The sequence below is a fragment of the Amblyomma mixtum genome, chromosome 7, assembly GCF_055824585.1.
Source record: "Amblyomma mixtum isolate Tamu chromosome 7, ASM5582458v1, whole genome shotgun sequence".
NCBI lineage: Eukaryota > Metazoa > Arthropoda > Arachnida > Ixodida > Ixodidae > Amblyomma > Amblyomma mixtum.
In genome coordinates this window covers 97,173,930-97,229,538 of record NC_143018.1, presented here as the reverse complement: position 1 = coordinate 97,229,538, position 55,609 = coordinate 97,173,930, and the positions used below count along the sequence as shown (strand labels likewise).

The 55,609-nt window shown below is 47.3% G+C and overlaps 1 protein-coding gene and 1 pseudogene across 1 annotated transcript; both read left to right on the top strand.

The window, feature by feature from the left end:
- Positions 1-34,576: 34,576 nt before the first annotated feature.
- LOC149336923 (uncharacterized) lies at positions 34,577-53,661 on the top strand. The gene is made up of 8 exons (XM_089554277.1): positions 34,577-34,606; positions 39,594-39,708; positions 46,934-47,029; positions 47,372-47,451; positions 49,963-50,102; positions 51,534-51,684; positions 53,088-53,199; positions 53,494-53,661. Exons 1-7 carry the CDS (start codon positions 34,577-34,579, stop codon positions 53,151-53,153), a joined length of 678 nt encoding a protein of 225 aa, XP_089410403.1. The 3' UTR covers positions 53,154-53,199; positions 53,494-53,661.
- On the top strand, positions 48,111-49,879 carry LOC149336924 (uncharacterized; annotated as a pseudogene).
- Positions 53,662-55,609: the final 1,948 nt, after the last annotated feature.

Sequence of the window (55,609 nt, the reverse complement as noted above, 5' to 3'; positions counted from 1 at the left end):
GCTACACTGTTAAACCACCCCTCCGTGTCATAAGGCGAGTGCAGACTACAGTTTTTTCGTTCCTTTGGTGAGGTGGAACCGAGCTTGTGGCCCGTGCTGTTCTTGGACAACCACGGGAGAGAGGAGGGTTTGCCTTTCCAAATTTGTCCGTCACGTCCTCGCTGTTAGTGTTGAAGAGTATTAAGCATGAAATGCTTTTAGCTCCCGTTGTCGGCAGTGTGGTGACGTCACGCCGAGACCGAGAGCCATCATCCGGGCACTGAAATCCACTCATCCGGGCACTGAATTCCAGTCATCCGGGCTCTAAAACGAGAACATCCGGGCACCGTACGGGACTTAACGAGATTTAACGAGACTCTCTAAGCCCTCCTACGCGACCGGCATGCAAGCGCCGGTTGGTCTCCAAACGAGACAAAAAATAACTGCTGCCAGTGCCTTCTCAATGTTTATCAAGATATCAGTGGAGCTGTGGGTTTGATAATGCACGGAATTATAATTTCCGATTTCTAATAACGCGTGCAAAAAGCACATAAATGCCATGTTACACTTCGTTGTCATACGTGATCCGGGGGAGAAGCGCTGCGTCCAAAGGGCAAGGCATCGCGCCGAACGGGTGGTGGCGTTCCTCCCTTCCTTTACGGTGCGGTTCGGGTGTCCACCGAGATGGCAGAGAATTACTGCGCCATTTCCTTTCCTAAAAAACCTTGCGATCAAATGGCAAGGCATCGCGCTGAACGGGTGGTGGCGTTCCTCCCTTCCTGTACGGTGCGGTTCGGGTGTCCACCGAGATGACATTAGGCCCGTAAACATTTGAGAGTCTCGTTAAATCTCGTTAAGTCTCGTACGGTGCCCGGATGTTCTCGTTTTAGAGCCCGGATGACTGGAATTCAGTGCCCGGATGAGTGGATTTCAGTGCCCGGATGAGTGGATTTCAGTGCCCGGAGAAGCGCTGCGTTCAAAGGGCAAGGCATCGCGCCGAACGGGTGGTGGCGTTCCTCCCTTCCTTTACGGTGCGGTTCGGGTGTCCACCGAGATGGCAGAGAACTACTGCGCCTTTTCCTTTCCTCAAAAAACCTTGCGTTCAAATGGCAAGGCATCGCGCTGAACGGGTGGTGGCGTTCCTCCCTTCCTGTACGGTGCGGTTCGGGTGTCCACCGAGATGACATTAGGCCCGTAAACATTTCATGCTTACTCTACTCTCGGTTACGGGAGAGGCAGAGGTTTTTTTGCGTATCCTGCTAGTAAACGCGTCTCCGTCGCGAATCCTGGCTCGGTACTTTTAAGGCGGAAGCCTTTAATGTCTCATCGTTGTAAGCAGCAGTTGTCGACAGAAAATGTCACGCTTTTCAATTGGTGGAAATGGTCGTGACGTCGCAGTGGGCGAATTTCAAACGGGGCCAATTATACTTTGGCTAGTAACCATGCAACCAAGTGTAGGGATCCTATAGTGATGCTCCAATTAAGTGGGACTGAGCTTAGTTAATTGCTTAATTACCCAATTAGCTTAATTAGCTTTACTAGTCAGGCCATATAAATAAATAAAACCGATTATAAATTGGTCGAGCTCAGGAATCGAACCCCGGTCTTCGGCGTGAGAGACGAGCATGCTATCCACTCCGCCATGCCTGCTCGATGGTTTGGAATGAACAAAGGCGCGTCTAGTGAATACGGTGTCTTCACTCACTCTCATCCTCCTCCATTCCCTTCCCGCGAGGTTTAGGTGTCCACCGACAAATGAGAGACAGATACATTTCCTTTCCTCAAAAACTAATTTACTGACGAGCGAGGCATAGAACCGAATGGGCGATGGCGTTCTATGGACTCCTTGGCAGCGTTGCAAGACGCTGTCGCGTTCCACTCTTAGGGGCATCAGTGACCACACTTTAGGTCAAAAAAGTGCCCCCCTGAATTTTGTGAGACAGTTACTGTGTAATTTCCTTTCCTCAAATACAGTTTTCATTTTCTTCATTACGGCTCCTCTTTATCTTTCTTCTTTCACTCCCACTTCCTCCCTTCCTCTACGGTGCGGTTCAGGTGTCCACCGAGATGACAGAGAATTACTGCGCCATTTCCTTTCCTCAAAAAGTGTTGCGTTCAAAGGGCAAGGCATCGCGCTGAACGGGTGGTGTTCCGTGGACTCCCTGGCAGCGCTACAACGCGCTGTCGTGTTTCACTCCTAAAGGCGAAGCTTAAGCGTCATTAATTAGCAGTTAATTATATTCAGGCATTAATCAGTAATTAACCATTAATTAGTGATTTGTCATCACTTAGTAATTAGTACTAAATTATATGTGACACCACCGGTGCCACAGAAACAGCGAAGGTGGTGCGGAAAACGCTTCCGCCTCTACCCACTTTAGACAGTCAAAGTGCCCCCTGAATTTTTTGGGCCCTTCTTTATGCTTTTTGGATCCGGCGGCCCCTGTTAATCATGGACCCCAGTCAGAGCAACCTACAGCTTTCTACGCTTGATCAGTGGCCTTTTACAGGCATGTTAGAGCAGTAGCACCTGCTGTCAACATCGTTGCAGACCGTGTGGTGGACATTATGGGCACGCTATTGTTACCTGTTGTGCCGGCGTCTCGCCGCTCACCTATGCGCCGGGTTCAGTGGGCGCGTTTAGCGTCGACACCTCTCCCAGATCATCTACTTTGTCTGGAAACTTGGCTGGGCAGTGCTCCCTACTTGTGATCGGTTAGAACGGTGGGGTGTGTTACGCTCCAGTACCTGTCCGAATTGCCCGCTCCCGGAACCTAATCGCCACGCTACAGTCACCTGTGTTGTAGCGCGTGTCTTTTGGCGCGCGGTTCATGCGGGATTTCGTGGGCAGGGCATTTCGTGCTTCGTCTCCCGCGGCCGCTTCCCCAGCGGCCGTTTTGCTCGCCTGTTAATAGTTGCAGGTCTTTTTAGTTTATGGCGCAGTTGATGCGCCGCGGTCGCTAGTGGCTTTCGACGCCGCGCTGTGTGGCCAATTCTCGGCCGTCTCCGACGGGAGCTGATCAGTTTTTTGTCCGAGGAACTCTTTTTCTTGGGTGAGGAAGAGTTTCTCCGACAGTGGTCATGCCCATTTATTTCTGTAAATAACGGTCGTATTGTCTTGGTTTTTAGGCCAAACTGGCGCTAAAGTATCCTTTTCAATGTTTCAATCTCCAGTTATTGCCTTTTCGCTCATCTGACAATCGGTATATATGCATTCCTATTTTACATCGCCCATTCCTCTTAGTTACTTAGAAATGTTTATGGTACCTCTTTAATTGGCTCGCCTTACATGTGTCATGTGTTCTTGTATATGTGAATGTATCTAGGAACCTTGGCATGTGTACATATGAAAATAAATTTTTTTCTAAACAGCATGGTGAGCTGCCCCGGTGAAGGCTTGAGGGATTGATGGGGGGGCTTGTGTTATTGGCTGGTATTCTGAAGGATTCTGTTATATGGTGGTTTGTGTGAGCCTTGTGTATTCGGCATGTTGGTGTACCTAGACGAGTTCGCCGATCGTCCGGTATAGGCACAGGCCTAGTAACCTGCCTGTGGGCGCGTTGGAGCAAGGTGAACATCGTTGATGAACTTCGTGCGTTGATGAGTTTGGGTTGGGTTGAGTTTACTGGCGCATAAGTACCTAAGGCTATCTTGCGCCAAGCTCAGCGCGTGGGCAAACTGTTTGCTGCAGAATTTTATAAAATAGAACAATACAACTTTGGTGTAGAGCGCCTAAACGTTTGTTGTACTACCTAGCGATGACAAAGGAAAGAAACTTCTGAAATGGAGAGAGAGAGAGAAAAACTTTATTTCAAGAGGAATTTGGGGCACGCCCCAGAGTCCCCACACGACCACATTCCACTCAAGTGTCTATGTTCCTAAGGTCCATAACACTGGCAGCCCGGCCGCTGGCCATGGTCTGCAAAGCCGGGTCCTCCAAGCGCAGCAGGGTCTCCCAGTACTCGCAGGTCTTGAGGTTCTCTAGGCCCCTCGGGGGACGGTCCGCCGGGCAGAGGGAAAGGATATGGAGGGAAGAAGCGAAGGGTTCTGGGCATCGGGCGCATGCCGGAGTGGGGAAGGAGGGATGATAGTGGGCTAGGGTAAGGGGTGAGGGGAGAGAGTGTGTCTGTAGTCTGCGCCAGACTGTTGCTTGTTTATTATCTAGGGAGGAGTGGGGCGGGGGGTAGAGCTGGCATGAGGCTCTGTAGGCTTGCGTCAGCTCGCTGAATGAGTGCATGCGCTCCTTCGTGAATCCCTGATCCGAGGCCACCTGAGCCCGGTTTAAAGAACCTCGGGCCAAAAGGTTGGCGGCCTCGTTTCCGGGATTCCCGGAGCGCGTGGGCACCCATATCAGCTCCACTTGACGGGGCGGTGGTGCATCGGGCGAGTCCAGTATGCCAATAGCAGGGACATGGACTCGGCCTCGAGCAAAAGTTAGAATCGCAGTTTTAGAATCACACTTAAAATGTACCGGGCTTCCGTGCGGGTGATAGCAAGTGGAATGGCGGTTTCCTCTGCAGCCTCTGGGGAGGTGTCTGGAGGGAGAGGTAGTGTGAGGAGGGCGGATAAAGAGGAGTCCCCCATAGCTGCTGTCGCTTCATCACCCGTGCAGGCAGCGTCCACCCATACGGCGTCCTGCTCAGAGCCATACGCTCGATGGAGTGCCTTCGCACGGGCTCTGCGGTGCTGCTCATGGTAGAACTGGTGCACATTCCTTGGGAACGGCCTGATGAGGAGCTCCCGGTGAAGGGGTCGTGGGATGGCGAGGAGGGTTGGGTCGTTGGCCGGTATTTTGATTCCGAGGGAGTTCAGGATATACCGACCTGTGGAGGTTTGTGTGAGCCTGATATATTGGGCCTGTCGGTGGGCCTCCACCAGTTCCCCGATCGTGTTGTATAATAGTACTAGCCTTAAAGAATGTAGGGTAACTTCTGCGACCATTAACCTCGGCTGAGCAAGTACCTCGAGGCTCCCAACAAATCCGCTAAAACCTCAAACCTCTAATCAGGAATGAGAAAGTTTCTTTAGAATAACAGCATAAAAAACCGGAGTAGTGGATTAAAATTGCTGGTTTCTGAAGAACATCTGCTTCTTTTAAGCAGCTGAGAAAATAAAACATGTTAACAATGGCATTTTGTCCTAGGAGATGTGGTGGGCGAAACGAATGCATTCATTATGAAATTGAGTGAAGTGGTTCTTTATTAGCTTTTGGACTTTTGAACACAATACAATATGGCTTAGTTAGAGCTCGTCTCCATATTTTCTGCAAAGTGGTTTTTCTTCTTTCTTCAGTAAAACTTCTTCTGTAAAGACTGCGTGGAAATTACACAAATTTACTTCTATAAAACGTTGCTGGTGCTTACAGGTCTTCCATTAACCCAAGACGGGCTCTATAAATAACAGCTTGTTAGTGACGTCGTTTTCCCTTGAAGTCTGCCATTTGACTTTCAGTTTATTTTGGAAGAAGTTCATGCAGTCTTTACGCAATATGTTTACTTGCTTTACCATAGCCAGCAAGTACGGCAACTGCTCAAGTGTTCGCGTCCCCGCTGTTCGCACGTGACTAGGGACCCAGCAGAAGTTTATTGTACGAGAGAATCAGAAAGTCTTTGCCCCTATTTTTTTTTAGCCAAGTTAGGGCGGAGCAGTCAACCGAACCATTCCAAGCCGTAGGTCTTTGGACTGGTCCGGCCTTACCTGCCGTTAGCTCCGCTGCAGAGCGCTGCTGTCAGTTGTTGAAGAAGGCGGGTATGCTTCACACGTGCATGGCGTACGAGAAACGAAGTAGAATTCGTTTTCTAAAGAGCAAAGGACGAACGCCCATCGAAATGCACAGGGAAATTCAGCCGACGTATGGGCAAAGGTGTCTTGCTTTGAGAAGTATGAGATGGTGGTGTTCTGGTTCGCAAAAGGCCGTGAAGACTTGCATGACAATAATTAATCGTTTGAGAAGGCAGTGTGCGTCACTGACTGAAAACATTTCCCACGTGGATGCATTGGCGGAAAGGGATCGACGTATTCACCTCAAGGATATTAAGGCGGAAGCCTTTCATGGCTCATAATCGCGGTGTCCGTCCGTGCGCTGGAATCATGTCAACTGTGGCCTCCCCTCCGCGCAGTGGCGCAGCCTCCTCTCTGCTTTAGTAACCGGTGCGCCAGTGGGGGGCGCAGCTGTGCATAGTAACCGTGACGTCACAGAGTAGTGGTAGAACGAGGGCGCGCGCGTCGGCGGTGGCAGCTGCATCGCCTCTCCTCCGTGACTCCGTCAGACGTCTCGTTGCAGTCGAGTGAGTGAGACGCATGGCGCCAAAGTGGCCCAGTTGTTCCGCGCCAAGCGGTATAGGGAAGCGGCAGCGGACGCCGGATTCCCCCAACACCAAACGCCAGAAGAACAAGTAGCGAATGCGCATGCGCCGACTGAACATGTCACCAGATGTGAAAGCAAGGGAGGCAGAACGGACGAGGCTTTCGCCAAGCGCACTTTAGAATTTCCTAAGTGTCTTCGGTAATTTTTTTCACGGAAGCTGTGCATTTTGCGTGGGAGTGTTTGCGACGTCATTCACGGGTTCTTAGGGTACAGGAAGGTTTCATGTCGGTGGGTGCCTAAGCAGTTGGGCGAAATGATGAAAAACAAGTGAATGATTGCTTCAATGAATCATCTGAATCGGTATGCCAAGCAGAGAGAAAATTTCCTGGACCGCATTTTTAGTGACGACGAAAGGTGGATGCTGCATTTCAGGCCGTAATCGAAGCAGCAGAGCATGGTGTGGAAACACCCGTGTTCACCTGTGAGAAGAAAAAAATCCATTTAGTGCCCTCTGTTGGGAGAGTGATGGTAACGGTCTCCTGGGATCGTCGAGGACTTCTGCTGGATTTCATGCCGCAAGGTACAACCAACAATGCCGACAGTTATTGTTCTACACTGTCACGTCCGCTGTCTACCATCAGGCGAAAACGCCGAGGGGTTCTGAATGTGGACAACGTAGTTATCCTCCAAGGCAACGCGAGGTCACATGTCGCAATCACAACCACTTACAGGCTCCATTCATTTCACTGGGAGAGTCGGGACCCCCACCATACAGCCCTGACCTCGCCCCTAGTAATTTCCTTGTTTTCGCTCTACTGAAGGAGCTTCTGGCAGGGCAGAGATTCACGTGCAGTGATGAAGCCAAGACGGTAGTCCGACGCTGATTCCACAGTCAGCCGAACGAATTCTACCGCAGGGGAATCTCAACTTTAGTGCTGCGGTGGGAGAAATGTCTGGAACGTTGTGAGGACTATGTGGAAAAATTGTAAGTTACGCAGAATACTACATATATTTGTAACTGCCTGTGTGTACCCAATTTTTACTGATAAAAATAGGGCCAGAGGTTTTGTGGTTCACCCTCGTACGTCCTTTGGTACCAGCTTTCCCTACATTACGTATATTGTGTCGTACTATGAGTTCAAGTGCGTTTATGTGTTTTATTACTGTATTTACGCTGAGGGAATCAATATAGGTAACACTATCCTCAAAGTTCTTTTTCCTTCGTTGTCCTGCAGCTACCGCAATTTCAAAGCACTCTATTGTGAAAAACAAAGCGCACGGAGGCAGCTTGACTTCACTCTCCGATTTTCGTTGTATTATCGCACCTCATGCATAGAGTGCTGATTTAGAACCATCTGTGTAGAAATCGATGTAATACTCGTATTTTTCACTTACCGCAAAAAACATTTTGCTGCATATATTTCTCTGGTGTTTGGTTTTTGTGAATATGACACTGTAGAGATACACACCGCAGAAAACTTGCAACAATGCTGGCAGTGGGTCTTGCCTCAGGTGGAAAGCCGCTGCACGAAGCAACAAGGACGAAAGAGAGACACGAGAACAAAAGAAAATTATGTGTAACGTTAAGAGACAGGAAGAGGGCAGAGTGGGTCAAGTATCACACAGAGGTTAATCATATCATTCGCAAAATCGAAGATTAATTGGGACTGAGCGGGCATGCAAGGCAAAGGCAAGATTACAGAGGTCTTTAAGGGTAAAACACTACATTTCGCGAGAAGGCAAGCGTAGCAGATGGCGACAGAAGGGTAGGAGGGTGGAGTAGACTGAGAAATTTGCAGCCATATGGTGCACGCCGCGGGCACACTATAGGGTTAAGGAAGAGACATGGGAGAGTACTTTGTCCTGCAGTGGGCATAGTTAGGCTGATCATGATGGTGATAGTCCAAAGCGCATAGGCGGGGCTAACAGACAGGGCCAAAGTGCGTCTCAGACGTACGATAAGTGAGGAATGCCTGAACGTAGCTATGCTCACATTCATTGGGTATAGGGCAGCGTAAATGATTTGTATATCAGGCGATCATTGAATGAAACATATAATAAAACTTTTGTTGTAAAATGTTTAAAAAGAAAAAGACAGGAGGTCCTTTTTGCAATTTCGACCCATTTCATTTAGAAGATACCTTGACCTCGTGACGAAAGGCGTGAAATAATTTTCAGAGAGAGAATTTGGGATATAAAATGAAAAACAAGTGTTAAAAACAAGATGTCATCGCAAGACTATCTCATGCAATGAGATGCGAAATAAAAATTTTTGTATTCTATCCTTCTGTTCAGGATAGGCAGTGGCAGGCGCCTAGAGCCAATCATTTAAAACACGTCAAACTGCAAACTTCTGAAATATTTACATTTTTACCTGCGACCTATCGTTCTTTGAGAGGCTGAGCATCCACACTAAACAAGATGCTTTGCCCATTGACCTTCCTTGGAACAAAAGTGATATCGACTAGGTTAAACAGTACAAATATCCGGAAATATTCTTTGCATTATACATTTGCTGCGCCTGGTGCGAACCCGCTTTTTCGAAAATATCATGGTTGTGATATATACCAAGCTGTTATGTAAAAACTTTGCTGTTGGTACTTAATGACCAATAGAACGGCCTGTAGCAGCACTCGTAGCAGTGTTGCGCAAATAAAACTATCATAAGCAATTTCACAACCCTGCAACCATTGACTCCAGCAGGGAAAAAAAATACATTGCTGCGGTTCATCTCATTTTCATTTTAGTTGCGGCTCTTGCCTAATAGCAACTTTCTGGTGAGGTAGCGAGTTCTGATAAAGAGACCCTGATACAGCAGAAGCACGCTTATGTTGCCTTTTAATTCATATAAATGCTCACGTCGCAATTTTATTCCCGTTGGCGACAATACACGCAGTTTCCAAAGCTTACGATACGTACCTTCAAAAGTAGCCCAAAGTGGGAGGCCCTAGTGGGTTCCACATGGGCAAGTGGGGCAGGGGCAACCGCTAGAGCGTCTACGTCTGCCCCCTGTGGGGGTTAAGTGGGCCAGCGCCAATTGCACTTGCCCCTGGTCATTCTACATGGGTGCCATATCCATGGTGCTAGGAATACCTCATGCTATATTCCTACATCTAGCCAACATCGGTCTCTTGCGGGGCTCTCTGCTTGAAGTACCTGTGCTACCGAAATGGCACTGCCCACACGAAAGCGCTGTAGATCCCACATAGGCCGTGGAGTGGATGCGAAACAACCGCACTCAACTTGTGACCGGATAGGTCCCTTGTAGGGTACATGAGGGCAGATACAACTTTAATGTGGGCTCAAGGCTGAAAAACCTCTGCTAGTCCAAATGAAGCTGCCCACACGAAACGGCCGCATGTCCCACATAGGCCGGGATGGGGCTGGAAAAAGAGCGCACCCACATGCTCCCACATTGGTCCCTTCTAAGGTACTTCAGGGCAAGTGGAGCATAAATGTGGGCTCTGCGCGGGAAAATCCTTTTTAAACCTAATTGATGCTGCACACACAACATCGCTCGGATCTGACATAAGCCGCGCAGGGGCTGGAAAGTAGGCGAGCCCCAAGCTACCCACAACGGTTCCTTGTTGGGTTCTTTTGTGCAGATGCGGTACAAATGTTGTCGCTATGCGAGAAAAAAAACGCGACAAGCACATGTGGGGCAGCCGATTCATTGCCGCAGGCGGTCCTACGTCTGCTACAGCGGGACTTAACTCACTGACGCGGCTCCATTAACCTTAAAACCAGGAGGAGCGGAACTTTGGCTCTGACATCCTGCCACCTGACTCGCGACGCCTCGCCACAGCTGCGCGCGTTGAGCCGACGGCGCTCGCTCGCCTAGAAACTATCGAATCACGTGCCTCGCTGCGCCTCGTCACCGCTGCGTATGCGGTGGCGAATAAACTCTCGCAACTGACGGAAGTCGCGTGGTGCGCATTTCGCTATATAACAGCGTGTGATGTGTGCTTACTTTAACACAGCTTTCTCTCGTCGCACTAGGTTTAGCTGAGTTGAACCACAGCTAATATTTTTTTCATATAACCAGGGAAGGAAGGAAGGAAGGAAAAACTATTTCTACTAATGCTTTTCCTGCAGTTTGGGGGCATCTTCAGAGACGTCTTGGTTCTACCCCCAGGAGCCTTCTCTGTCGAAGTGGTCCGCCTCTAATCAATGGTCGGTTGCCCTCAGTCCAGGGATCCGCTGGCCACTGCCGCCCGTTGAGCTCGCTGTACGAGACCTCGTTGGTCTTCACAGCGGTCGCTGGACAGCAGAGTCTCCCACTGCTCCGCACTGGGGGTTTGTATTTTTGGGACCACGTCTATGTCTTGGCAGGCCCATGTGATCTGATATAGAGTAGGTTTTTCGTCGCACCAGGGACATTTGTCCGCGTATATCATAGGGTGCATTTTGTTTAGTATATGTAGGTTTGGGAAACAGCCTGTTTGTAATTGTCTCCAAGTGACAGCTTAACCAGGGCTTACATTTTCATTGTCTCTCATAGCCTACGGCGTCTCTCATAGCGCCTGTCATAGAACACAGCGTTTCTCATAAAGTCTGAATCTCTTTGGGAGGTTGACCCCCCATGAACTACACCATAAACTCATTAACTTTTACCTGCCAAGGTGGACAGTGTACTGACTATCCAGTGGGCAGGTAGTGATGACGACGCAAGGTAACGGTACCTGGGTGGCACTTCTGCCTCCTAGGTTGCTCTCTGGGCGGCACCTTCCAGACACATGCACGAGATTTTTTGCCCACAACGGCGACACCACATTTTCGGCGTAACGGGGCCTCTGAGGCTATCGCGTCAAAATTCATTAGAACTGATAAAGGGTGGTGATTTGGGCTTCTTGGTTCATCACTGAAGAGGAAAATATGCAGCGCAAAAAAAAATGCACGGACGACAGAAGAATGACAAACGCAAGCGCTGACGCTACCATCTGAAAACGGATTGATGGGCATGTGCAATAAATACTGTGAAGGAAGGTATTTACAACTTTTAAAATGAAGGTATTAGAACTCTGCAACCAACATACCACATACTAGAAAGGTTTTCTTGCTGTAGAATTTAACAATAACTACTTTGCCAGCTGTCTTAAGTCTGCAAAGTAAAAGAAAACGAGCACGCTTGAATTTATAGCCAAAGAGGACATTAAGAAGTAGAGCAGCTTTCACGTACGAAAGTTTATTTTAAAGTTTTTGGATTTTCTATAAGTCCTAACAATTTGTGTGATTTTGTTAGTTGGAAGGAAGATGACTACTCGATTTCTTGTTAATTACCCAGTAATATTTGCAACTCGTAACTTTGCTGCGCACACTGAACATAGGTGCGTTTACTGTTTTCGCATTGCTGAGGAATATTTTTTCTGCTTAATATTTTATGTATTGTGCAAAGTATAGAAGCTTCTTTCCATTCCATCCATTTTTTCTTGGAAACGGGAGCGCCAAATGCTTTCGAGTCCGGTATTACGGCTTTACGAGTCTTGCCTTAAATCTTATAAAAAAATAATTTGCGTAAAAAAAGAGATATATATATATATATATATATATATATATATATATATATATATATATATATATATATATATATATATATATATATATATATATATATATATATATATATGTGTGTGTGTGATATTGCAATCACATTGTGGTATCTTGCGCCGGCGCCGCCACGAGAGGGGCAATATGCTTTACGATACCATCGTCAGCAACTGCGACGTTATAGTGACTTCTCTCATCTCTGAGGACGCCACGAATCTATATTCATCGCCACCGTAAACCTTCTATCGACCCCGGAAACGTTGCCGCATTGGCCTTTGTTCGCGGGCTTGGACTTTCATGATAGATTGGCAGCCTGTCTTTCTTCTTGTGTGGCGAGATGCCGCGTGCGGCGTATTGTAACACCGCCGTTTCATCCCCCCCCCCTTCCCCCCGCCCGCGAGTTGTACAAATTTGATTCTCCTCAGGTTGGCAGGTATGGGCTCATGTATAGTTGATTTGCAACATGTGCTATTCCCAGGGCATAAATATTGGTGAGCACACGCACGTTCCTTTCCGATCACTAATAAGAGGCTTTAGATACTGGTATCTCTACCAACACATTTAGGTAGTGCTATTTATCATTCACTAAATGGGGTTACTTGTTGAGGGCAAAGAATATTGTGCAAAGTAAAAAGATAAGGTCTGTTTCAGGAAAGCGCGAAGCCCACAAAACACAGGGACGTAAGAAAGACAACGGACAAACGCCTATCCGTCGTATTTCTTACTTCCGGCGTTTTCCACACTTAACGCTTACCACGGATTTCCAACCAGCCCCCACACGCACCTTAATTACTTTATTTCAGGTAAGCTTTATTTCCATCCTTCGGTATGAAGAAAATGTAAATTTGCTGCCTATTGCAATTCAGTTAATAGATTTTCGGAAGGAAACAGCAGTGTCAAGTTTTCCTGGTGATATAGCCGGTATTTAGGGGAAGACAAAGTATTTTTGGAAAATATAATTTTTCAAGCAAAAATATGGATTTTGCGGCATGGTACTACGAGCAGTGGCGTACTCAAGAGAACCGGTGAACGTTTTAAAAGATAAGCTGGTTAATAAGTTTTTAATATTTAACATTGTAAGCAAATGTTAGATGCCTTGTCACAATACGTGATCAAGTAAGAGGTAGTTATTAATAGCCATATCAGTTTTTTGGTATTTCGAAAGCTCAGATACTTTCGGCATTGTTTAAAAAATTCTGGCTACATCGTGACAAAATACATGTACTTTTGAAAAGCATACTGCCGCGTCTACAACAATAGCCGCTCGGCGGCTGTTCGGCACGCAGCTCGTGCGCCACGCTGTTCACTGCTGAAGAAGACGAAACTGGACGTCCCACCCTGGCCGTCTCGGTGTGCTGTCGCATCTTCTCGATGTTGGCGTTCCTCTTCCGTCTAGACGCGGCGCTACCTGTACCAACTGCTACGTGACAATACAGACAAAGGAGCCCTTTGAGCTTTCAGTGTCCGTATATAGTCGAAACAGCCAAATTTTCTCCACCCATAGGGCCAAAGGCAATTGCGCCAATTGCCACTGCCAAGGTAATTCCAAATTCTGAAAAAGCCTACATGACTATTACTGACGACTGGTCAGAAATATCGTATATCAACCAGGCGTCTAACTTTAGTAATCAAAAATGTTATTATTAGAAATTGTAGGATTATGTCAATATTACAAATTTTCGAATGCCAACTTGAATATCATCCCATTCTATTCATTAAACGAAACAAATATTTCAGAACGAAAATTATTCGAAACTTCGAATATTACTGCAGGTTTCGTAGAATTTGTCCAATAGTTTTCGAATAACTGTCACCTCCGACAACTCTCTCGACGGCAGCGCTAACTTCTACCGCTCACGCCATGCTGCTACGATCTGCCTGTTCTAGCCCACACGCTCTAGCGCCCAGACTGGCCGCGACCCAGTCCATTCGTATGGAAACATTCGTAATGCTGGCCTGGCCGGCCTCAGCTGCCAATCTCGGAGGGCACTTCTCAGAGCCATGCCATATTTCTCTAGCCGATCATCTATTGATTTCGTGGCACTAAAATTCTATTTACTGTAAAGTGAATTCAAATGCATCATGAATAGCTGAAAGTAATTTTCCTATGCATCTGGCATATCATCTAAGTGTTGCGTGGATGGGCGCAGAAATAAGTGGTTCCATCCCCCCTCCCACCCCAGCGGAGATCAGCTTTGCTTTTTTAACAATGAAGGCCGTGCTGGAAAAGGGTGTCGAGCTCGCGGTTGCGGATGCGCACGTCTTTTACTGCGCCGCTGTGGGCCTTCGGCCGCTTAACGCCAACGTGACATCTCGTGGAGGTACTGGGCACGACGTTAATGTAACGTACGCAAACATCGAGGAGCAACCCAAGCCCCGGGCCAATACTGAAGGCAGACACGCCAGTCCACCAGGCAATCGCCGATTGCAAGACCTACTTCCCGACTTGGGACCACTCCTCGCTTCTAATCCATCACGAAGGGCCAGTGCTACCAGAATGAATCCTCCAGCTGAAGGCCCGTCGGTGCTGCTCCACCACCAGCGGGAGCCAGCCCATTTTCACGGTCAACCACACGAGGACGCCAAAGACTGGCTGAATCAGTACGACCGGGTGGCCATCTACAATGGCTGGGGCGCTGACTGCAAGATGCGTCGCGCTTATTCCACCCTTGAAGATTACGCGAGGACCTGGTTTATAAACAATGAATCTGGCCTTCGAATGTGGGACACCGTCAAAACCGAGTTCTCTCAAGTTTTCAAGGACAGCACGTTACGCAAGCATAAGGCGGACCTGCTTCTGAAGGCCCGAAACCAGCTCCCCGACGAGGGTGTGTGTCGAGGAAATGAAGAGACTCTGCCGACGTGCGGACCCAAGCACGTCGGAGGAGAGGAAGTTGAGCTTCCTGATTAAAGGGGTTCAGGAGCAGCTGCTCGCCGGCCTAGTTCTAAGTCCTCCCGTGACTGCAGCTGACTTCGTAAAGGAGGCGAGCTCCATCGAAAAGTCTCTTGATATGAGGGTCCGGCAGTACGACCGCACAACAGCATCGGTGCTCACGGCCACTCTGGAGGGAGCCACAATGAATTCGGCAGGACCTCTACGAGAAATTATTCGATCCATCGTGCGAGAAGAACTCGCGAAGCTCTGCCCATTTACAGCCTCACGTTGAGCTACAGCCTCAGGTTGCGACACTTGCTGACGCTGTTTGTGAGGAGATGCAAGAAGCTTTAGGTACGACTACACCACTACCTTTACCCGGCCCTGTGCAGCCACAGCCCCCCAATCTGAGCTACGCCGCCGTCACACGACATTTCATTCGGTCCCAGCCGAACCCACATTACGATGCACCTGCCTCCGCCGCTACACGAACTCAACCTCCCCAGCCGAATTCTCCAGCGTCTAAGACGCCGCAGGACGAATGTCTAGAGCGCACCAGATAATCAGCCGCTGTGCTATACCACTGCGATGAGGCTGGACATGTTTGGCGCCGCTGCCCATACAAGGAGACGGGCCTTCGAGGATTCCCCGTAGGCTGTCCTCGTCCGATGTGTGGGGAACGACCACAGGAGATCGCGGATTACACCTCGCAAGCAGACTCTGTATAGCACCATTTCTCTAAATCACCATCTCCGCGTCGATAAGGACAAGACCAGTCTTGGAGACCCCGAAGGAAAACCTAGAGGCAGCAGCCTCTGGAGGTGTGGCTGCTCAACGACAAAATGTGAAAGATCCTCCATTGCTAAAATAGAGTTCCCAACTAACGCCGAATTGCGTAGCCATACCGGTGATTCATCAGCCAACGTACCTCAAAACTAGCCGATTTCCAGACGCTGTCCTCCGTGACCACGACGCCTTTCCTGGACTCCTTCGACGCACCGCAGCCAAGAGCGAATGCCTCGGCATCCCCAAAGTAAGACGCCATTAACGGCCGACTTAGAGATTTCGGTTGACGGCACCGATGTAAACACGCCAGTGGATACCGGTGCCTATTATTCTTTGGTCAGTGGATAATTCGCCGCGGCACTAAAAAAAGGTGGCAACCGCGTCGGGCAGCCCGTAGATGCGTACCGCAGGGGGACATTAGATCACACCTACAGGAACGTGCACGTCCCGGGTAACCATGCAAGGCCAATTATTCCAGGAAACGTTCGTAGTGTTAGCCGAGTGCTCCCGGGAAGTCATACTCGGAATAGAGTTTCTGACCGAAAACGGTGCCGTTGATCTGCAATCTCAGTCCGTCAAGTCCTCGACCGAGAAGGCCTTCTCCGTAGATAGTGTCCTACTAGCGGCGTTGCACATTCTAGTGAACACGTGACCGGGCGCTTAACTACAACGTGACAGTGTAATTGTTGTAATATAATAAATACACCATCCAGTAACTTCTTAAATATTCTATCGCCGCAATATTCTCTCTGCTAGTACAAAATTTATGCTCCGAACAGCGCAGTAACTCCGTCAGAGCTCCTCATAAGGACTAATGTGTGGTTTGATGGATTGAGTTGTAAAAATCCGAGGTGATCCCAACGAATATGCAGCCGTCCTGGTGGATCTGGTTGACTCACTATTTTTACAGCAATTTCATGGTCTAAAATGCCTGCTCGTGCAGGACAAGTCGCGCCGACTCAAGGCATGTAGGCTAGAATAAGCAAGAAAATTAATGCCCTTGATGCTGTTTTTCGCTAGGTGCTAGGCCCTCTTGAAGTTTCAGTTCCTATCGCTATAAGTGCTGCACGAGTCAATACGATAATTTCATTCTAGGGAGCCAGTAAATGTGATAGGACCCGCACTCTACCAGACGTTCCTCACAAGCACTACGGTGTAGGTCATCTGCAATGCAATGGTTTCGCTAAGTAGCAGAAAACGCTTCAGGAACACAGAGCACTCCCGAACATATCTTTTTCGCTGATGCGTATAATTGGACGAGAGGGGTCATTTGAGTCTTAGCAGCCTTTTGGTCTACACTCTTGCCAATTGCACCTAGCAATTACTAACCCAGCTATTTAAACAAGTACTGCATACTCATTGCCATGGGCCATTAGTTTGCTGGACTCATATCGCTATAAGCCGCGAAACGTGGTGGTTCAGCGACAGGAGATTCCACGAATATAAAAATGTTGTAATATTACACATCTGTGCCAATAACTCATATCCACATACTTCCAGCTTATTTTACAGCATTATTTCCGCTATTTCGTAGACTACCATTCATAGCCGTGCGACCACAAAAAATTTGCATTTCATTTCGGCGAACTCTGCGCTCTGTAGCTGCTGACGTGACACCACCACACACCATTAGAGTTCAAACACGTGTTGTATGAAAGAAGTGAAAATAGACAAAAATATCGAGAGATTTCATGGTACCAATAAATGCAGAACTACGTTTGAAGGTCTTCCAGCAGCTTTCGAGACATTTTTTTTTTGCAGCGAATAAGCTGCTCTGAAATAAATTCTCACTTTTCACATCAAAAAGAAATTTTTTATATGCGCAGCAGGATAAGTCGTGATGTATTACATGCAATGCTGAGGTCGTTGATGCTAATTACACTTGTAGAAATACACACCCGTAGTCCTTGCTAAATAACGAACGGCCATCTGTCATAGGCTGTGTGGCACCAACTCGGGCTGCATTATTTTAAGTGTGATTTTTTTCAACATATAAAAGCCAAAGGACGGCAAGCTTTTCGCCTTTATGCTACTCTACGACGGTTTTTTGAGCGTGCGAGATGAACGGGGGCAAATTCATTACATATTGCTTGCTACTCTCTTTTGTTCTTGTGGAGTGAGTACCATCTTGCAATCTAAAATCAGTCTGAGTGTCCAATGTATAACGCTTTACTAAATATACATTGCGAAAGCGGAAACTCTAACGACCACGGAATGAGGGGGATGGTTAGTCAGTTTTACATTAATTAGCAAAAAGCCGTATCTCTTACCCTATGCTTATTTTTCTTGTTTTAATCTCTTGCTTAGAGCAAAACTAAGAGTTTAAAATTTTAAATTGGCGGAATTTCGGTTATTCTTGTAACAAAATGTATAAGACAGCATTCAAAATATAGCCTTGCTTCCAGTGATAATTGAATACCATGGAGAAATTATAGGTTTACATGATTCCGACTCTCGTGCATTTTCTTCGGCACTCGTGTTCTAGCTATCGAAGTCGTGCCCGTGATACGAGGCGAAATTGCTGGGAACAGTGACAAAACAGTCGCCTAAGTCACAAAGAAGGCGATTTTATTCATTATTGGGTCTCTCTCATTGATCATATAAAAATTAGTAAAAGCGGAAATGGACTTTAAAGAAAACAGCTAGCGCAAGAAACGGGGCGGCAGAAAAAGGACTCACCACGAGTGTTAAAATCAACAAGGCTTTTTTGTTTATTTCTCTAATAAAGTTGGAAAACAGTCTCGAAAATATAAGCAAGAGTTTTTGAGACAACAAAATAGTATGCGGGTCAAATATAACTATAAAGTAAATATAAAGTAACGATTATCAAATGCTAAAACTTTCGAGGAAAGAGGGAAGCTATCAATAGTGCAAATTCTGCTGGGGCACCATACGCACTTACCCACCACTCGATGATGACAGTGCAACTGCAGGTGAGGGTGAATGTCGCTGTTAGAGCTTTACTGTTCCCATCAATTTTTTTACAGTTGGAAATCATCGCACAACTCTATCTACTCTCACGAAGAAGCATAAGGGGTGGTTACATGAGAAAAGAGAGGGAAGGGGTTCTTATGCAGATTTTTTATGCTCCTGCCATTAAAATATGCTTTCGTTTGGGAACATTTAACAGTCACGCACTTACAACTATTAACTTCTCTTCATTTATCCATCTCTCCCTTATTAAGTCCTCATAGCTCCTCATAGTATTTCCACGCCGTGACCATCTTTTCAAAATCAAACGCATCACATGTCGCCCTTCAAGTTATGCTAAATCATTCATACCCAAAACCATTATTGATTGGAACCGGCTGCCTTATACAATCGCAACTGAAATGAATGCGACATCATTTCATGAACTTTTAAAACATCAAAGCCATGTGTAGTTTTCTTCTAGTTCTGTTCTGCTCACCGCAATGTGTACGAGTTTTGCTTTTCGCTCTGTTTATTCCGTTGTTTTTATCTTTGTGTTTTCTTTTCTTGTTTTTTTTTTATTTTGTTTATTTTGTGTCTTGCTGTTCCGCCACATTTCGATTCTTGCTGACTACCAGTTATTGCTCTTGTCTTGCTTCTTTTTTTTTGCCCTGTTACTCATGTTAATGTTCCTTCTATGTATTCAAGTTGAAATTTTTACCACCCCCTATGTAATACCCTCGTGAAGAGGGCCTTTAGGGGTATCTTGAAATAAATAAATAAATCAGTACACCTCACTAACGTTCACCATGTACAGCCCTGTATTGAAAGGGGGCCTTCCGCCGTTTATGCAAAGCGGAGATACCGCACGTGTCAGCGCAGCTTAGCAGCACTCGCTCAAAGCTTCTCCATTTTTCGCGGAAATTCAGGAGATCTCCGGCTTTGAGAGCCAAGGGCAAGCGCTGCTTTCTTTTTAAACCATCCTGAGCTAGGGACTGCCTCTTAGCGTGTCGTGAGCAGCGCATTTAAACGTCGCTGAAATTATTAGCATGTACGCAACATCATCAGATTTTCATCCGATCATCCGATTTTGCTCTCTATTCAAGCGTGGCGCGTATCTGGATGTTGCAAAGGAAAAGACTATCACTACTAGAGATCTTGGATTCACAGGACCTGAACAAAATATATGCGTGAACAAGAATCTCGCACCAGAAACGAAATGCTTGCCCGTGGCTGCAGTTGTGAAAAAAAAAAAAGAAGTTCAGTGGAAATATGTGTGGAACAAAAATGGTACCATCCATCTTAATAAATACATCCTTCCCGAAATAGTGCAGTGTTTAACGGACATTTATAACTTAGCCCTTCAGACAAGCGTCTTTTTTTGCCGATATGGAACTGGCAAAAGTGATAGTAATTTATAAAGGAGGCGATGAAAATGTCCCCGGCAATTACAGGCCTGTATCGGTACTCCCGTACTTTGCTAAAGGTTTGGAAAAATAATTTTACTGAGGCTGCAAAAATGTTTTAACAAGCATTCATTAATTACCGATTATCTATATGTATTCGCACCCCACAGATGGACAGAACACGGTCTACTTGCACAGAAGGAATACGTGCTTAACTGTATTGAAAAAAAAGTTGCTCGCGCTTAGTATTTTTGTCGACTTCACCAAAACTTTCGATAACATTAACCACCGTATCCTTTTCCGCAAAACTGGAGCATTCTGACATTCTCGGTCGACCGCCGGTCCTTATCGTATCATATCTAGGCTGGAGATCTCAGTACTTACAAATTGGCTGCTACTGCTCCGACATACTCGCCATAACAAAAGGCGTACCTCAGGGTAGTATTCTCGGTTTTTTGCTCTTCAACATTTATGCAAATGATATTCCTTACTTGTACGAAAAAGCGACTTACAGCATATACGCGGACGACACAACCCTTTCTTTAGCTCCAATAACATTCAGCTCCATATTGACACTGCACACCAACCTCTATACGAATTATAAACATGGTCACTCAACACTGGCCTAAAAATAATTAAGAAAAAAACTGCTGCGTTACTTCTCTACCCCAAGGGAAAGCACATGCTAAATCCTCCCCCAATTTATGTAACTCTTGATACTATCAGGCACGTAGATCGATTCAAATCTCTTGGCATTCCGTTTACATCGACAATGACATGGGATGCCCGTGTAGAAGCTATCTCTCTTACCATTTCTCGATCTACAACCTTAAAAATGTTTTGCCCTTGCAGGTCACTATGAGTCTGTATTACGCGCTTTTTTATTTTTCTTTAAGTTACCGTTTTCTTGTGTTGGAAGTACGACACTAACGAATATTAACAAACTTTCTATTCTCCTAAAAAGACAGCTGCGTTATATCGCCAATTTACCTGATGATTCACCGATCGCGCCAATCTTCTGCGAGAACAGGATTGTGTCCGTGAGACAGTTATTTTATTACAGGCTTGCATGCTTTTATAAGCGAACAATATCCAAAGACGACATCTACTTTTCTAATCTTATTACACCTCGCCAATCTTCTTATGAAATTAGAAGCTGTGGCTCATATGCAACCCCACAAATCAGAACCAACTATGGTTTCCTGATGCTCGGGTCTATCTTTATTTTGTTTCTAAACACATCTTTGTCTAATGAACTTAGTACCATGTCGCTGTCTTCAATGTGCAGCCTGTATATCTAACTGCACTGTTAACATTATTTTTTTCTGGAAAGCACTGTGCTCGAAATGCTGTTTGTGATAGTATAAGAATGAACTCTCTAATTTTGCTATTTTAACAGTAGCAACTGGTATCGTCAATATATGATATATTTGTCTTTATGTTGCGGTCATACTGAGTTATTTTGTACCCAGTGTTGTTTTCATTTTCTACTCCTGAATGCGGATACGTCACTTAATGTCTATGTATTTTTCCGTGCAGCGTGTGCTGCTGCCAACATTCACGGGCGGCGAGGCTTGTCAAGCAGTGGTGGAACACTGCTTTTTTCGCCGTCCCCATTTTTTTTTGCGTTGTGCGAAAAAACTGGAATAAAGAAATGAATGAAAATTGAATGAATGACAACCGATTATGCATCTCAATGCAGCTGCTAAAATATTAAGAATATTACGAATTCAAATATGAAGAAAAAAATGAAATCTGTGGCTTAGCTTGGTTAAGCCCGGTAATTGCGAAAGCAATATCCGTACGTACGCCATGGTACAGCTCGTAGTGTAGCGTGTGGTGCTGCTTGTGGTTAGACTTGTGGTGATGCATCGGTTATACAATCCAATCCAATTCAATCCAATGCAATCCAATCGAATTCAATCCCATCCAATCCAATGCAATCCATTCCAATCGAATTCAATCCACTCCAATCCACTCCAATCCAAACCGAACCAAACCAAACCAAAACAAACCAATCCAATCCAATCCACTTCAATCCAATGTAATCTAATCTAATGTAATCTAATCCAATCCAATCCAGTCCAGTCCAGTCCAACACAATCCAATCCAATCTAATCTAATCCAATCTAATCCAATGTAATGCAATCAAGGTCAAATGAAGTTCAATGGTGGTCACCGCCGCGGCGCGATGGTGGCCACCGGCCGCGGCACGATGGTGATCACCGGCCGCGGCACGCAACGGCGTGAAAGTGCAAGTAGTATTGCTTTCGCAATAAAATACCAGTTTAAGAGCCTTTAATGACAGGCCACATAATATTTATCCTCCGGAGGCCGTATTCTACCACTAGCAGGTGACTTTACGCATATTTCCGCATCAGCAATGCGAGCCGAATGTGTGAGGCTCTTAGTGCGTATGAGGCGATCGGAAAGTAACTTTTTTCTCGTGGCGTAGGTCACTGGCGTAATAGGGCACGCTAAGGAATCTCACCGGGAGAGGAAATTCCAAAATTCGCCTCAGTGAAAGAGTTAAAGAAAGAAAGGGAGAGCACGTCGGCCTTTCGGCAGCCCTGATTATTCTTGTTCACAAAGACTCGAATTTATTAGGTCTTAGCTAAAAAAAAGCAAAACCTAACAAAAGTGTTGTATGCATATTTTTAGTAGACATTACGCCCAGTAGACTGACATTGGTGTTGCGTAGGTTTGGCCTTCCTTGTTTTCGGCTGATACCATGCGAAGTGGTCGACTTTTCACGCCCCAATTAAGTTACCTCGGCCTGATTAATTCTGGTCGAAGCCTTCGCTATAAATGCTCTTGAAGAACACGTTCAATTTGCCGCCGATTCGTGAGGGCGTTTTATCATTTCGCCCCTACAGTAACCGGCAAAAGAAGCGGCACTTTTCTTACCAACGTACCTACTTATCCTGACGGTAACTTTTCGCTCATTCTATTTCAGAGCCGGTAAGACACACTCTAAACACAAGCAACCCAATCGTAGAAAACACCGACAAGAACCTAACTGCGGAAATCCGGTACGACGACAACCTGTCGGCTTAAGCTTCACTTCAAACGCAGCGTTCTGTTTGCAAAGGCATGACACAGTCATGAACGCATTCGGACTAGCATTAATGGTGGCAGTGTCAAATAGTCCTATTTCTTTGTTGTGCTTGTCGTTATCTTAATCGGGCAGTTCAGCAGAGTATAGACTGCCAGCTTAAATAAATGGATACTTCATTTCTCTCAGCCAGATGAAGGTGAGTTTCTTGAAAGCATGATGTCCAAGTGCTGGAACATGTGAGGCTGTATAGACTTTAAAACTAAGAGATGCCAGCCGGATGAACTCATATGCTTGTAGTGGCATTATAATTGTCTGCACAACTCCCGCCTTTGTGAATTCCGCATTGAGTAGCGTTGTTCGGATTATTTGTTTCAAAGTCACCATTTATTTTAGGGATAGAGGGTGCAAGCTCTTACATTTTTCCTATGTCAAGCAGTACTGTTTTTCTATATGAAACAAATAGGAAGACCTTATTTTGACGATGGCCCTGGAAACTTAAGCAGCGGAGAGGCCGTGCTTAAAATTATGCACATTAACGAAAAAGAAACTAGTGGCAATAAACTGCCTAGCCAGAAATAGGTGGGAGAGATACAAGTAAATCTTAAGATTTAGTTGATCATGGTCGGGAACGCCAAAAAGATATGCATACACTGAGCGTCTATAAACGGGAAATAGCTTGTTGGCTGCGTTGCCTTTTCATTACTCAATGCACAACTCGGAGACAAAAATAGAACGAAGGGAGGCAAACAATGTAACATGGCGTCTTCTTCCTATCAGTGCCTGTCCCACAGAACTGTTTTCAAGAACGCAATGATTTTCAATTATATCTTTTAAGGAAAGGGAAAGGAGGAACTTTCACTCGATTGATGGCAGGTAGAGTCATAAGAGGCTAATACGCATTTGAACAAGTTCTGCAAAAAATGAATAAGCTTATCAGTTTGGGAATCTCTAGGGCTAAGCACATATATCGAGGACCTCACGTCGGAGCACACAAAGAAAATCATTGGAGTGCTGCCTGGTAAAGATGATATTCTACATCTACTGCTCACCCGTAACAAGGGAGAACTGCTTGTTCCGGGCCACATATTGAGTTTTAAAAGGATTGCCACCTGCTGAGGAACTTTTCTTGTATGCCAAGTATCGCGTCCGGCTAAAGTTTACTTTTCATCTCTTTTATTCAGTGCGATCCCTTTTGGCCAAACAAACAACAGTGTAACCCTGGGTGCTACTGCTTTCTAAGGCATGACAGTAAAGAAGGACAATGCTTGGATCCACGATAGTCAACCCCGGGATCCTATTACGCTCTCCAGAAATCTGTGCCTCTTCCCAAAAAGTTATCCTAAAAAGGTTAGGAAGCAAATACATATGTTCTGCTCTTAATAAAAGTAACTAAAATACTTATTTATTCTTTGATTTTTTTTTGCACAATGGCTCCCGTAAGGTTTTAAGTTTGTAAACAAATCACAGCACGCCTTCATTTACGAAATTTTCCTGTCACAGGCTGTTTGACTGTCATTTCCATTGCTGCGCTTTGCGCCTACCACGGTATGTCGGTAAGACACAATCACATTTAATAAACTAAAGAACCGCGAGAATTCGCGGTTCTTTAGTCTGATTTGATTTGATTCCTAATTGATGGCAGCATTTTGAACAGTAGGGCATAAGTAGGGTGCAACAAGAAATTGACAGCCGCCGCGATGGCTCAATGATTAGGAGCTCTGCTGCTGACCGAAAGACGCGTGTTCGATCCCGGCCGTGGCGGTGGAATTTTGATGCAGGCAAAATTCTAGAGGCCAGTGTGCTGTGCGATGTCAGTGCAGGTTAAAGAACCCCAGGTGGTCGAAATTATTCCGGAGACCTCCACTACGGGGTCGCTGATAGCCTAAGTCGCTTTGGGGCATTGCCTTAAAAGAAATTGACAGATCTCAGTTTTGGAAATAAACTATAAAAATTTCTCTTTACCACCTTGACGTCACGGAGGGCAGCAAACTGGGCGCAACAAGAATTCGTGTTCTCGCCGCCGCGGTGGCTCAGTGGTTATGGTGCTCGGCTGCAGACCCAAAAGACGCGGGTTCGATCCCGGCCGTGGCGGTTGAATTTCTTTGGAGGAGAAATTCTATAGGCCCGTGTACTGTGCGATGACAGTGCAGGTTAAACAAACGCAGGTGGTCGAAATTTCCGGATCCCCCCACTACGGCGTCTCTCATAGCCTTAGTCTTTTTGGGACGTTAAACCCCATAAACCAACCAACCAACCAACCGACCGACCGACCGACCGACCGACCGACCGACCGACCGACCGACCGACCGACCGACCGACCGACCGACCGACCGACCGACCGACCGACCGACCGACCGACCGACCGACCGACCGACCGACCGACCGACCGACCGACCGACCGACCGACCGACCGACCGACCGACCGACCGACCGACCGACCGACCGACCGACCGACCGACCGACCGACCGACCGACCGACCGACCGACCGACCGACCGACCGACCGACCGACCGACCGACCGACCGACCGACCGACCGACCGACCGACCGACCGACCGACCGACCGACCGACCGACCGACCGACCGACCGACCGACCGACCGACCGACCGACCGACCGACCGACCGACCGACCGACCGACCGACCGACCGACCGACCGACCGACCGACCGACCGACCGACCGACCGACCGACCGACCGACCGACCGACCGACCGACCGACCGACCGACCGACCGACCGACCGACCGACCGACCGACCGACCGACCGACCGACCGACCGACCGACCGACCGACCGACCGACCGACCGACCGACCGACCGACCGACCGACCGACCGACCGACCGACCGACCGACCGACCGACCGACCGACCGACCGACCGACCGACCGACCGACCGACCGACCGACCGACCGACCGACCGACCGACCGACCGACCGACCGACCGACCGACCGACCGACCGACCGACCGACCGACCGACCGACCGACCGACCGACCGACCGACCGACCGACCGACCGACCGACCGACCGACCGACCGACCGACCGACCGACCGACCGACCGACCGACCGACCGACCGACCGACCGACCGACCGACCGACCGACCGACCGACCGACCGACCGACCGACCGACCGACCGACCGACCGACCGACCGACCGACCGACCGACCGACCGACCGACCGACCGACCGACCGACCGACCGACCGACCGACCGACCGACCGACCGACCGACCGACCGACCGACCGACCGACCGACCGACCGACCGACCGACCGACCGACCGACCGACCGACCGACCGACCGACCGACCGACCGACCGACCGACCGACCGACCGACCGACCGACCGACCGACCGACCGACCGACCGACCGACCGACCGACCGAGCAATCTTCTATAAGTTACTTTGAGATTACCCAAATGCACAAAATATAGATTCACAATCCGCCATGTTATTTTCATTCTGTTGAAGACCGTGCTATCCAGGACGTTCTCTGTAGTGTCATATATTGAGAATGCAGGCAGAGGGCAAAAATAGTCGGCAGACTGCTTATGTATGCGAGCACGTAAGCCCAACCACTCACTTTGTAAACACAGTCTCCAGCTCTGCGGTGTGATATAACCCGATGCCACGCAGCAGGAAATACTACCTCTGCATGGCTCTACGCAGCCGTCGCCGGATTGCCGCCGCACTCCTGATCTGCGCGCTGGTCCGGCTTGACAGTGTCAAACGACAGCTAATGGGTATATGCAGAATTGGTCTTTCTTTACTTAACATTCATAGATCCCTGGGAGTACTCATACCACGTCTGGTGCAGTGGAGCAGCGGTTAAGTGATGCGCCACTGCCCTGGAATGGCAGGTGCTGCCACTGGTAGGACTTGTGCGATCCTCGTTGCTCTTCTCGAGCAGCCTCGCGCGACCAATCATTAATTTATCCTCCATGTTCGGTTCCACATGGACGCGATCTTTTATGGGTGCCATCGAGAGTTTTCATGCCCGCGCTCGCACGCACACACGCACGCACGCACGCACGCACCCACGCACAGACACAGACACACACACACACACACACACACACACACACACACACACACACACACACACACACACACACACACACACACACACACACACACACACACACACACACACACACACAATGAACTTTCGCTTAGTGGGCTGCGAGTCCGACATTACGTACGCTGCGTCGGGGCCATCGCCACTTCCTCCAACATTAGCGCGTCGCTACTTTTTGCCGAGAGCCCGTTCACCTGCTTTCCCTCGTGCACCATCGCAATGGTGCAGATGCCCTCCTCGGTTGGACCCGCTGCATCCACGTAGTGCATGCTTATCTTATTTCCGTTATAATTTTGAATAAATTTTCCCCTGGCTTCGCGCCTCCCCTGATTATACTCGCAATTCATGTTTTTGGGGAGCGGCTTAAACGACAAAGTATTTTTCCATGCCTCAGGGATGTCGACTCTGCGTTCAGTGGTGGGGAGCAGCGCGAGATTGAGGTCCCGAAGGACTTGTCTGCCGGCGCTGGACACCGACAGCCTGGCAATTTGGTTTGTTTTATGGGCCTCAATCAGCTCCTCCACCGAGTTGTGGACACCAAGTTGGAGCAGGCGCACATTGGACACTTTGGCAGCGAGTCCTAGCGCTTTTTGAACCGCCGCCCGAATCATCGCGTTGAGGTTCCCACGGTCGCTCTTCCTCAGCTTGAGGTAGAGCGCCGCATAAACCACGCGACTGACGATGAACGCCTGAACCACAACAATGGTTTCTTTTTCGAGAAGTCCACTATGCTTGCCGGATATGCTGCCAATCATCCTACTAATTTTTTCGCAGTGGACGTTATTTTTTGCAAGGCCGTCGCATTGTTATCCTGGTTATTAATTTGTAATCCCAATACCCGAAGCGTCTCCACCACTGGTATCTGGGTGTCGTTAACGTAAATTTGCATGTTCTCACCTGAGTTTTTATCCGTTTTAATGTGTAGAAGTTGTGATTTGTTCGGAGCGCATTCCAGACCACACTCCCGAACGTAATCTTGCACTACCGAGGCGGCCACTTGGAGGCCTCCCTCCATCTGCCCCACGCTGCCCCGGGACGACCAGATAGTAATGTCGTCTGCGTTGCCCTCATGGGCCTCCCCGAGGGGCTCAATGCCTGCTCCTGAGAAATCCGAGCTTCTCCTTCTCAACCATTTATCCTACCAGAGCTCACACAGCCACTTCGTCTCTCTCCACCTTTCTGGCTCTCCTATTCCTGTCGTCACACAGTGCAAAGTCCTTGGCTTCCCTTTGCATGCGTCCAAGACTGCGCAAGCCCTCCACCGCGCTGTCACCACCTGCCACTCGGTAACTCACCTCCTGCGGCGAGTGGTCACTCGATGCTCAGGTCTCCATGAGGCTCACGCGTGCCGAGTTGCTCACGCGCTGGCACTCAACAAGGTCTAGTACTTTGCACCCTACGCTTCCTTCATTCAGACTCAACTTAACGCTCTCGAGACTGCCCTTGTGGGCCTCTACAAGGAAGCTCTCAACCTCCCTATCACTACCTCTACCGCTAAGCTCTTTGCCACAGGCCTCTTCCATCCCCTTCATTCTCTTCTCAGTCTCCATCGAGACTCGCAGCTTGCCCGGCTTTCCCTTACCCGTCAGGGCCAGTGGTTACTGACTCAAGCGGTTATCTCACCCATTCCAATCTCCCCCTTTACCTCTCCTATTCCCACCGCCGCTCCCAATCTTTCCCCACTCCGCACCCTCTCTATCCATCACCACCTGGCTCGACTGGCTTGGCGCTGAAGGGAAAGAAGAACAGCGACTTCTGGTCACCCAGGCGGTCGACATGCTCGGCCTATAAATTATGGTCGATTAAAGGTCTCTGACTACTACTATAAACCTTTTTTGTGCTTCTAGAGCACATATTCTTAGCAGAAATTTTTGGAGTTCACTATCAAAGGCCGTAGTTCAGAAAAAGAAATAAATTTGACAAAAGGCTCTCTTGGTGGCGTATTCGGCATACATTTTAGGCCATTGTTGTCGCGAATAATTACAAAATAAAACTTATTTGATAGCTCATCATGGTCGACATCGCCTAAATACGTCTACTGGAGGACAGAGGCCTGTAGCAAAGCGATTTTATTTACCATGTCATGCGCCGGCTCCCGGCACCTTATCCACCACACCCCTTTTCATAGCTGATGAAAACCTTCAAGTTTAGCGTCCGCATAACCGGTCATTGTTACCCCGTACTGCAAATCTACTGCGCAATACGACGCCGGTTATGCCAGAAATTTGATTATTGCCGGTTCGAATGCCTCAAAGTCTTCACTTTCCCACGCCTTGAGAGTTCGTGGGACCATAGGTCCCAGCGTGCTGCTTTTACAACTCCTAGTCTGGGCGACGGTGTCATTAACTGACTCGGGCGTTCAGCGTAGTGCAGGTGATTGCCTGAAGAAGGTATCGTCTCGACGCCGCCTGCGCTCTCCCTTGTCTTTTTTGCTCCCACCGCTCGCTCGAAGGCCACATATTTCGCTTCCGTCCCATAATCTTAAAGATCAGTTATTCGCCTAATGAAGCTGCAATGCTTTTCTTATCAGAAATGTAAAATAGCAGTCGATCATCGAGTGCTGTGAGATGAAGAGCAGATTTGGGCTAGTGAAGGTGTAATGATCACAGTCGCTGTACGAAGCGTAACCTTGTAGGCCACATCTGATCCACCGCTCCTGTTTCCTCAATTATTACTTCATCTCATTTCCCTAGAGAAGTGGCAGCGAGGAGAATAAGCTTCTTACAAGGTATAGACGCTCATAAACAAGACCAGGGCTGCTGTACAGGATGCCCCAGGATCTGCCCTCGCCCGAGTTTTTACCGAGTTCCCGTGACGGCAGTCAGTGAACAATTAAGGACAGCGCGGAATTCCGGAAAGCACCAAACAATAAAATGTCGAGATAAAGCCAAACATGTCAACATAACCACGCCACGAAAGGATTTCTAGGTTGATGTTGGCGGGGTCCTGTCACCAAAACCTGTCTTCAGAAGTTGTGACGTTGTCGGAAGAGGTAGCATCAAACTACTGGTCTTTAATCGAAAGCGGAAAATGTGAGGATGCTGCGCCAAAAAAAAAAATATGTCGATAGGATGATCAGTAAATAATTTGAGCCAAAAATGTCGAAAACACGTTGAAATAGCGCGGACGTCGATAGTGAGTAAACGGTAAAACAGCCGCGGATGGCAAAATAGTCAAAGGAGTGAAAATAACGTTTCCAATGAATTTAGATATATTTGATGAGAGGTAATTATCCGAACCAAAAGTTTAAATGACAGAATAATGAGCTGATTAATCATAAGGAAAAACCATTCGACGGTTGAATAGGCTGGACGAGGATATAGTCACCGGGAGGGAATGCACCCACGGCGCCAAGTTAGAAAAACCAAGATGCTTTGAGATAAAAGAAGGTATAATCAGAGTAAATAAATCAATCTTTAATTAAAGCGAAAGGTAATTTCTGTAATCCCGTAGTTAAACTCAGAAACAAAAAGAAAATGATAAAAAGAGGCAAACAGAGGCGACGAGTGCCGAGGAGAAGTCAATGCGTTCGCGTCCTCCCACTGCTAGTCGTCGCAGTGATCTCTAATTGTTTGTTATCAACGCATATTAGGAATTCTAATGTCGCGACTTAAGTGCATTTTACACGCTGGCCCCAAGCAGTTTACTACGCTAATTTTCGGCTTTTCGGAGACGGCATACGTGGTGCATTCTTTCGCAAACTCTTTCGCTTCTTTCGATCAAAGAGCGACCATGCCAACTCACATAGCTTGTGATACGATTCCTCAGAGAACGGCGCATACTACGTAGCACTACATACTCTATAGACAGCTTTTTGCTGTTTGCTATGTGGTTGCTCAGCAGGTTTTAGGGTTTTTATGTCATTGCAATGGGAGAGGAGAAGCCAGCAATAGTCTACGCGTTATGTAACTTTGACAGTGACGTTCCGATTTATTCGAGCTGACATCCATTCTACCAGTTATACTTTGACGGTCAAGATTATTGTTGGCAGCACGGCTTCGCTGTTTCAAAAAAATACGTTGGATGTGGCCCAGCCGTAGCATGTACGGCACAAAAACTGCACGTCACCCCTGATGTGTGAAATATAGTTGCGATAGAGAGACGAACACTCGGGAGAAGCTTATGAACGGTGAATGCTCCAGAATTCAGCTCGGTACCGTGCGCAGTAGTACACTCTAAACACAGCAACCTATAGCGTAACCTTTGGACGTGAGTACCTTTTGTCACAAAGGTTACAATTGATGTTTCTTGATGTTTTCGTTGTTTTCTTTATTTTTTGTGGAGCCGAAAGGTTACAACGGCCAAAAGTCAGCGGTTTCAAAGGTTACGATGAAAACATTGCCGAGTAACCTTTGCGCAGTAACCTTTGGGCAGCACGGTAGCCTATATGCGTCGTCAACCTACCGTATTTTCCGGTGTATAAGACGCACCCTTGTATAAGACGCACCCGCCATATATGAAGGCTCTCATTGAAAAAGTTGGTATATAAGACGCACCCGTGTATAAGACGCACCCCAATTTACCCACTTAGGCTAGTGAGGGTTAATTAAACACGCTTGCTCGACCATCGCGAAATGAACCATGGATGGACTCATCTGATCGCATAAAAGCTCCGTAGAGCTAAATAAAGTTATCCCACCCACCTACCTACCTATCTGTGAGAAGTTCTTGGTTTATGGTTTATGCGGTTTAACGTCCCAAAGCGACTCAGGCTATGAGAGACGCCGTAGTGAAGGGCCCCGGAAATTTCGACCACCTGAGGTTCTTTAACGTGCACTGACATCGCACAGTACACGGGCCTCAAGAATTTCTCCTTCAAAGAAATTCTAGCCGCCGCGGCCGGGATCGAACCCGTGTCGTTTGGGTCAGCAGTCGAGCACCATAACCACTGAGCCACCGCGGCGGCCTGTGAGAAGTTCTTAAGCAACGTTAAGTGATCGCAAAAGGCAACACTCACGCCATACCCGCCCACGTTTTAGCAAAAAAGAAAGAAAAATACGACGAAAGAACTCTCCCATATGTCCATAACAACATTTTATTTTTACTTAAAACCATCGAAGTCTTCACCTTCGGATGCGCTCTCAAAAAGCTCGCCCATTTCTGGAGGCAACGCGGCTGAAGCATTCTCTTCATACTCAGAATCACTGGTCTGATTGTCGTCGTGCTCGGTTGGCGATGAAGCCGATGAAGGTAGCAGGCCAGCCTTCCGGAACCCTGCAGTTATGGTTGCCACTCTAACAGCACTCCAGGCCTCATGGACCCACTTCGCAACTTCGCTGTAAGAAGCGCGCCTCATGCGTCCAGTTGCGGTGTAGCTGTGTTCGCCTTCCGTCATCCACGCCTCCCAAATGCGTCGCAAAACAGCTTTAAAACTGCGGTTGACGGAAATATCCAAAGGCTGTAGAACCTTCGTCAAACCACCGGGTATTATTGTAGGGGTACAGTTCTTCGCCTTGATTTGCCTCAGTGTCAAGTCAGTAATGTGCGCCCGCATGCTATCCATAACCAGAAGGCCTTTCCGGGAGTGAAAAAATCCATCCGGGCGCTTCGAAAAGCACTTTTCGAGCCAAACTCCCATCATTTGCTCATCCATCCATCCCTTCTGGTTTGTTGTGACAATAACACCAGGCGGAAAGCTTTCTTTTGGCATCGTTTTCCTTTTAAAAATTATCATCGGCGGCAGCTTTGTTCCGTCAGCACAGCACGCAAGTACGACAGTGAAGTGAGACTTTTCGTGCCCAGTTGTTCGTACTGTGACAGTCTTATCACCTTTCTGAGCGACACTTTTTGACATAGGGATGTCAAATGTTAGAGGCACTTCGTCCATGTTTACGATGTGGCTGTCGATGATGTTATTCTTTTCGACTTCCTTCTTCACAAATTCATGAAACTTCTCCACTTTCTCTCCGAAATCGTCTGGTAGTTGTTGAGACATTGTCGTTCGCGCTCTTATTGACAAGGCTTTGCGCTGCATAAATCTATAGCACCATGATGGCCCACCAACAAAATCAGCGGCACCGATTTCACTCGCCAAAGTGCGTGCTTTCAAGCGCAACTGCACGGTTGACAGAGCCCTACCTTGAGCCCGTTGTTCAAGAGCCCACTTGAGGAGCCGGTCTTCAAGTTCAGGCCACCGCGCCTACCTCCCCCGGTCAGCCTTTTTTCCGCTCTTCATCGCCTGCAGTTTGGCGGACGACTGTCGCCACGTGCGAATCATCTTCTCGGTGACGTCGAAATGGCGGCCCGCAGCCCGATTTCCGTTTTCGGTAGCATACTCGACCGCAGATAATTTGAACTTTGCGGTGTAGCTCTTGCGCATCTTCGGTGGCATACTGTAGTAAGAACGAGCACGACAGGTGTAGGTAGTGGAAAACACACGCCGAGGTCACCAACACAGACGTAATACGTACACGGTTGCGAAGTTGCAAAGAATGACTAAAAAAGAACGCCGGCTTGGCTTGTCTTGACAATGGCGAGAAGCGCGACTGTCGCCATCTTTGGGAATTTCACATTACTTTTGCTTGCGCCTCCGAAACGACCGCGTGTTTGCGATTCTGGAAGTCGTCATCCCCGCCGTTTCATGATAAAGTTCACCTAAAAGAAGTTGCGCACGGCGGTCCCCGTATTGAAGTATTAACCGTGTTACTACCGCATCATTGGCAGTGATATTTTTTCGGTGAAAAAAGCTTGAGCATGAACCTGAGTAATTTCTGAACCCGCAAAAAAAACGAAAAATTCGCATATAAGACGCACCCTTGTATAGGACGCACCCGCAAGATTTTTGGAAAAAAACCGCGTCTTATACACCGGAAAATACGGTATATGTTTTTGATGTTTTCGTTATGTTTTCTTAATTTGTGTGCAGCCCAAAGGTTATAACGGCCAAATGTCAACGGTTTCAAAGGTTACGATGAAAAAATTGCCAAGTAACCTTTGCGCAGTAACCTTTGGGCAGCAGGCTAATCTATATGCGTCGTCAAGAAAGAAAGGAGATATGCACATATATAGAGGACGTATGCTGCTTTATGTGCGGGAATTTGCATTTCGGTTGCAATGGGGTTGCGGTTTCGACCGCAAGGTAGATGGCTCAATATGCCGTAGACATCAACGTAAGCTATCGCATGAGCCCGATACTTCTGTTATGGGTCGCGGTCACATTGAATCGCGCGTTATAAGATATCTGTCTTCACTTATACCAAAGGAGGCTGCGTATGGAATGCAAATGCAGTATTTTGCGGCTGAATATATGAGAACAAACCTTGAATGTTCGATTCCTCTCCATAAGTTTTGCAAACAAACCCAACGTGCTACTTCTCTAAGCATAATCTGTACTGATTTTATTGCGCGAAAAAACTTTAAGAAACAACAATGTCAAATTACATGTAATTCATCGATGACTCGGAGAGAGCCTATTTCTCATCTCCCTCGAACCCATGCACCATAACAACGGTCGCAAATAATGTTAAAAAAGCAGACGTATGGAAGGGCAGCGCCTGAGAAGGAGACAGCGGACGTAACCGCATTTTCGGGCCGCCGAGTGCGTGATTCGACTTGCCTTCATGTGGCTCTCTACATACGCTTCGAATGTATAATTTCAGGTGGCAAATATATATGACAAATCAAAACGTAATGCTCCCATGCTACGAACGGCGACGCCCAAGAAACGAGTAAGTGACAAAGAACTGCTCAAAATATTGCATGACTGCCGCTCCAGTATACGTGAGACGCCGTGCGCAGACGGCCGGCGCTTCACCCAATGAAAAGCGGCAAGTTAGTGCGGCGCGAAGGCGCGGGGGTTGCAGCGTTGCGGAGGCTGCTTTGCTCTTGAAAGCGCTGGAACCGAGAGTTGGAACCGTTAGTGAACAACGACGTCTTCTGGTGGCGTTTCTGAAGTTGTTTGTTTGGGGCGCACCACGTCAGTAATGCCGCTAAGCAGTAGGGACCTGTGGGGTACGCTGCGCGGCAGCTGCAACGAACCTCAATGTGACTGTAGACGCTACGTCGTTGTGTGCTCGGCAGACGGCTCCGCACCCAGCGCTATTCGTTGCGACTACTGCAATCACGTTCCACGGGTTCATGAAAGAATAACGGACTTGGGTGAGTGTCCTTCTTTTTACCATATGCACAACAACGACTTGCGAAGTCATTTATTTCATGCTTGTCAAAGTGCGTATTTTCTTTGTTTGACAGAGCAGCTTGATTTCTAAGGCGCGTTGAGTGGACTTCGGCACGAAATCTGGTTCAGTAGTTTGAGCGCCACAGTCACTTATTGCGCGAGGTTTTGCGTCAATAAGTTTGGTTATCCAGAATATTGGTTTTAGACTATTGTTGCCGTATGTCATTTGGGGTCATTAGGAGCGATAATACAGGGGTAATCCAGCTCTAATTCTTGATCGTTTGCATGCGTGTGCGCGTTTTTGCATGCGTACAAAAAGCACGCTTAAAACGCACGGCGGTACGTTTTTCATTAAGGCTGCGATTTGGGCTAGTTGGTATTGATTCATAGTGAAAAAAGCGCGGGAAAACGGGACGATGTGTTGTGTATTTCTTTTCTCGTCTCGTTTTCCCGCGCTGTTTTCACAATGAAGCGGTACTTTTGTTTTCAGTCTGATTTCTGGAACTTTGCACGTCGTTTCATTGATTATCGATTGATTGGTGTGCCATACGATTTTGGCAATACAACTGGCACATTAAAAAAATTGGCTGTGGTTTAACCAATGGCCATCCCGAGTGGAATCGCGGAAGCAACGGCGCGGGAATCGCAGCGGCGGCGGCATCTCAGGGGGTACTTTGACTGTCTAATGGCCTGAATACATGGAGCGTTTTTACCGCGGCGAGTCGTCGATTTTCGCGCGACTGCGCAGATTTGACGCCCGGCATCGAGAAAAACGCCCGCCGCCGCCGATCAGGACCGGCTAGATTCTGACGCGCGGCGTTCGGTGCGACCGGAAGCGGCGGCTGCAGCGAGGCAATAGCAGCGCAGTAAGCCCGCTCTTCCGGTCCTCTTCCTGCCGCCGCCAACATGGCCGCCATGGCCGACGAGCTACGCGGTGTTTTTTGCACAGAAATGTTATTTTCGCGAAAATAAACGCTTCATCAGACTTGAAATGTCGCTTTTTTTGGAGAAGACGGCCGAATGTTGGATCGGAATGCCTGCGCTCCCTCCCTGAAGCGAATGTGTCGAAGAAAACCGCAGCCGCTGGTGTGCGCGGCTGAGCGGGCGTACAAAGGTACGCGACGGCATGCATTCGAGCACGCAAATCGTGTGTAGGAAGGAAGGGAAGGGAAAACTTTATTTACACTAATGGTTTTTCCTGCGGTTTGGGGGCATCTTCAGAGACGTCTTGGTTCTACCCCCAGGAGCCTTCTCTGTCGAAGTCGTCCGCCTATAATCAGTGGTCGGTTGCCCTCAGTCCAGGGCTCCGCTGGCCACTGCCGCCCGTTGAGCTCGCTGTACCAGACCTTGTTGGTCTTCACAGCGGTCGCTGGACAGCAGAGTCTCCCACTGCTCCGCACTAGGGTTTTAAGGCGGAAGCCTTTAATGTCTCATCGTTGTAAGCAGCAGTTGTCGACAGAAAATGTCAGGCTTTTCAGTTGGTGGAATCGGTCGTGACGTCACAGTGCGCGAATTTCAAACGGGGCCAATTGTACTTTGGCTTGTAACCATGCAACCAATTGAAGGGATCGTATAGTGATGCTCTAATTAAGTGGGACTGAGCTTAGTTAAGTGCTTAATTACCCAATTAGCCTAATTTGCTTTACTAGTCAGGCCATATAAATAAATAAAACCGATTAAGAAATTGGTCGAGCTCAGGAATCGAGCTCAGGAATCGAACCCCGGTCTTCGGCGTGAGAGACGAGCATGCTATCCACTGCGCCATGCCAGCTCGATGGTTTAGAACGAACAAAGTCGCGTCTAGTGAATACGGTGTCTTCACTCACTCTCATCCTCCTCCATTCCCTTCCCGCGAGGTTTAGGTGTCCACCGACAAATGAGAGACAGATACATTTCTTTTCCTCAAAAACCAATTTACTGACGAGCGAGGCGTAGAACCGAATGGGCGATGGCGTTCTATGGACTCCTTGGCAGCGTTGCAAGATGCTGTCGCGTTCCACTCTTAGGGGCATCAGTGACCACACTTTAGGTCAAAAAAGTGCCCCCCTGAATTTTGTGAGACAGTTACTGCGTAATTTCTTTTCCTCAAATACAATTTTCATTTTCTTCATTACGGCTCCTCTTTATCTATCTGCTTTCACTCCCACTTCCTCCCTTCCTCTACGGTGCGGTTCAGGTGTCCACCGAGATGACAGAGAATTACTGCGCCATTTCCTTTCCTCAAAAAGCGTTGCGTTCAAAGGGCAAGGAATCGCGCTGAACGGGTGGTGTTCCGTGGACTCCCTGGCAGCGCTACAACGCGCTGTCGCGTTCCACTCGTAAAGGCGAAGCTTAAGCGTCATTAATTAGCAGTTAATTACTATCCAGGCATTAATCAGTAATTGACCATTAATTAGTGATTTGTCATCACTTAGTAATTAGTACTCAATTATATGTGACGCCACCGGTGCCACAGAAACAGCAAAGGTGGTGCGGAAAACGCTTCCGCCTCTACCCACTTTAGACAGTCAAAGTGCCCCCTGAATTTTGTATTTTGGGGACCACGTGTATGTTTTGGCAGGCCCATGTGATGTGGTATAGAGTAGGTTTTTCGTCGCACCAGGGCCATTTGTCCGTGTGTATCGTAGGTGCATTTTGTTTAGTATATGTACTGCCTCTGCGGCATTTGTGACGTCACTATTGGATGACATCACGCATAATTAAGTACTAATTCATAAGTAATGAAAAATCACTAATTAATGGCTAATTACTGATCAATTACTAAATTCTAATCAACTGCTAATTAATGACGCTTAAGCTTCACCTTTAGGAGTGGAACGCGACAGCGTGTTGTAGCGCTGCCCGGGAGTCCATGGAATGGAACGCCACCACCCGTTCGGCGCGATGCCTTGCCCTTTGAACGCAAAGCTTTTTGAGGAAAGGAAATGGCGCAGTAATTCTCTGTCATCTTGGTGAACACCTGAACCGCACCTACAGGAAGGGAGGAAGTGGGAATGAAAGACGAAAGAGAAAAAGGGGCCGTAATGAAGAAAATGAAAATCGTATTTGAGGAAAGGAAATTATGCAGTAACTGTCTGAAACACGCTCCTCGCGCAAGCGCAGTTGGGGCTCTCCGGGGCTCCGCGAAATCGCTCACACCTAACTAGGGTAACTAACCTAGCGTAGTGTTGCTTCCGCAAAAAAATAATATTGAACGCGTGGCGCCACCAAACTTATGTAACATGTCAGTAAACCTGCTGAGGATTCAGTGCGGTACAGACGGTATGCAGCGTCTCTATAAAGCGTGAAAAAATTTCGTTTTTGTTTGCGAAATTATTCTGCCACGTGTTTTACTTCGTATTTTACCTATAGGTGGCCTATAGCAAGACAGTAGAGTTGCTGAAGTGCTGCAGCATATTCCGCAGCCTAGTAGCTTCCAAGGATAGCAGGTTCAAGAAACATAATTTTAATATCTGCCTGCAAGTTCTTGTTGTTTTTTGTGAAACCTTCGTCGTTTGTTCGCTGATGGGGGCTTTTATGTGTTCTCGTGCTTGGTACAAGACATGTTTTTTGTATTCATGAAACTGAACGCTTGCGTAGTGGGGCTGCGGTACGATATTAAACAGGACTTCTAGAAATTGTTTATCAATCTCTGTGCTGCACGCTCGTGGAGCTTCATTCCGCCTCGGGCAACAATATTTGTGTGGCTGCTGCCCGTATAGCGACGGCGCTTTTAAGGTTTAATGCCTCATACTGTTGTTAGCAGCCGTGTCGGCGGCCGTGTCGGCAGATTTGTCCGCATTTCGGCGTCATTACCTAAAAAGAAACTGCGTCAAGGCTGGGAGTCGAACCAGGGCCTGTGCCATTTGAAGCGGAGACGCTAGCACTCCGCCACGACGGCCTAAGGCTTGGCAGGAACAAAGGCGCATCTGATGAATACATGGGTTTCATAAATAAATAAAAGGAATAAAGAGATAAAAAGGAGAGAAGAAAAAACAAGAAACAATAACAATAAGAAAATAAACGCAAATAAAAAATAAAATGCGAAAAAAATAAAAATTTAAAAACAGCAAAATAAGAAAAGCAACAAAAATAAAATCGATGGTTTTGGTTTGGTTTATGGGGTTTAACGTCCCAAAGCGACTAAGGCTATGAGAGACGCCGTAGTGGAGGGCTCCGGAAATTTCGACCACCTCGGGTTCTTTAACGTGCACTGACATCGCACAGTATAGAATTTCTCCTCCAAAGAAATTCCAGCCGCCGCGGCCGGGATCGAACCCGCGTCTTTCGGGTCAGCAGCCGAGCACCATAACCGCTGAGCCACCGCGGCGGCTTAAAAAAAAATCGAAAAATATGAACAATAAAAAATTAATAAGAAAACAAACAGTGCGCCGGGAAACGTTTTCGGCTTGCAGCACTTTAGAGAGCCAAAGTGCCGCCTGAATTTTTTTTCCTCTCATACTAAGTGGCCGTTATCTCTGCAAAGCGTGCCACCTTAATTTGTCTTCCACCGCGGCAACTACCCTGAACAGCGTGGCAGGACTCCTCGTATTTTCGAGGTATTGATTTTCATCTTTTTTTTTTTTCACTTTGTATTCTGCCTAGGTAACAAACCACAAGAGACTGTACTTGCCTACGTGCCCCAGCTGAGTCCACAGCCTGGTTGTTCGAAAGGTTGGTTGTCTCAAACAGATGCAAACTTTTTACTTTTGTTAAAGAAGACTTGTTTCTTAAAGCCATTTTGCCTTACCCACAGAAGCCGCCGTGGTCGTTCAGGGGTTATGTCGCTCTACTGCTGACCCGTAATACGCGGGTTTGATTCCGGCCGCGGCGGTGGAATTTCTATGGAGGCGAAATTCTAGAGGCCCGTGTACTGTGCGATGTCAGTGCACGTTGAAGAACCCCGGGGGGTTGAAATTTCCGGAGTCCTTCACTACAGCGTCCCCCATAGCCTGAGTCGCTTTGGGACGTTAAACCCCATTAAACCTAACCAAAAAACCAGCCTTACTCACAAATTCACTTATAACCTCAGTGAATAAGCACTTCGGTGCAAATTTCTCACTGCTTTCTGACCTTTATAGACTATATATACCAATACCTTAGTGTGTTTTATTATTTTGAATTAAGCGCGGGCAATTAGTATACACATGAGCCACCACATGCCCAGCATTCCCCTGGGAAGCTATAAAATTGAGGTTTTCTCCGATGTCACTTTATCATCCACAGTCCAGTTATGGTTGTGATTTAGAGCAGGATAGACGCCAGCAGAAGCAGAGATAGCTTGTTTTCTCTTTCATGCGAAACCAATTAAGCTCTTGATTGAGACTGCCCTACCCTTTTGCTATGCAGCAAATTGCTATGCAGCAAATATATCCCACTTAATGTATAAAGCACTTATATACGCTCACCACCAACGACCAAGAATCTGGTCCGTGTGATCTTTTTGTTTATGTCCATTTGGCAATACTGACGAGCAGGGGGACGCCGCGTTTGAGCGCGGAGCGATCGGACGCGTGGTGCATCGGCTCCGTCGATTTCTCGGCTGGAACCGCGGCAACCTGATGTAACGCCTATCAAACCTGTGCGACTGCAATCGTGAAGTCAGCAGGATCCTGGAGAATCCGATCACACCCAGGTACGCCGAATTTTCCGCCATTTCGAGCAACCCTCCGCATCACCACGTAGCGGTCGAGCCAAGCCTAACGGCTCCGGCTCCTCCGCCGCTGGCTGCGGAGACGCCTGCCGGCCAACCTCTCAACATGGCTCTGCCTGAACAACGCTGGACGACCCCACGACTCTCTCGTGGTCATCTGTCCCTGTAAGCCAGCCAGAGGACGGCCCATCCACCATTTCGGCGCAGCAAGCTGCCCTTTTCCAAGTCGTTGAGAGCCGGCGCCGCCGCCGGCAGAACGCACGAGGAGCGGCAATGCCCAAGACTCCTCTCAACAATTCAACAACGGGAGACGCTCGCGCTCCGTCTTCTGCACCTCCACAGAAGACTTCTTCACCAGTCTCGAAGTGGACTCCGAAGCCAACGGTCAGGATGAACCCTGACCACTACGTGGTCGTGCTGCGGCCACGCAGTACGGTCTCTCTCAAGACGGCCTTCCAGCAAGGTGAGCTCGGCGCTGCCATTTCGCAACTCATCGGTAGGCAGCACATGAACACCATCACCATTTCACCAAATTGGGAACAGAACATCATCGTCTGTGGCACGCAGAACCCAGAGGTGGTTAAAAAGCTGCTCACGGACCTTCAACTCAACACCAGCAGAGGATCGCTCGCATTTCACGGCCACCTCAAGCTCACCGGTGATGTGTGTCGCGGTGTGATATCTGTTCACAACTTAGAAACCAGTGAGTCACTAAAACATAATGTGCAGTGGCGGGGTGGTGAACTAGTTCATGTGCGCAAGCTGGGACAATCAAACGTAGCTGTGCTGACTTTCGAGGGACGCACCGTTCCGCGTTACGTCCACTATAACGCAGAACTGACTCCCGTCAAGGAGTACAAAAAAACAGTGCCAGCGTGCTACCGTTGCGGCACACTGGGGCACCGGGTGGACAACTGTCCCACCCTGGTCAAGGAAAGATGCGGCATTTGTGGCCAAAACGTGGGGCTTGGTACTGAGGGGATGGCCCCCCACGTCTGCAATCCTATGTGCTTAATCTGCGGGGGCACGCACCTCACCAGCTCCCGCGAATGCACCGCCAAATTCATTAAGTTGCCGCAGCCAGGGCCCAGGACGCCATCCAAGGGAGCCAATGCCGGCGCTACACGGGGAGGGCGGCAGCAAAACAACCAGAAGACGCCACGGCGTGACGTGATGCCTCCCCCTGCCAAGACAGCAACGGCAACGCCACCACCCGGAGCAGCGGAGTTCCCAGCTCTCAGCGCTTCATCCGGCGGCGCCGCCTGCAACCAACCCAAGGTAGGCAGCTGGGCGAGGGTCGCCTCCTTTCCTTCCCCTCCTCCCTCCTCCCCCACCAGCACCACCGAGACGCAGGAACTCAAGCGCGAGCTCGCCCTCTTGCGAGCTCAAAACCAAACACTAGCCAGCGAGCTTTTCTCGCTCAAATCCCAATTCCATACTCCGCCCGCGCCGAGCGACGAGGCAGAAAACATAACAGACAGGGAGATCCCTCCTCCTGTGGAGAGTCGCGCCGCGGCCATGGAGACCCGGGTGACCGCAATTGAAACACAATTGGCTGACCTCCCCAAAATTATCCATGATACCATCGCGCTTCAGGTGGAGAGTGTCATCGCACAGGTGACACAAGCCGTAACGCACATTATCCAAAATTGGATAAAAGACAATCCGCGTGTCCTCAAACGCGTAGGACCCATCAGGGACGCTAACCGCCCCTCAAAATTCAATAGAGCTATTCCCGATGACTTTGACTTTTCGGAAGACTCCTGCACGTCTGCGCCGGGCACTAGCGGACTGGGGAGTGTTAACAACGTAACCCCACCCTCTGCCTCCGACCATGGCCCCCAACCCTAAGTCGCGAGCAAGAACAACTCAGCCGCTTACACTAACGCAGTGGAACTGCAGGGGTCTCAAGAACCACAAGAAGCGGACTCATCTCCGCCTCTTTCTTGAGCACCTTGAGTTCCTCGTCGCCGTGGTTGCCCTTCAGGAATCCGGCGCCAGTACCAAACTCACAAACTACACTACATTTCAACACAACCCGCAGACATGTATACTTGTTCACAAGCGATACACTGCGCAGGAGGTCACACTTCCCACAACACCGTCTTTCCCATACACGATGGTTTCAGTGCTGCCCCTAAAGCGGTCTGACCCACCTGTACACATTCTAAATATTTACTGCCCACCGACACCTAAGAACGTCACGTTCAATGAAATTTTCACTCAAGCTATGCAGGTGGCGGGTAGGGATCCCCTCCTAATCGTCGGCGACTTCAACGCCCCGAGCAGGCTATGGGGATACCCCCGGGAGGACAGGCGTGGGAGGAAGCTTGCGGAACTTCTTTCCACACTTCGACTCACCCTGCACACTGACCCCGCATACCCAACACGTGTCGGCAATTCCATTCAACGAGATACTTGCCCGGACCTCACATTTACACGCAACATACGCCATGCCGACTGGCTGAATACAGAGGACACTCTAGGTAGTGATCACTGTATAATCAACACAACCATTTACATGCGTCCCCTGAAACGCCCACTAAAACAAGCTCGTATACCTGACTGGACGACTTTCCGCCCCTCTCTACCTATCGTAGACCCCCTCCAGTCGGGATACGACGCCTGGTCCAGATCGCTCACGTCTACACTCACACAACACGATAAGCAGATACAGCTCACAGAAACACAAACAGACGTGGGCAGCCACCTTCTCCACCTTTGGGAGGCCCGTCGCAGCCTCACGAAGCGATGGAAGAAACAAAAACATAACAGACGCCTAAAGAACCACATCCTCGAACTCACACAACAGGCAGCGGAATATGCTACTCAGCTAGCCAACACTAACTGGGTGGACCGGTGCAACGCGGCTGCTCGCCAGATGTCTGGTCGCAACACGTGGCGCCTGTTCCGCGCTCTCATCGATCCAGCACAAACACGCACGGAAACCCAACGCCAATTACATAGGGCCTTGCAAAACTTTACAGGAATGACAAAACAGCTAGCGCACACGCTCAGGGATCGATACCTGTGCACCACTAAGGACCCCCGGCAGGCGGCGTTCTCGTATGCAGGCGAAGAGAACACGAAGCTGGACAAGCCGTTCCAGCTCCACGACCTCCGGGCAGCCTTAAGCAAAATGAAGCGGAGCACTGCACCCGGGCGCGACAAGGTTACGGTCAAGCTCTTGGCCAACCTTCCCGACGCAGCCTACGCCGCGCTCCTCAAATACATCAATAGCATTTGGGACGGAGAGACTCCTCTCCCTCTCGATTGGAAATCGGCTCTCGTGACCTTTATTCCGAAGGCCGGAAAACCTATTGATGTGGAGAAACTTCGCCCCATCTCCCTCACGTCTTGTGTCGGCAAGCTTATGGAGACGATGGTGCGCGACAGACTCTCCGATTTTCTCGAAACACAGCACACTTTCGCGGACACCATGTTCGGTTTTCGCCCTCACAAGTCCGCACAGGATATACTTCTGCAACTTCACCACGACATCTTAGATCCTGTCGAATGTCCCCACAACGACAAGGTGGTCCTGGCCTTGGATCTTAAAGGCGCATTCGACAACGTCAAACACGAAGTAATCCTGGACCACCTCAGTAACACCAACTGTGGCCACAAAACATTCAACTACATAAAACAATTTCTTACAGACCGTCAAGCCTACATACGCATACAAGATGCGGAACACGGGCCATACACCATCGTCTCGAGGGGAACACCTCAAGGCGCGGTCCTGTCTTCCCTCCTCTTCAATTTGGCAATGCTTCATCTTCCCTCCAAATTGTCTTCTCTGCCCGGGATACATCACGCTCTTTATGCGGATGACATTACAATCTGGGCCACGCAAGGTAACCTGGGCCACATGGAGTCCTGCCTGCAAGCAGCGGCGACGCTAATCGACGACTACGCGGCCTACTGCGGACTCCAGTGCGCCCCAGCTAAATCAGAATTTGTGCACTTACGTCCCTCCCCTCGGGACACAACACCGCTTCGCATCAGTCTCCCCTCGGGACCGATCCGGGAGGCCAAGGAGATCCGCGTCCTTGGCCTCTTCATACACCACCAACGCAGAGTGGACACCACCCTAGCGAAACTTCGCACGGTGGGAGACCAGGTGGGCCGAATGGTCCGCCGGCTCTCCAACAAGCGGGGCGGATTACGAAGCAAGGATGCACTGCGGCTTGCCCATGCTTCCGTAACGAGTAGAATCCTCTACTCAACTCCCTACTTGCACCTGCGCAAACACGATGATGACCAACTGGAGGTCATCCTGCGGAAAGTCATCAAGCGGGCTCTCGATCTCCCGGTCACCACGTCCAACCAAAAACTTCTGGCCTTGGGCGTGGTGAACACATTCCGGGAGCTTCGAGAAGCCCACTTAGTCAACCAATACACGCGTCTTGCACAGACCACGTCCGGTCGCCGCCTCTTGGACCGGCTACACATCAAACACGACTGCCACATTGAGGAAAGGGAGAGAGTGCCAGAACCCTGGAGACGCGCCCTCCGGGTCCGACCCCTTCGCCGCAACATGTCCAGAGAAGACCATAGCGGTCGTCGCCAGGCGCGCGCGGCAGCGTTGGCGCGATACTATGGTCACCAAGAACATGTGTATTACGTAGACGTTGCCGGCCCACACCACGGGCGGTGGTACACGGCCGCAGTCGTACACAACACAAACACAGTTAACGGGCTCACTTTCAAAGCCTACAGCGCAACACACGCGGAGGAGATTGCCATTGCTCTGGCTCTCACGAATCACAAGTCAAAACACATCATCACCGACTCGCGAGGGGCCTGTCGAAACTACGAGTTGGGCTGGGCTCCCCCGCTTGCCTGGCGCATACTGGAATGTAGCTGTCGATCTGAAGATCCAACTCCACGCAGCCTGATTTGGGCCCCCGGTCACCAGGGACTCCAGGGAAACGAACAGGCCGAACAGGCCGCCCGCGCACTCTCTCCCCGGGCTATCTCCCTGTCCTTGGAAGGGTACTCCCAATCAGACAATCTGGCCATTACATTCAAACAAATCACCGATTACTACAAGGAGGAGCACCGGCGCTACCCGGCCCCTTGTAAGGGTCTGGATCGCGCTGACGAGCGCCTCCTCATCAAAATTCACACTAACACTGTACTGTGCCCGGCGGTGCTTAAACATTTCAATACATCCTTTGATGGCACTTGCCAGTTCTGTGGGGAGGTGTCTGACACCTTCCACATGGTTTGGGCGTGTCAATCTAACCCATCTATCCCCCCCAACCCCAACCTCACCAGAGAGGACTGGGAGGCGGCCCTGCTCGGCTGTCAAGATTTAAAGAGCCAAAAGGTCTTCGTTCAACGGATGCGGGCGGCGTTGCTTGCCAATGGGGCCCCGGAATAGGGGCTCCACCTAGTACTGTGAGGTGAAAGGGCCAATAGGGTCCTACCCCAATCACCTTTCTGTAAAAAAATTTAGTTGTCCATAAATGTTTTTCACTACTACTACTGACGAGCATGCGTCCCCATGCGGATATATGAAACTAGGTCCGATGTTGGGGTTCAAATGCAACGCTTCGAAAATTGATGTCGGCCGGTGGCTCAGCGATTATGGTGCTTGGCTGCTGGCCCGAAAGACGCGGGTTCGATCCCGGCCGCGGCGGCTGAATTTCTACGGAGGCGAAATTCTAGAGGCCCGTGTACTGTGCGATATCAGTGCACGTGAAAGAACCCAAGGTTTTCATAATTTCTGGAGTCCTTCACTACGGCGTCCATCATAGCCTGAGTCGCTTTGGGACGTTAAGCCCTAATAAACCAAACCTTTATGGCCTAGATAGTCCCTGAAGTCAAATTACACATGCCATTTATGTGTACTAATGTCTTGCGCATCACTGCGAGAAAGAAAATGCATGCTTCTTTATTCAGGGATTTTTTCTTTGGGTGCTTGTTAAAACGCATCTTCAGGTACCCAAATCGCATTCCAAAAAATTTTCTCAATTTGTTGTACTCAAAGATTATGCAGTAGTTTAAAAGACAAAAATTAAATGAAGGCAGGTAATCATGATTTCTTTTGAATTAATGTGGATGTACCGTTAGGTATATGAGCACCAACACAGTATCCATCAAAATATGAAAGATTATAAAGAAGGCGACCAAGGAATGGTCAACAATGGTAGTTATCATCAGAGCCATCATTACATACAGCATGGAGAGCCTTGACAGGCATTAAACCAGTAATTTGTCGCCAACCTTCCATTGTAGATGGCTTACCATGGGTCGAAGATCATCCACCATCTGAAATATCTGAACTTTCTCCAGACACAGACGGACAACTTAACATTGCATGCAATGCAGCAGGTAAGCAGTGGTGAAATTCGCCACACCTTTTTTTTTTTCAAATTGCAATATGTGTAGCCTACTGAGAATTTGTAGTGCACTGAGAATTGGCCATTTTTTGTTTTTCTCTGTGTAATGATGATGCTTGCACAAAACAGCAACTTTAACCATCATCATAAGAGTTGTGCATTGGTTGTGAAATATTGTTTTCATTTAAATGCTTTCAACTAGCCAAGCGTTTATTTTATTCATACTTGCATGTTACTGTGCATAGCTAAAGCTATTCACGATGAAGCAATAATGAAGAACTAGATCCTGGAGAAATGTACAACATATATACAATTCGAGTCACCATGTTTGCAGGAGTGGCACAGGGAATACCCCCCAGCACAGCTGTGCATGAAAGCGTGAATCAAGTCCGTGAGCCATCGAAAGGCAGCAAGGTCAGGAAACACATCTGTGTGGCATGTAGATCCACTACCACGCATTTTTATTCTTTTCGGCTATATGTTCGGGAGGTGCACATGAACAAGTTTTTTTTGGTTTGCGCAAAGTTCAGGAAGCAGTTTCTATACATGTCACAATACAAATCACATACGGACAGTAGATGCACTTCACCTGGAAGCAAAGATTAATGCTTTAGAAATAGTCGTGGAAAGAATCTAGTGTGCCCATGGCTCAGAAGCAGGCGTCCTTTGTTGCTGTAGCCGAAAACATAAGCAATACTCGATTAAATGCCGCGTCATACTATGAAGACTGTGACGTGGAAAGTTTTGTGGGGGATTCTTCAAGCACTAGTATTCTCACAAAACTCTCATGCATAGCAAGACAACTCGTGTCACAATATCGCTCTGACGTAGGTGGGGTCGATGTGGCTGTTGTGGCAGTAGCAGATATTTTAGCAACTGCTGGAACACCCATCGATGTGTCTGTTGTTCAAAATGACCGAGCAAGAAAGTCCCTGTACACCTTTCAGGGAAGTTACATTTCTGCAGAGGAATTAAAGCTTCAGCATGATGAAAGAGCATACTTTGTGCCACTGAAGGGATTGATTGAGAATTTGCTACATCATTCAACCTTTTCCCGCCTCTTTCAGTCTGCAATGGACACATCAAGCAATGGGTTTCTGAAAGATTTCACTGACGGCACACGATTTCAAATGCACCCAGTTGCAAGGTCTCATCATAAAACACTATCGCAATGCTTCTGTACAGCGATGATATTGAATTGGCCAATTCACTAGGCATTAAAAAAGGCCGCCGAGGCAACCTAGCTGTGTTCTATGTTTCTTTTGTGAACATACCAGCATCAGACAGGTCCAAAGCAGACAACATATTCTTGCCTTGAGTAGGGAAAGCAAATGCTTTTAAATCATTAGAACCAATACGTTTCCTTCTCAAGACTTCCTTTGCACCTTAAATGAACTTCAGAGTGGTCGCACTCTGAAAACTGCCTTTCGTGAACAGGTGTTTTACGGTTTTCTACTTGCCTACATTGAAGATACACTGGCATGCCGTAGCATAGCAGGCTTTAAGGAAAGCTTCATCAAGAATGTCCGCTTACCATGCCGGACTTGCAAAGTTTCCACAGCTAAATTTCATACCTTTCACTATGAAATCCAATGCCCACTACGTACACAACCCCCATATGAGCAGGACCTATTCAGACTTAACGCAGCAACTTCAAAAAAGGACCGTGCTGAACTCTCAGCACAGTGCGGCTTTAAGTACAACGAAGTTCTCACTGAAATCGCTAAGTTAACTGTACTTACAGACTTGCTATATGACCCCATGTACATTTTGCTAGAGGGGTTCATTCCCCTGCCTGGAGTTGTCACTGTTTAGTAAGCTTATTGCAAGGGGGGCAGCATGGATGAGTTTAAGCCAACTTAACACTGGCCTGTCTCAGTTCTGCTTCCGTGGACAAGTGAGTAAGAGTGATTACCCTCGATGCTTTGAGTCCGACTTCAGCTTTCCTTGTGCAGCAAGCTGTAGTTTGATGCTACTTCTGCATTTTCTTTTTAATATTGATGAATGTATGCCTGAAGAGGCTGTGCAAGAGCCCCATTGTGAATGTTTTGCGCTCCTGTGCATCATCACAGAGCTGTTCATTCCCTCTCTTATTTCCCTAGATGCACTTGCAGACACCGAGTGCATGGTAGTACGTCATAATGAGCTTTATGTCCTGTGTATGGTTCCAACTTATTTAAACCTAAGTTGCACATGCTGGTGCACATGGCGTCTCCGATACGCCGCTTCGGTCCTTCCAATCATCACTGGACAATGAGGTCTGAAAGCAAAAATGCTCTTCGGAAGTAGAAAAAGTTCTGGAATTTTAGAAATATCCCATTAACTGTAGCCAATTACTTTCAGATGAAAATGTCCACTGACCTGTGGATAGGTCCAGGGCAGGATAATCTGAGCTATGCACAGAGGAGCGCTAAATCGGATGTAGGAGAAGCAGTGTGCATGACATTGCATTTCTGCCGTGTGGACTGCATCCTGCTGCTGTTGGCCAAACAGCCATGTCCATGCGCTCAGACTTTGTCTCTGGTGCCAGGATCTCAATTTCTGATGTACGTGTGTTTGAACAAAATGACCTTCCAATGTTTGGTGAACTAGAAACAATTGTACCTTGGGAAGGAAATATTTTCATCACTCTTCTGGTCTTCGTCAATGTGAGTATTCACAGTGAGTGAATGCATTTGTAATTATGAAGAAACCACATAATGTTGTCATCAAACATGAACACTATTCGTATCCCTGGTCATTGTATACTTATGCAAGAAATGACTATTTATATGCTATTACAGAATGTCTTCATGAGTCACATTTTTGTAATCAGGGTGGTTTTGAAATGTTTTATTCCTGATGTTGCTTACTGAAAGAAAAGAAAGAACTTGTGTGTGTTATTGCAGGTTTCCATTGAATAAAGCTTAGTTCGTTTCCTTTTAGGAATTCCGAGACTGGCTCCTTGCAAACATGCCAGAATTCTCTGAGTGTGTTCAACCGATGCTGCGAGGGAAAGCTCTTTCAGACAGGTCACAAAAAAAGCTGTCACGACAGCTTCGTGTTGAACTGACATTGTTCCTAGAGTAAGTTTTTCTTGTTTGCTCTTCGTTGAATGTAGTGCAACGAGTGTTTAAGCAATATACTGAGTGTTTAAGCGAACACTTTCAATATGCCCTGAAAAACGTTTGGGACACAATAAAGTATTGAAAGACAAGGGCCACTGACAAATCGATATGTTGAAGCAATTGTAATAATCGATTAATTTTTTACTTCAGCGACTAGGCCTCTGAGAAAGCTATGAAGCTTTGTACTGTAGTAGGATGGCTGTGTTGGGGTAAATGGTAACAAGTAATTTTTCTTTAATAAGAAAGCTAATTTCCAGTACAAACTCTCACTCTTGGCGACTATAATTTATTCTCAAAATGTTGTCCTGGTCACATAGGCAATAACTGAGCCTCACTAATTAGCCTAGATTGGAGGGGTCAGTGGTGGTGTCACATCAGTTTTCGAAGCAACGAAACACTCATTTAATGAGCAATAAGCTCGGTGGGGACGTGACCCCCCCCCCTTATTGCGTTTTACAATAACAATGGCATTCATCCGAACAATATTTGCAGTTCTGTCAGGTGCAATCTTTTCTACTGCTAGTTTGTGCAAGGAATACGACTCTGATAGCTGACTACGTGGCTGTTGTTTTTGTGCGAACCAGAAAAAGAAGATGCGTGATATGATCAAACTGAGCCCATGAAATTTAGTGCTGCAGTCACTGCAACCATGCAACAGCTGACACTGCATTTCCACCTATTTTTCTGTACATTTATCGCGTTCAGTTCAGGGTTTGTGCTTAAAAAAGTTCTGAGTTACATTGCGATAGCAGATTAAAAATTAGTTTTTTTCACCTTGTATATTAGTACTGACCATTGGCACCGACCACCCTATTTGGTTGCTGTCTTAGTTAACTGACTAATTTGAAGTAACTGGAAACAAATATGGTTTGAAGAAAGGTTACAGTATGCTGTACTCACCGCGCCTCAGAATATGTTCCTAAAACAGTTCTTCTATTTTGACTAATATTTCTAGCAATTTACAGAAGTAGTCGACACATTTTCCTGGATTATAAGGGGACCTCACAACTTAATACAGGGTTTAAAAATGCACTGCCGTTCTCTAAGCAGTCACAAATTACAACACATGGTGGAAAATTTGCCGAGCAAGTGAGCGATTTTTAATCCACAACTGGTTTCACAAATGCTTAGTTAAGCAAGTTACAATGCATTGTGAAGGCAATCATGTAATAATTATTTCACTTTTTGCTGTCCCTCTATTCAATGCTGAAAAAGCTAACCCATGTTTTCAGCAGACATAATTAAATCTCAGCCTAAATCTTAATCAAAATTTGTTTATATAAGTGGCCCATGCAGATATTGCATAACTGCAACATTCACTGTTTCCTACGGCAAAGCCCAGAAAGGAGTGTCTCGTTGCTGATAACAGCCGCATTATTTTCGTTCTAGTGAACATAATCTCATTATCAGTGGAAACAAGGGTGAAAGGCGCTCAATGTACAAAGCCCTTGGGGATGCACTTGCCTTGAAATATCCGCTTCTTTTGTGGGATGAGCAAAAGCCTGACAGCCAACTTTCGGATACAAAGACTCGTGCTTATGTAAGTACACTTTGGTGTAGCTGGTTTGTTAAGCAAGGTGATGCCGCTTGTGAATGAGACCCACCGTTTATACTGTCTTGTCATGTACTAATATACCTTCACAATTTAGGTCCGCCTCATAGGCTCTTCATGTCAAAGGAACTGCTGTCTTTAATTCCGGTTGTCAGATGTGAGACTGTCTGCAACGCTTTATTTTTACTTACGTATATTACTACTCCTCTGTTCAACCCAGAGTTAATGATATTTTTCCCAACATTTAATTCGAACCTCGGTAATTCGAATTCTCTGATAATTCGAACAACACTACACGGTCTGGCCAAGTTCCACAGAGATCTGCGTATAAAAAAGCCCGTTAATTCGAAAGCAAGTGGATTCCGCGGATAATTCGCACTACTAGCCGCCGCGTCTGGGCAGCTTGGTACACAGCACGTGGCCAAAAAAAAAAAAACACCTTCGCATAATTCGAGGCTGCCCACATCCTAAACAGAAACAGGAAATGACCCAGATAAAACCGTGGAAGAGTGGGTAAAGCCTAAATGGCGTCATCACTGGCGCCGCGGCGCCCGGCGGCTCCGGAAGGTAGGGGTTGGCGGCCGCGGTTGTGGCTGGCTACCCTCTTTTCCGAGGCTTGGGCAACCGGACAAGCGTTGGCACTGTGTCATCTCCGCTCCCCCTTCCTAGAGCTAAAATCAAAAGGTAAACTCACCGTGTTGTTATCAGCATCTTGGTGCACTGCCAAGAAATACGTTGTGGACCGTGACGGTGCGAAACGGAGAGAAGAGTTAACGACTGACGCTTTTTTTTTGAAATTCTTAGGCAGAAATCGAGGGTAGTTGAGTTTATTATAGGTTGGTTCGTTATGCGACTAAATAGAGTAAATGCGGTGCTATACTACTATACTATTCCATAATGCAAATGGTTGTCAGTTTTTTCGAAGCCATTCGATAATTGGAACGTCGGATAATTCAAACTTTTTTCCCGGTCCCGTGAAGTTTGAATTAACGAGCTTTTGCTTATAATGTAAACCAGTTAGTACCACCTAAAATTTTCCTTTCGTTAGTCAATCAACATCAATGGTCTATATACTGATGTGTTGGTTTCTTGCAAGTTTTTTAGGTGTTTAAAATGCATGGCCGCAAAGGTTGTCCACACCACTGCAGTAAGAAAAAATATGTCTTTATAATTTTCAGAGCCTATTCATCAGGAGGCTGTCAGTAGCCAGAAAAGTGCAGAGGCATAGGAGGATGAAAAACGCAGCACTTGCGACTGATTCTATGTCTGCTCCAGTGCTCACAAAGGATAATGCTGTTGCCGAGCTAAAGGTTAGCTCTAATACACAATTCTGATGCCGTATAATTAGGCACATATACCTCATACTTGCTTGTTACCATGACATGTTTCAGGCCTTGAGATCTGTTGACGTGACTACAGTGGCACTCGACGCAGAAGGAATACGAGGACCGTTGTAAACGCCATGATGATCCCCTGCCCCAGTATTTCTTGCTAGAAAATATTGTAAGTGAACATTACAAGAATATAAGAACTGAGCATTGCCATATACCCTGCTGCAGTAAATAGCAGGCAGCTGATTAAAACAAATACGATTTGTGAAGAATTGAGGTCCTGTGATGTGTTAAAACATTATTGAATTTATTGAAAACCAAATTTAATAGCACTCACGTTTGGTTGCATGAGGAAAAAGGAATTTTATTTCTTAGTAATACTGACGACTGCTTTCAATTAACTTTTCTTCAGAAATGGTTGTTTTGATTCACTCATTTACTCTTCCTTCTAACGACTTTTCTCCAGCTCTTCATTGAAGTGGAACTCCGATTTAAGCGGACCATTGGAGATTTAGAAGAAAAACTTAAAGCAGTAGTCGAAGTATTTTCTTCCAAAGAAGGACGCAGATGCACATTTCTTGGCATTGGAAAGCATTGAAAGCATTTACAAGGCCATTTCAAACACGCATTCATCAATGAGGTTTGTGAAATATTTCTTGTTCATTCATCTAACAGTTTCTTTAAAATCCTGGCTTTTCATGATGAAAAACTCTTTTCTTTAATATGATCAGATCCTCTTGAAAAATTTTGTCTTCTTTGTATACCATGTTTCACTTTGGGTGAGAATATCAGCCACGCTTTAAGTATGAATGGTTGCTCACTGGCTCTAATTTAACATTCCACAGATCCCACTGCCTGAAGAGTTTCAAGTGACTGCACCTCATGTATATACCTGCCTGAACACACTTGTGTTTAAGCTGGAAGTAGTAAAGAAGTGATCTCGATTAGCAATGGCAACTTAGAGCGTGCCCTCATCTTTTGCCTGGTGACATATTACATAAAAAACCTCGACTATCCACCGGCATTTTCCGCCATACTCATCCTGCTGCAGAAGATTGCCCTGCCAGAGACTTTAGTGCCACGTCGACTACTGACGAACCCACTTAAGAGCTTGTTCATGCTCTTGAAAACGAATAATTTATTCCAATTTTCTGGGAAGAAATGTGTTTGAATTGTTTACTTTCTTGAAGTATATTTTCTGCTGCTAAATTCAGCAAGTATTTTTTTTAACTGCAGCACACAAGTTGATGTACTTATGCGAATGTTTTGAGGCTTATAGCACTGTTAATGTTACAAGTTATTGGTCGTGCCACTGTGCATCTTTGTTAATGAAGTGACTGGAGGAGTCACGAAGGGCTTTTCTTTATATAATCTAGGGAAGTTGTGCTGAATTTACTGTTGTTATGTACGTCTGAACGGTCTTAGGTACATGTATGTCTGTGTGCTGTTTAGCTAAGATGTTTAAATCAATGATTGTTGTTTACGTTCCCGTGTGGCCGCAAGTTTTTAAAAAAAACTCACGTTATCTGCACTGCTTGGACCCCCTTTCTTGATCTCTTATTGTATAGTCATTTTAATCTTTCTTTTAAGAAGTGTAATAAAATATGTGATCAAAATATTGCATTCTCTGATATTTTTACCATTTATATTTTGTGTCTGTTGTATCCCTTACACACTGTTAACTTGACTTGGCACTTGGTCTTGAATAACAGGGCTTTTATTTTGTTCTTTTTGGCACTTCAATTACAGTGCCTATTTTTTATTTACATTGCAATAATGGTGATATGCTGCAGCCATGCTCTAGTCGAAGCGAGACTTCATCTGAGCTTGATTAATTTAGTTGCTTGTTCAGCGTAGTTCTGTTTGGTATGCCAGCAGTAATACTGTAATATGGGCCCATATTTCATTGCCTTGCATGCCCATTTAATGTGATACATTTTCTGCTAAAAGTTAGCAAAAATTGTGCCTTGAACACACCTGCATCTGTTACATTCCTTAGTTTTTCTTTAATGTAGACAATATTTGGGAATTTTTGTTGGTTTGTATTTCCTCTAGCCTTGAAGATGTTGGAGTCAATGAAAAAATTGCCTATCATATACCGATGTTTGTCATTTTTCTCCTTTCTAAACCATTCTCTTGTTTGACCCATATCTTTTCCATTCAAATTGAAATCCAGTAGAGCTTTGTATTTCATAACCTTCAGCAAGTTGCAACGACATTTTTGCCATTTCTAGGCCAGCCGTTGTGGCGTACATTTTGGAGCACGTAACCTATGGCTAACTCAATGATTTATAGCTTCGTAAAGGTTACAGCACTAAAAAAATTTGCCCAGCCTATGAGTAAATAGAAGTAGCCTTTACCATTTGTAACTTTTACAAAGGTGAAAAGTGAAAAGGTTACATTGTGTAACCTTTAAATTATAAGTAAACTTCAATGTGAAAATGTGCACCTTTGCAAAGGTTACCCAATGGTTACCGCGTTTAGAGTGTAGCCTGTGCCCGGCTTCGAGAAACGCCCTTCTTCTTATGAACAACAGTTACTTTGGCAATCTGCAATTGTCAAAGAAACACTGCATGTTCGAG

Coding starts and splice junctions, on each gene's coding strand:
- LOC149336923 (XM_089554277.1), top strand. CDS start 34,577: ATGCTACGAACGGCGACGCCCAAGAAACGA. Junction 47,030..47,371: donor CATTGCATGCAATGCAGCAG/GTAAGCAGTGGT, acceptor CCATGTTTGCAG/GAGTGGCACAGGGAATACCC. Junction 50,103..51,533: donor GAACTGACATTGTTCCTAGA/GTAAGTTTTTCT, acceptor TTTTCGTTCTAG/TGAACATAATCTCATTATCA.